The sequence below is a fragment of the Vigna unguiculata genome, chromosome 2 (assembly GCF_004118075.2).
Source record: "Vigna unguiculata cultivar IT97K-499-35 chromosome 2, ASM411807v1, whole genome shotgun sequence".
NCBI lineage: Eukaryota > Viridiplantae > Streptophyta > Magnoliopsida > Fabales > Fabaceae > Vigna > Vigna unguiculata.
In genome coordinates this window covers 5658388-5730476 of record NC_040280.1, presented here as the reverse complement: position 1 = coordinate 5730476, position 72089 = coordinate 5658388, and the positions used below count along the sequence as shown (strand labels likewise).

The 72089-nt window shown below is 33.2% G+C and overlaps 2 protein-coding genes across 2 annotated transcripts; one reads left to right on the top strand and one right to left on the bottom strand.

The window, feature by feature from the left end:
• Positions 1-34359: 34359 nt before the first annotated feature.
• Positions 34360-37930, top strand: LOC114170563 (anthranilate synthase beta subunit 2, chloroplastic-like). Its single transcript, XM_028056070.1, has 8 exons — positions 34360-34563; positions 34645-34805; positions 36024-36094; positions 36184-36221; positions 36357-36467; positions 36703-36802; positions 36903-37035; positions 37657-37930. The coding sequence occupies exons 1-8, from the start codon at positions 34446-34448 to the stop codon at positions 37756-37758; spliced, it is 834 nt and encodes a 277-aa protein (XP_027911871.1). The 5' UTR covers positions 34360-34445; the 3' UTR covers positions 37759-37930.
• An 8511-nt stretch (positions 37931-46441) lies between these two features.
• LOC114174115 (probable xyloglucan endotransglucosylase/hydrolase protein 27) lies at positions 46442-49115 on the bottom strand. The gene is made up of 4 exons (XM_028058875.1): positions 48719-49115; positions 48511-48611; positions 47770-47978; positions 46442-47006 (listed from the first exon to the last, which is right to left on the bottom strand). The coding sequence occupies exons 1-4, from the start codon at positions 48915-48917 to the stop codon at positions 46499-46501; spliced, it is 1017 nt and encodes a 338-aa protein (XP_027914676.1). The 5' UTR covers positions 48918-49115; the 3' UTR covers positions 46442-46498.
• Positions 49116-72089: the final 22974 nt, after the last annotated feature.

Below are 72089 nucleotides of genomic sequence, written 5' to 3'. Positions count from 1 at the left end.
GAAAAGTACTAGCTCACATGATTAAGAGTATTTAGTGTATTGAGAGGATTTAGGTTTAAGTCCTATGTATGCCGTTATGTACTATTTAATTTATTATTATTTTTAATAATATGCTTGATTATAATGAGTGATAATTTAATCCTATATTTATAGAAATTATCACTAAACATGAATTAGCTAAAGGGTTGTGCATTGGTTTGACATTTGCATGGTTATGGGTTCGAACCTTGGTGAATCCACACTAAACTTTTATTTTGCCAAAATTTTTGTTGGCATGAATGTGAAAGGGCAAGGAAACCTTAGTAGCCAAGAGGGGTTGGAAAACTCATGAAGTAATGGCTTTTGAAAGGCAATTACACCTCTTAATGATGGAAATTCGTTTTCCGCATTAACCACCATTATGCCATGTTTAAAGAGACCATTAAGGGAAAGTGAGAGAGTTTTCTTGACTAGTTTTTGTGAGGGTTGTGAGGGGTGAATTAACAGAGCATACATTGTGCTGATTGAGAGAAAGGGAAGGGACAAGATCATTGTGGAACCAAGGCAAAATGCGAGTAATCAATTTTAAAGCGAGGAATCCAGGTTAGGGAAGTTGTTCATCGCGTTTCTTGATTTTAAATTCATAATTATGAATTGTATGAAAAACATGAATGTATTGTATGCGTGATTTTCTGGACTATGATAAGTTTCTGGAAATTTTCCAAAAAAACCGCTTGGCGGGCCTTCAAAGTCGTCAGGCGACTGATGTTAAAAAGAACCCAGTTTTTGGGTTTCTGTTAAGAACTGTCTGGCGCAACAGTAACCACCAGGCCGTGGTTTTATACCGCCAGGCGCCAGGTTCCTGATTTTTGGGTGTAACATCCCTAAGGAATATTACTAATATTTAATAAATAAAATCCGAAATAAAAATAAATAACGCATTTAACATAAAACCATTTCCCAAAAACACGGGAAATTTAAAACTTTAATAGACATGTCATAAAAGCAGGAGTCCATAATTTGTAAAACTAAAACAATATTCACATGGCTCCCAAAGGGTTACATATTTATCTCAAAATCAAAATAATAACATATAAACAAAAATCCACAACAACCCCTCGCTCTGAGTCTATACATCTCCTGGCCCACCTGTCAAATCATCTGCTCCCGGATAACGAATCATCCGATCATCGCCACACACACACAGAAAGGGTGAGCTATGCACAATATATAAACAAAATACATGAAATAAATATGCCACCCATCCCAAAATAACATAATTAAATATCTCATTGTTTTCAAATTACCCATCCATGATCTCATAGTCCTTCATGAGTCATATACATGAACTAGGTCTTGGGATTTCCCTGTGCTCCCACGAAACTAACTCATTCGTGGTCCAACCCTATGAGCCTATCCCGCTCATAGTCCTGCCCTACAGACTCCTCGTCTGTAGTAAATCATTCAAGCCTCCTGAACTTGGACCCTGGCACGCACGCAATCACCATACTATAGATTCCTCGCCCAATAGTAGCTGACGGGAACATATCAGTTCCTTGCCCATCGTGCGCCCGACACATGTAATCGCCATACTAAGGACTCCTCGCCCATTAGTAGCCGACGGGAACTCAACCAGTTCCATGCCCATCATGTGTCCAACCATCAAGCACATCCATACCCCTATTGGACTTAGTCCTTCAAGCTCAAATACCACACCACATGCATATACTTCCTATACTTAGGAAAAAGTAGCCAAACTAACACACACAAGCACACACAAACATAGTAATTCGCATAAACTCACTTAAGCCAGGGACTCTTGCCCAAGCTAAGCCCTCAGTCTCGCTTAGGCTAGTTCACCTTGCCTAAGCGAGCTTAAAACAGTAGCATCAACACATCATCTCGCTTAGGCGAGATCCTCTCGCCTAGGCGAGGTCATCTCTCGCCCAAACACCTAATTCAATCTCGCCTGGGCTACAATGCAAGCAAAACATCACAGTTGACCCCGATATCTCACTTAGGCGAGGCCGTCTCGCCTGAGCGAGACCCTGGTTTGCTCAAACCCACAAAACTCCTCGCCTGGACGAGGTTTTGCGCTCAGAACACCCAGGTCACCTCGCGACCTCGCTTAGGCGAGTGTCTCTCGCCTGAGCGAGAGACCAAGTCGCTCAAGTACCAAAATAGTCGCTTGGGCGAGATGCTCGAACCCTAAACCAGTAATGAAACCCTGCAACTCTCGCTTAGGCGAGGGTGACCCGCTTGGGCGAGAATTCCAGTATCCCTCTCCTGGTCTTGCGCGAGAACAAACCACAACCATACCAAAATCAAATTTAGGCAATTTCCAAGCATTCCACCCCATCAAGCCATCACAGTAACATGGTTCAGACAGGTTTGCATCAATCAAACTAAAGGTTTGGCCAAAAACCACAACAACAATACCCTCAAACCCTTATCTCATTCATATAAACCACCTAAAATAACTTTGTGCCTAACTTCAATTCGCCAATTCTCAATTACAATGCATATTATACCACAATCATACCCTATAGAATCCAATTGGAAGCAAAATGCAGAAAAACGAGCATTAATGGTATACACATAACACAGCACCCCTAACCTGGAATTAGTGATCAAAGTTGAGACCAATAGGAACCTTGATTCACAATTGCCTTCTTGCTTCAGCCCTTGCACACCCAAAACTCAACTCACACGCTCAATCTCGTACTCCTCTCTATACTAGTTCACCACACTGCCAAAACCTTTCCCTTTACCTAAAATTTGGCTTTTATAGGTGTTTTTAAGATGGGTTTTAAAAACTAAAACGGAATTGGGCGTGTATGCCAATTTAGTGTGTTTAATTCTCATTTAGGGTCATTATAGGATGTTTTCCAGCCCCTCTTGGCTTCCCCTTCTAGATTTTATTTTGCCCTCTTATATTCCCTCCAAAACTACACTTTTAAAAAAATAAAGTTCCAATTTCATTCTCAACCAAGTTTGAACCCATGACCACTTAGTTACCATTCAAGTGCACAACCAATTCAACCAAGTCATGTTAGTGATACACTCCAATCATAATAAGCTCACAATACCAATTCCATACTTATACATATTATTAAAAATCAATAATAAAACAACAACACATAATTGACATACATAAGACTCGAACCCAAGTCCTCTCACACAAACCAAGTACCCTCAACCACTTAAGCTAGTACTTTTCCACGTCACATTAAACAATAATTAATGTCATAAAGGCGCTTTCTACCAGCATTTATTAATTAATTAGTTATTTAATTAATTAATTTTTACGGGTCTTACATTGGGTGCTAGATCGTCATCGTTTTTCTAGTTTGCGCAGTTTTCGTAAAACTGCATTTCCTGGTTTGTTAACCTTCCGATTTAGGTGAAATTTTGACAGGTGGTCCATAACATGTTGTTCTTCACGTTGAACAGTGGAGATTTGATTTGGAGGTCAGTAGCTAGAGATATATGTTACTCATTGTTGTTGGTTTTTGAAGTCTTTAAAATACATGAATAAGCTCTTGATAATTTCAAATAACTTTTAATGAAGCATGATTGGGTTATGTTGTAAGTCTCTATGAATTTGAATGTTCCTGTGGGTTAGTCACACGTTGAGAATTGGTTTATTGGTGAATTAATGTGTGTTAGTATAAATTAACTTGTTGCATAAGAGATGCGATAGTGCTATATTAAATTGAATTGGTGCATAGGATCATGTGATTAAGTTATTAGAGTATTGCTGCTTTATATTTGCTTGAGCATACGTTATTCATAAGTTGGAAGTATGATGTAAATATAATTAGGGTATGGTCGTCATGTCATATGAAATTTGGTAGAGACTTAGTAAATGATTGGATGAATTACAGAGGGTAAGGGGTATGAGATTAACCGTGGCATGTTGTGATATTAGAAATGTTGAAGTTGATCAAGTTTATTTATTGGTAAACTTAGGTTGGTGAACCTAAATGGGATTAAGAACATTGGTAATAAGTTAATAACCTGGGAGTTGATGTAATTAACCGGGAATTCTATTGTTAGACTTGGTGCATAATTAGAGTTGTAATCTCCTCTGTGTGCATATAAATCAGTAAAGCACAAGTACTGGTGCAGCACCTGGCGGTAAGGATTGGACCGCCAGGCGATAGCTACAAACCAATGGGGTCCTGTAGCGAGTGGCGTCTGGTAGTGAGGGAGGTTCTGCCAGGCGATAACTGCAAGTTCAGTGGGTTTCTGGGCGCTTGGTGCTTGGCGATACGTGTCCCTCGCCAAGAAGTCTGAAAGCGGGTTTCGCTCGGTGGCTCTAGAGCAGCGCTAGGCGATAACACAGTAGCAACAACTTTAACAGTCAAGGAGTGCACACGATGGTGCGTGTAAGAGCCGTGAAAATTAAATAATTAAATAAATAATTATTTAATATAAATGTGGGTAGTGGAGTAATTATGACATTTAATGTGAGTAGTTATGATAAGGAATGATACTAGCTCAAGTAGTGAGACTACTTGGGTTTGAGTCATGTTGATATCATTTGTACGTTGTTTCAGTTACGCTATTATTTTAATAATATGATTGATCATGGTGCATGATAATATAATCCTAGAGGTATAGGAATTATCATGAAACATGAATTTGTTGAATTGGTTGTGCACTTGAATTATAATTATGTGGTTGTATGTTCGAACCTTGGTTGATGCTAAATAGGATTGTTTTTGCCAAATTTCTTGTTAGCATTAATGAGAGGGATCAGATAACCCTAGCAATCTGAAGGAGCAGTTGGAAGGTTGAGAAACCATAAGGTAATGGTACTTGATGGCCATTATCCCTTTTTATTTAATTTTCGTTTTTCTGCCATTAAGTCTAATTAAGGTGTAGTTATGATCATTTTTTAGGGAGGAGAGTAAGATTCTGAGACTACCATAGTGCGAGGACTGTTGAGAGTGTAATCTGGACAACAAGTAGAGAGAGCATTGAGGGTTTGGAGCAGATTTGGAGAGGAGTCAAGGGCTAGAACAATTGTGGTGCAAGGAAAGACTAGCGTTTTCAATTTGAGCAAAGATTACCAAGTTAGGGGAGCTTGATTTTTATCAATTTAATTCGTACTATGGTTTATGAATGATACATGTGTATTTGAATGCTTAACTCTGTCATTCTATTAAATGTCGTGTTTTTTGGAAAATTTTCAGAAACCGCTTGGCGGCCTTGAAAATCTTGCCAAACAACTCATATGATTTGCACTAAGTTTCTGGGGTTTTCGTAGAAACTGCCCAGCAGCAAAAACAGATCGCCAGGCTACAAAACTTGACTAACCCAGTTTATGGGTTTCTACATGAACCGCTTGGCGGCTATGAACACCTGCTAGGCGACTCGAGCATGATTGGCTTAATTTTTGGTGGTTTAGGTTTTTGGGTGGTTCTGATGGGGGAAAAAGGGAGCTTTATCTGATGGTTGAATATTGGACACCAGAAATTTGTTTAATTACGCGTGATTAGAGTTAATTGGAGGCCATTGTATGAACATTGTTTTAGGGTTTGGAAAATTGGGGATTTCGAGTTAGGGATAATTGGTGCGCGAATTGCATTGAGGACCTATATGTTCACATTTAAATTGATATTAAGTAGCATTGGATGTACGTTTGCCAGTTGTTTGTGAATACGAACAGAGGAATGCATTTTAGGATTTTTGGGACTTTCGTAGGTGTAGGAAAATTCTCGGTTTTACCCATAAATCTTTGCACCGCCTGGTGGCACCACGCTTACCGCCAGGCGCCAGTGCAATGTAGTTTAACATCGTGTGGCTGTTAGGCGCAGTGCGGGCTCGAGACTCTTAATTATGTGAGTGTATTAAGGAACCTTGTACAAATGGTGATGATGAGGAAAATACATAGATTAAGGATGGGAAATGATTTTAAGGTTAGATTGTGATTCAAAAATATGTGATGTGAAATATAATGCATATTAGGTTCCCAAATACAAGGAATGGTTATAAAATTAACTACATCTCGAGACTTAGGAATTGGATATTTTCTTTTGAGTCACTAAATTTAAATGCTTCATGGAAATATATGGTTAAGGGTTGAGGGGCGATGTTGGGATTGCATAAGGTTGGTTTGGAAAGGGATTGTGATAGTTATTAGAGAAATAAGACTTAGGAATTGGATTGAGAAATGTATCAATGGTTGCTGAAATGGGATTTTATTATGGGTAACAATAGCTTGTGATATAGTCAATGATGAGTATGGGGCGAATGCATAATGGTATGGGTGAATTATTCATAATTTGGCATAGGTTCTTTGGAAATGCAATATGGAATCATGGTAAGCTGTAAGATTTCCAGGTTTGTGATTAAGGTAAGGATGACAATACGGGCCAACCTGACCCGTTTAGGCCCAACCCGCATAAGGCTGGTATACACGGGCTGGCCCGCCTCGCCTCGCACAATTTATGTGGGCTGCAATCACTGGCTCGTTGGCCTACGGGCTGGCCCGCTTTTTTTTAAACTTTTTTAATTCATATGATAAAACTTTCAATGTTTAAAAATTTGTCATGTGTTGTGCCTGAAGGTGGGAATGGATCTACCAGGCAATACCTTGAATTCTAGAGACCTCTGGAGCGTGTGGCGCCTGACAGTAAGAGGTTTCCGCCAGGCGATCTGTAATTGGTTTTCGCCTGGCGATGTTGAGACAATGCTAGGCGATGATGCAGGGGCAATGGTTTGTTTTTTTGGATGGTGCATGGTCTACAAAGCTTTGGGTGATACCTTAAGGATGGACGTTGTTGGAGCATTCCTTGAGTTGTGACTCAAAATGACATTCCTTGAGTTGTGGCTAGGAATGGAGGGTAAACATGTGGCGATCCCAGGTTGTGGCTTCGTGAGTGGTACTGGTGTGAGTGTGCGAGTTGTGGCTCGTACGGATGGTCTCTACACGATTGTGCAATCACAGGTTGTGGCCAGTGATATGTTAATCTTGTGTCAAGAGTACAAATTGTGGTTCGTATTGGGAACTCTACCTAGTGTTATAAAGTGTGGTTCGTAACATGATATTCTCGCACGTGTTTCTACAAGTGGTGGCCTATAGATTGTGGAACCACGAGTTGTGACTTATGGCAGCAAAGGATATATTAAGGTCATCATCTGAAGATGTAAAATGTCGATAAACATGGTGGTGGCCATGCTTTATGGAATTAGAGGATAGAGTTTCTTTGATGAGCGTGTGTATATATTTGAATTGTGTTTTATATACATTTGAACTGCTAGTTCACCCTATCTGTTTGTCATTACACGGGAGCAGATGATGTTGCAGGTAGTACTGGTGAAGAATAGCGTCGAAGCGGGGCAGTATGGGGGATTTTATTTTATAGTTATTTCTATTATTATGTAACTCGGATTTTATTTAATAGCTTTTGGAAATGTAAACCTGGACTTTAACTTGCGGTTTTTATCATTACAAGTTAATGGATGTTTTTTCAATTTTTCTGCGTTTTGGGAAAGACATTATAATAAATGCAGTTGTGTTTTTTCTCTTTAATATTTTTATTTAAAAATTAGTAATATTTGGTGGGGATGTTACAGTGCATGGAGTGGTGCGGTATAGTCGTTCTCACAATAAGGTTTCTAAAAGACGATAGAGGCTTTGAACGTGAGTAATAAAAGAGAAAAATGGATGAAGGTGCATGTGGGTCTGTTTCATTGTGAGGAAGAAGGACGAAACCCTAAACCCTCTTTTTCACCCAGTTCCAACGAAAACTAGGTTAACCATTCAAATGTCTTAACATGCCTTTTAGTTTCCTATATCCAACTTGCACCAAAGAAAAGAAATGAAAAAATATTATTCAAAATACACATAGGATACCACATCAAGAGTTAAAAAAAGGGTCAATAATGTGATATAATATGAAAAATGTATTACCCGTATGTTTTTAATAATAGTATATAAATGAGGTTAAAATTCTACTTGGTTGTTTTATGAAACCATGGACATTTAGATATGTTTATAGGAACCATACATTGTCATATAAACTTTCTATTCTTCCTTCAAGCAGTAATACACTATCAGGAAGCATTCAATACTCCATGTTTTTAGCCTTATTTATATTATTAATTATTATGTTAATTTTATATTAAATTTGGTAATGTACACTTTCACCAATATATCTAAAAATCAAACGAGTTATTTGTTTCCCTTTTCATACAAATTAAAATCAAATGAATCTAAGTATGAATCTTGAAGAAACTTAAATAATTTTAAGATAACAAACAATGAATTTTAATGGTGGAAAGATCAAAAGTCAGTTTGTAGAAGCACGAAACATGATAATTAGTTTGAAAACATGGTCATGTGGAGAGTAGGAGAAAGAAATAAAATTAGGTTCTCTAGGGACAAATGGGTAGTGTAACATCCTATCAGGATATTACGGATTTAAATAATAAAATAAATAAAATACTAAATTCTCATCATTTAATAAAACATCATTTCCCAAAAAAGCAAGAAATTTATAACTTTATTAGATAAGTAAATAATTTGAAATCCATAAATTACAAAACTGGAAATAATATAAAACATGTCATAAGCTTTACAATTTATTTCAATACCATAAAATATAAAAACTTCCAAGCTATCCCTGCTCCGTAGCTAAGCCTCACCAAAACCACCTACAACAACATCATCTGCTCACGTGTACCGTGTACACGATCATCGCCAACCACAAGTAGATAGGGTGAGCTTAACAGAATAATCATATAAATACATATACATATATTAAACACACTTATATACATATATTATACAATCGCACCAGAGGGATTCCCTCATTTGATTCCATATCACATGGCCACAACCATGCTATTTGTGTTCTACATTTTCTAGTGACTACTTCAAGGTGCCTTGTTGCCATACCTATCGGCCACAACCGATAGAGCACGTGCGGGAAACCATGCTACGGATCATACACCGTAATGCCAGGTGGAGTTCCCATATATGAACATAATTCATAACGTCCTAAGACTACCAAACTCGTCAGTTAATTATGATGCGGGCAATCTATCTGGACCAATCCATACTGGCCACAACCAGCACACTCACACCGCCAACACTCGCCAACCCGAGCTCAACTTAAAGGTTCCTCGTGTTCGTCCGCCATCCCGAGATCAACTCGAGGAATGCCACGTGCTTAACCCCTATCCCGAGCTCAACTTAAAGGATACGTTCTGAGCTCAACTCAAGGAACACCAGCAAACCAACATTGGGAGCACCACTAAACTTTGTATATCACACACTCCAAAGCAAGCAACCCCACTCGCATCACGGTATCGCCTAGCGCAGCACTCTAGGCACCAGGCGCATTTGGCCTCTAGACCACCTGGCGGGGACACGTACCGCCAGGTCCCTCGCTCCTCTGATGCCTCTGTTCGTGTAGGTGTTGCCTAGCGGGACACCCCTTGCCGCCAGGTGCCTCGCGTTCCAGTCTTCCTCTGTTGGGTAACTTTCACCTAGCGGGTCACATTTTGCCGCCAGGCGCCACACCATTACTCGCGCAGTACTAGTTCTGGTTTGGCTTCAAGTGTTGTATTTCGTCCCTTACTCACATCTTTACTCAACCAATCCAGTTCTTATCTCTTAGCGCAAAAGAATCACCTACAATACACTATCATCCCTTCAATTAATATACACAGAATTTCACATTCACAATCATCTCCCTAAAAATCCTTAGTAACACATTGCCTTTGGGTATTTCCATATTTTATACCCTTGATACAAGCCAAACGTCAAAGTTAATTCAGAACACTACTGGTACCACTCAGTTAAGTCAATGTTTTGTCATATTCTATAGTTAACAAGCCTAAGTTTATCCATTGAACTCTTACATACACATATTCATGAACTCCTACTGCTTATCACACCTATCCACCACCAATCTTCCTCTGCACCATCAAACTAATTTCCCTCTAAATTATGTTTCTTGTCACTTTGGTAAATCCAATTTTTCTAATACATCCTAATTAGACTTTAGTAATATTTCCACCAATTTCCCCACATAAACAATTCTCCTACATCCTTCACTCTTAAAATTATATTATGTATGTCCCAGATGAATTACTTCAGCCACCAATGTACACCACAGCACCCAGAACTAGCACCTCACTTCGCAGCCACACAAAGTCATTGTCCCTGCGTTGGCGCCTGGCGGCAAGCCCGTGCCACCAGGCGGTGCATCAATTTTCTAGAAATTTTCCAGAATTCCTGCACCTAAGAACTCCAACCTTTCCAGATTTTTCCATACCTTGCAGATCTCAAGTACTTCTCGCGCCACTCACTTGTAATCATAATAGTTCACAGTCTACCCACGTCCATTAACATTTTTCCAAAGCCTTTCAATCTCTAATGATCCTCGCGACATCAAAATCCCCAATTGTTCAACCCTAAAATCACATTTATCCAAATTTCTTCCAATTAATATCCAATTCCAGCGTAATTACGATGATTCTTGATCCATACCAAGCCATACATACACGAATGCCATTTTTCCCCGATCAGAATCATCCCAGAACCCAAAAAATACCAAAATCGAACCAAAATTGCAAGCGTTGCCTGGCGGGCCATTTTGTGCCGCCAGGCGATTCCATCTTTGGAACCTAGAATCAGCATAACAGGGTTGAGTCGCTTGGCGAAAATTCATCACCCGCTAGGTAGTTTCTGGAAATTTTCCAGCAATGTGAATTTGCACGTTTTATCCCGACACATGCATCCAATTATTCAATTAATCATGCAATATTAACTACACAAGTAAAAAGAACGGAGTTCAGCTCCCCTAACATGGTTTCCATTGCTTAAAACTTGCGTAGCCCTTGATTCTCCCTTGCTTCCAATAGCCTTAATTATTTCCCCTCTCTTTGGCCAGCTACGGTTCCTATACCTTTTCATATTCAAGCCAAAACTAACTTTTAGCAAAAATAAAGTTTAATTTGGGTTCTCCAAGGACTCTCACACAATTAAGTACTCTTAACCACTTAAACTAGTACTTCTCCACGTCACATTAATCAATATTTAATGTCATAAAGGCTCCCACTACCCACATTTATTAATTATTTATTTATTTAATTAATAAATTTTCAAGGGTCTTACAGGTAGAAGGAACTTCACTTTGTTCTAGATTCACTAGTTATATGTAATTTCAAATTGGAAAGACTGTAGGTGAGTTGGAGGGATGGACACATAGTGAATTAGTATAGAATTTAACTTGGAGAAGAAATAGATTACAGTGGGAAAAAAATACAATAACACAACTAGATAATAAATGACCAAACGATTAAAACAAATTGCAATGATTCCTAAATATGGTTGGAGGAAGAAGGAGAAGCATATATAGTAAGCAAAGGTGAATTATTTAAGGGACGAAATGAGGCCATGCCCCCCAAATTTTAAATTTTTTTTAAATTATATATAAATATATATTTGAATTTTTCATTTTTATTTTGAAATTTTTTAAATTATGTCTTATGTATTGAAAATTCATAAAAATTAAATTTTGTATCTTTTAATATCTTTTATAAAGCACAATATTTAATGTTAATAAATAATAAAACATAAAATCGAATACAATAAAGAATAAAAATATTTATTATGATATTTTTTTTATTTTCTTTTTTATTGTCTTTTGAGATTTTTCATGAATTGTATTTATCTCCTACTCTCACCTATTTTCTTTTTGTTTCTAAAAAAAAGATGGAAGCTAGACACAAACTCATTATTTTTGCTCTCATTTTTTTATTTTATTTATATTTCATTCTTGAAAAAAAAATTAACTCTCTCTTATCTCACTTTTGATAATTAAATATCAGTTTAATAGTTATAATTATTATTATTTTTATCTCATGAGCCTTTTGTATATTCATTGTTTATGAATATAGAAGAAAAAATAACCGATTTCTAATTGTGGTTTGATTATCTTATATTTTTCTTTTAGTATTTACATCTCAACCTTTTATTAAATTATGATAAATTATTTTTTAATCTTCAACTTTTTAAAAAAAATAGGTATATTAATAAAGAGATAATTAATTTAAAATTTGAACTCCAGCATTTCATTGTTGATGCTCTTAACCATCCATATTTGAAGAATTTATCAATTATTCTTGAATTATGTCAATATTTGGTAAAAACAGAGAAATCTAAGGCATTTTACTTGGTTGATCGTCTAATTCGTCTTCTTTTAACTCTTCATGTTTCTACATCTAAACAAATCATTTTCTACAATCAAAATTATCAAAAAAAATTGTGGAATAAAATGAAAGATGAATTTCATGTTGACAATATGGTTTTTATTTTTGATTCAATTATTAATGAATTAAAAAATTTTGAGTGTATTATTTTGGCTCCCTCAAAATTATTTGCCAAAATGCACTACTGATAGGTATGCATACAATAGGCTGTAAGGTATTATAGGTGAAGAAGACAATAGTGTTTTTAAATCTCTTTGGTGCTTAAACGTGCTTCCAAGGGCACAAATACTAGGATGGAGGATAATGACAAGGTGACAATTAAGACAAAGCTAGTAAGCAAATGCTTATGTTTAGGAAATACCTAATGTGATTTGTGTCCAGAAAGTGAGGAAAGTGTCAAACATCTCTTTCTTTACTATAAAATAACCAAAACAATGTGGGAAATGTGTGATCGGTGGGTTGGTGTGCATACAATTCATCATAACAAACCATGTGTCAATTTCCAACACATTCATCTTATGAAAATAATTGATAAACAAATCAAATATGGAAAGGAATATGGTTGACAATTATTTGGAAAATTTAGAAGCATAAAAACAAGGTAATTTTTAAGCAAATGAAAGTAGGTTTGAAAGTAGGGAAGTGAAGGTTTATTTTATGGGAAAAGAGCATTGGGTTGGGGAAGATATGTTGTTTTTTTTTTTTTTTGCATGTGTCAACACCCAATCTCGTTCAGGTGAATAAATTTATTTTCAAAAAAATTAAAAATTAAAAATGTTTTTTTAGTTAATGGTAGATAAAAAAAGGTGAAATAATTTTTTTTCAAAGATTTTCAAACTTTAATTTTAACAAAAAAAATGAAAAAATGAAAAAAAAGGAATAACCCAATTTATTTTTAATTATCACACCCCTCCTCATGAGCCCAACAACCCAATATATTTTCGTCATCACTCTCGGTTCCTACTAGAGAAAAAAAATAGTGATATGATTCTAATAATTAGGAGCAATATCTCTTCTAATAATTAGAATCAATATTACTGATGATGATATTGTACTCTGATTTGATTCTCGTGATGTGCTACTATCATGACCAATTCCTTCCCTATATTGTTCATTACAATTAAGGCTATGACGGCAGATATTGCAATGTGTGAATATAAATACGCAGTTTGTCATATGAAGAGGGATCGAAAATAAAAAAATTACATTTCTCTATCACCACTCACACATACCTCATATTTTACTTTCTTTTGAACAAAAAATATTGAAGGAGGTAGAAAAAAAAGAAAAAGGGAGTGAGATTAACAAAGAAGAGGAATTAAAGAGTTTGGAAGGTACGCCACTCCTATTTTTTTTCTTTTGATATGTGAATTCTCAATTTTTATTAAATTTTCTTTTAATATTGTACATTTTTTTCTTTTTACACATAACTTTGTCATTTTCTATTAGGTACATTATTCTCTACTATTTACAATTATTATACTCTAAAAAACATAAAAAATATTTTTCCTGCCTTCTTTTAGTGTCTATCCAGCCGCTCGCGTCGCATGACACCCATTTTCAAATTTCATTTTTATAAGAAAGTATAATATATATATATATATAAATATAAAGAACCAAAAATAAAAAAATAATTTTCTTTGTTTACTTTTTATGTCTATCTAGTCGTTCGTGTTGCATGACACCTATTTTTAAATAATTAAAAAAATACCAAAAGAACATAAAAATGTCCTCAAAATTATAAAAAATAAAAATCAAATCTTTTCTCAAATAGGTTCTTCATAAAGAACTAAGTAACCCTGATTCTCCCTTGTAAATGGAGATACGTATGAGCGAGGATTAATTCTTGTCGGACCCAAAAAACCAAAAAAATATTTTTGTTTCTTTTGTACATTGTTTTAGTATTAGTTTTGGAAAAAATAAACATTTTGAAAAAACCACATCCTTTTGCACGTTCAATTAAAGGTACCGTCTTAGGACGAACATTATGGGGTGGTAATACCTTTCCCAGACGTAACTGACTCCCGAACCTAAAATTTGGTTTGTTGTAGACCTTGTCTTATCTTTTTGGTTTTTGCGTAGTTTTCTAGAATAAACTGTGGTGGCAACTCCAAACTCCGCTTTTTCAAATTTTATTTTTGGTTCGTCATCCCGTCGCAATTTTGGTTGCGACAGCAGGGGATTAGAGTGTAGTGAAGTACAATTTTTATATCTATATGGAATATACAGCAGGACAATACAACTCTTCTACTGCAGGAATGGAATTGGGTGACAAAAAGCATACGCAGGGATGAGGAACAATGTTGCAGCAGGTTAAGTAAGGGTAAACAACCACCAAGAAAATGCCATTATGTACATTATGTCCATTATGTTAGCACAATATCATATTGGGAGCGTAATTCTATGAGGTTGTGTAACCTATGGATTAGTATGTAGTGTCAGGGTCTAAGAAGTTGTTTTCTTACCATATTTGTGTCATTCTATAGGATGTTTGCAATTATAGATTGTTGCAATTATATATAGACTAAACTAATAATCTCTTCTTCAACACTATTAGTGACATAAGTACCTATAAAATGTGTAAATCTTATGTGAATATACCTTCTAAATTCTTTTAGTAAAAGGATTAGAGTACCCAAATACTCTAATTTAGTTTATTATTTGTTGTCGATAAAAAAAATGTGATGTAGAAGAAGGAAGTTAAATTTGTAAAGTGGGTGAGATCCACCAATATGTAATATGTTCTTTGACATTTATTATGAACTTGTTATGATATAATGATTGTCCATTGATTTGATACAGTTACTCATATAATTGATATGATTGATACTCATATATTAAGTACACTTTATGTAAATCTTTATATTAACTAGTTGATTTGTTTCCTTTATGGATTACATGTTGTATCTATAAATAAAACTCTTCCTATCAGTAATGATACAAAAAAGTTGCTCCTTATTCTCTGATTCTCTATTCTTCCTTTTCTTCTTTCCTCTATTATTAGCTCTATTTTATAACACATTATCAGCACGATGCTACAACCAACTGAGGGCTAGTGCAAGTTTTTTTCTCTCTAAGGACAATGTTTTTAACGTCTTAATCCAAGCTCTTCCTAATCCTTTCTTCATTTACAATTTTATTTTGTATTGTTATTTTTGTCATATGAATGGTTTGACTTTATCAATCTTCATCTTTGTCAGATTATTATTATATTTTATTATAATGATATATATTAGTGTTAAATATGTTTTTGGTCCCTTAACTTTCGGTGAATTTTGGAATTAGTCCATTTTGAAACTTTGGACCAATTTAGTCCTTCATCTTTCGAAATATGTGGATTTAGTCCTTTTAATCAGATTTTCTTAAGTTTATTTGGCATTTCAAGTGCGTTTCATAATAGTATTTGACTTAACATTAAAGCGAAAATGTGTCAAACTGTATATACAACTCAAATACAATCTTGAAATATGTACAAAATGTAACATCCCTACTAGAAATTACTTATTTAAATAAATAAATAAGAGATGAAATTCAAACGTCATGATTTTTATTATTCCCAAACACAGGAAAATTTAAAATTCATTTAACGTCCAAATTACAAATCCATAAAAACCATGAAAGTGTACAAGTTTCCAAAATAACTAAAGGAAAACTAAAATCATAAATGAACAAAGTCAAATCCTAGCTCGACATCCAAAGCTAGCCACTCTCTCCTTCTACACATCAACAACATCACTTGTAGCATCATCTGCTCCGGTGTAACGAATCACACGATCATCGCCAATCACAAATAGAAAGGTTGAGCTTATACAATAAAATAACATATAATACATCAAAATAAAAGCAATACACCCATCTTATTCATCCTAGTTAGTTCTTGGCAGAGACCTTATCCCCAAGGCTTTTCAACCTTTACAACACACAAATAGTTAGCCTCAGATTCAGGGTTTATGATGCTCACACGAACCTGCCCGCTCGTGGTCCTGCCTCTACGAACCTCCCCGCTCGTAGTCCTACTCTACGAACCTCCCTACTTGTAGTCCTGCTCTATGGACTTGCCCGCCCGTAGTCCAACACACGTGATCCACCAGCTATGTACCTCCCCGCACGTAGCATCTCTCAAGTGTGAGCACGAAACATACGAACCTACCTCGCTCGTATCCCCACACGAGAGTAACAGGATATGAACCTCCCCGCTCATATCATCACGTGTTCACCACCATCCATGAACCTACTCACTCATGGCACAACATCTCCTAATCCAAGTATAACATCACTACTTAAAAGCAACACATGCAAGTCATAAAATACAACATTAGTGCTTGGTGCAGCCTAAATGCCGTTAGGCGAAACCTGCGCAGACCGTATGGCGGAACATCCTCGCCGCCAGGCGCCAGGCTCCAAACAGACCCACTGTTGTACGGTCTATCGCCTGACAGATCCCACCTTGCCGCCAGGCGCCACGTGGTGCAGGGACCTCTCACGTTGGTCCTGTCGCCTGGCGCATATACTCGTGCCACCAGGCACTACACCAATAGCGTACCAATTGACTGATTTTCTTGCACACAATAGAGCACACTAACTTATACCACCAAAATACCCCCCACGATAATCATGTTCTCCCATTCTTCATCCTCTAATTTGTGAAGTCTTGCCACACCACACTTGGCCCATTACCTAGGATCCAATTCTCCTAATTCTCTCTAGTCTTGACTTATAAATTTATCAAGCGTACTATCACACTACATTAACAAACAATCCAGCACATCTAAGACAATAACTGGTTATTTTCCATTGCAACAGTACCACAACCTCAAATCAATTTCTTTTCCTTAAGTCTACACGTACTATGATTCCTAACTTAGCCACTAGTGCATCAGTACCCCTGCATAGCACATCTTTTCCTGTACCTACACTCCCAATCAGAGTAATGCATTCTTTACTTCCTAGTACTATTCACACTTTAATTCCCACTATGCTTTAGCACACATATACCATTATTCTTCTTACAATCTACTCCTCGGCTTACACATATACATTAATCTTCACATTTTCATCCACTAAATTCACAACTTCTTTCAAGTCTTCAAAGCTCTTTCCCTCTCGCAGCTAACTGCATCACGACCCCAAACTGGTCTGCCCACCATCATCGCCTGGCGGCCAGCAAGGAGCCGCCATGCAGCGTATCAAAACCTGTCCAGAAAATCATGTTTCTGCATTTACGAAGAACTAAATTTGCCCAGAATTTAATCTCGGTTTCCATTTTGTCATAACATAACAACCCAACACAATTTATTAACTCCACCCTCGATCATATTATACCTTACGCACCATAAAATCTTCTCCATACATCTTCATAACCCAAAACTCAATATTCATTGAATTTCATAGTTTGAATTATGATTCATCTTGGTTTCATCCCCAATTGTAATTTGAAATCAACCTAACAGTAGGAATATCATGGTATTTCACAATCACACAAACATAAGAGTTTATTGAAAGATCAGCACATCACGAAATATACAAAAACGCAACAAATCAGTAACAAACAATGCACATCGCTTGGCAGTTCTGTCTCACCGCCAGGTAGTTCATGACAGAACCCAAAATTTGGGTAAAAACTTATGTGCCGCTTGGCGACACATCCATGCTCGCTAGGCGGTTTCTGGGTGAAAACACATGCAGAAAACAGCGTAAACCGAATGGGGTTCATACAATTATGTTCATACAAGGCACATTATATTGAACATGATTAAAAACATATATAACCAGTTCCCCTTACCTGGAAATCTTCACTCCAATTGGTCTCATAACCTTTGTTTTATGACGTCCAAGGGCCTCTCTATGCTACTTCACAAGAACTCAGCTCTCCCTCTTCCAAAACACCAATGATTCCTCTAAAAACCTCCCTCACCATCACTCACGAACTGTCGTCCCGAAATTTCCCTATTCTCTCCAATTTACTCTCTCTTAATTACACCTTAATGAGGGTTAATGATCCCAAAACGAATTTTAGACTTAATCATAGGGTTAGTGGCTATTCAAAGCCCATTATGGTTATTTTACAGCTCCTTTGGTTGCCCCCTTGGCAGCTACGGTTATTCTACCTTTTCATCTCCATGCCAAAAGAAATTTTGGCAAAAATAAAGTTAAATTTGGTCTTAGAAAGGTATGATCCCACAACCACTCAATCACAAAGTAAATGCACAACCAATTTAACCAATCATGTTTCATGATTATTCTTATAATTTTAGGATCACATTATCGCGACTCACATTCAATCATATTATTAAAATAATACTCATATTAAAATAACATACAATTTGACACAAATAGGACTTGAACCCAAGTCCTCTCACACAATTAAGTACTCTCAACCACTTGAGCTAATACTATTCCACATCATAACAGTCTGCATTAAATGCCTTAAAGGCTCCTACTACCCGCATTTATTAAATTATTATTTATTTAATTATTTAAATTTCTCGGGTCTTACACAAAACATCAAATAAACCTAACAAAATTTGATTAAAATAACTAAATCCACGTATTTCAAAAGATGAAGGACTAAAATGGTCTAAAGTTTCAAAATGGACTAATTCCAAAATTCACTAAAATTTAAGGGATCAAAAACATATTTAACCCTATTTATTTTTATGATGATTATTATTACTATTGTTTTATGTGCTACTTATAAACATGTCAAACCTTACAAATTTTGAATTTAATATTTCAAGGAAAAATTACTTATATTGGACTTTAAATGTTGAAATACATTTAGATGCAATGGGTATTGGGATACTATTAAAAAAGAAATAAAGCATCCGAGCAACTAATTTGCTCATGTGACAACAATATTGTGAAAAGAGATTTCCCAAATATTATGAATTGATTTCATGCCTTTGTATGACTGAACAAAGCAATGAAGCTTTTTGATGGAAAATCATGAGATCTGTCCAATTTACTCAATTCCCAAAAGTGAATGCAGCAATAAATATTATGAATTTATTTGATGCCTTTGTATGGCTAAACAAAGCAATGAGTTTTTGATAAAAAATCATAAAACATGTCCAATTGGTTCTGTTCCATTCCCGTAAGTGAATGCAACAACATTTGATTTATATTTTCATGATCGTGATATTGATTATGGACATGATTATAAAGGAAATTGCAAAGACACATTTTGTCACCAAAAGTGGCACAATAATGAGGAAAAGGAAAAAGAAAAATGTGAAAATATTGGCAAATAAGATGAAAGTATATATTATCAATACGATGGTAAAGGCCATTTGAGTTGTACTTGTCGTACACCAAACCATCTTACAAATAATGAGAAGAACATAAAAACACACTTTCCTTATGAAGATGGTGATTCTTATTATGGCCAAATGGATGCTATTCATCTTGATATTATTATTTTATTTGCTAAACCAAATGGAAGCATTGATCACCTCATTGGTTATGAGAGTGTTAAAAAAATAAATTCTCATATTGATATTTATGTTTATATGAAGAATGAATGTTGGCACTAGCACCAATGATGAGGATATGTGTCTTATTGATAGTGCAATAACTTATACAATTCTCAAGAGTAATAATTTTTTCTCTTGTTTGGTAATGTGAGACATCAATATTAGTATTATTTATAGTACTACAATTATATGTGAAGGCTCTAAAAGAGCTATTATACTTATACCAAGAAGTTGAATAGAAACTTATTAAGTTTCAAGGATATTTATCTAAATAGATATCATATTGAGACAAACAATGAAAAATATATGAAATATCTTTATATCTGTACAATTCAGTTGAAAAAAAAATCTTTATATTTTTACAATTGAGTTGAAAAAAAAAAGTGTATTGGAGAAATTATCAAACTTCTTTTATGGTTTACACACTTATTGGTACAATTGAGATTCAAGTCATGGTAAACTAGAAGTTTACGAATAAAAATAAATGCATTGTTTGGCATGACCATTTGGGTGGTTTGTACTACACATATATCAGTACAATTAAAATGCATCTAATGGTAAACCAAAAGTTTACGAATCAGAATGAATTCCTTGGTTGGCATGATCAGTTATTATGATGCGAAAAAAAAAGGTTGAAAAACTCATGTGGACACAAACTTAAGAGTAAAAAGACTTTTTCAAACTAATGAGTTCTCATCTACTGTACGTTCATAAAGGAAAGTTGATAATAAGACCATCACAAGACAAATTAGAAATGAGTCAATCTAATTTTCAAAACGAATACAAGGTGATATTTGTGGTCCAATACACCTACCATGTGGATCATTTCATGGTTTTGATTGATGCATCAATTAGATGGTCACATATTTGTTTATTATAAACTCACAATCAAGTATTTGCAAAGTTATTAGTGCAATTAAGATCTCACTTCCTAGATTATATGATTAAGAAAATATGTTTTGATAATACTGGTGAAATTACATCTCGTGCTTTTCATGAGTATTGTATATAAATTGGAATTGAAATTAAGCATCCAATAGCACATGTTCATACACAAAATAGACTTGCGGAATCATTACTAGAATGCCTAAAATTGGTTGCAAGACCATTACTTATGAGAGCTAATCTTCTGATGGCTACTTAGGGATATGCAATTTTGCATGTTCTATTATTGATTCGCATCAAGCCAACAAGTTATCACAGATACTCTATATGCAGTTGGTTTTTGGTCAATGACCCAATATTCTCATGTAAGAATTTTTGGGTGTGGCGTATATGTTCCAATTTCCCCCACCAAAATGGACTATGATGGGTCCTCATAGAGGATTGAGAATATATGTTGGATATGATTCTCCCTCAATAATAAAATATCTTGAACTACCAACATGAGACTTATTTACAGTTTTACTTTTCGATTGTCACTTGATGAATAAGTTTTTCCAACATTAGGGGGAGAAAGAAAACAATTGGAAAAAGATATTGGTTGGAATGAATTATCATTATCTCCTTTTGATCCTTGTACAAAAGAATGTGAACTAGAAGTTCAAAGGATAATTCATTTACAAAATTAGTCAATCAATTACCTTATGTTTTACTAACAGAAAAAGGGTAACTAATACCAACTGCTAATGCTCCAAAGATAATTGATATTAGTTCATAACATGCTTGAATCATGGTAGGCCTGTTAGTTCCAAAGACACTCTTAAAACGTGGTAGGCCTATTGGTTCCAAAGATAAAAACTCTTGAATGAGAAAGGGAGATAAAATTCAAGATAACCTAATCGAAAAGGTAGAAATCCCAAAAGATTCATTTGACATAATTAATTATTCAATTCCAAAAGAACCTCGGGTACTTGAAATTGTTGAAAATGATGAGATCTCGATAAATTATGTCATGAATCATATAATATGGAACCAAAATAAAGTCAACATTCACAAAATTTTTACATATAATATAACGATGAATGTTATGAATGACAATGAGGATCAATAACCAATGATCATTGAAAATTGTTGACAAAGAAATGGTTGGTCAAAACGAAAATATGCAAAGAAGCATAATTTGATTTTCTTCCTAAATGAAAGGTTTTTGGACCTATAGTTCGCACACCTCGGGGTGTGAAACTCATTGGGTACATATGGATTTTTGCACAAAAACAAATTAAGAATGATGAAATTGTTAGATACAAAGCACAATTGGTTGCTCATGGTATTTCACAAAAACTTGATATTGATTTATGAAAAGACATATTCAATGGTATTGAATGCAATAACATTGCAATATTTGATTATCCTAGTTGCACAACAAGGTTTGCATTTACATCTAATGATGATGTTACAACCTATTTCTACGGTTCTCTTGAGAATGATATTTATATGAAAATCCTTGAAGAATTTAATTTGCCCAACAAGGCAAATTCTAAAGAGGGTTATTAAATAAAATTGAACAATACCTTTTATTGATTAAAATAATCAGGACATGTGTGGTATAATTGTCGTTTTGAGTACTTATTAAAAGAATAATATAGAAATGATCTTAATTGTTTTTGTATTTATATGAAAAGATCCAAAAATGAATTTACCATAATTATTGTTTATGTAGATGACATAAACATCGTTGGAACTTTTTATGAGCTTACAAAGGCAATTGATTGCTTAAAGAAAGAATTTGAGATGAAGAATCTTGAAAAGGCAAAATTTTTTAGTGTTTAAACAAATATGTTTTTATACATCAAGAGACTTATATAATTAAGATGCGTAAAATGTTTTAAATGGAAATGTCACATACATTATGCACTCTAATAATTGTGAGGTCGTTAGATGTTGATAAAGGCTCTTCTTAAACCTCAAGAAAATGATGAAGATCTTCTTGCTCCAGAAGTACCATATCTTAGTGTTATAAGAGCACTAATGTATCTTGCTAATTATACTCGACCTGATATTGCATTTGATGTAATTTTTTTTAAGCAAGACATAGTTCTTCAACTACAATAAGAAAATGGATATGAGTAAAACATATACTTCGTTACCTTAAGGGTACTACGAATATAAGCTTATTTTATCCAAATGATTCAGAATCAGACCTAATGTGTTATGCATATGCATGTTATTCTATATATCCTCACAATGTCATAATGGTTTATCATAAACAAGATATTTGTTCATATGTGGTAGTACAATGATTTCATTATGATATATGAAAAAAATCATAACAACAACATTGTCTAATCATACATAATTATGTGGAAAGTTGTAAATATGTTTGGTTAAGGTCTATAATTTAATATGTGCAAGAAAATTGTGGTTATCCCTAACAAAGATGGAATCAACAACCATACATGAAGACAATAGTGTATTGTTCAATTGAAAGGATGATATAGATATCCAAAAGATTCACTCATGTGAAAATCTGACAGGTCTATTTATAAAGATTTTGCTAAGAAGAACTTTTGAGCAAATGATTCATAAGTTCGGACTCTATCACCTTAATGATGTAAGTTTACATGAGGAGGAGAAATAGAATATGTGATGAACAATATTGTATTAAAGAATACAAAATGTTGTACTCTTTTTCTTCCCAAGGCTTTTTATCTAAAGGGTTTTTCAATGTAAGGTTTTAACGAGGCACATTCTCTTATCAATGGACACTCAAGGGGAAGTGTTACACCAGTGCAGGAAGGGGCTTTGGCAGCGGTTGTTTTTAATATTCTGCATTGGTTCCCGAACCGAAGCATATTGGGGCGAGGCTAAAAGAGGATAGCTTTTGGCCTCGGTTAAGAACCAAAGCCATAGAGCCCTCTTCTACCTCAGTTTAATGGAACCCGAGGCCATAGAGCCCGACCTTTTGGCCTCGGTTTTTGTTCCACCTGAGGCCATATGTGCTTCTTTTTTATTATAAATTCGGTCCCCTTTTGGCCTCGGTTTTGGTTGCACCTGAGGCCATATGTGCTTCTTTGTTTTTTTTTTAAATTCGATCCCCTTTTGGCCTTGGTTTTGGTTGCACCCGAGGCCATATGTACGCTTTTTGCTTCGGTTCTGGTATGAACCGAGGCCTAATATGTTATTTTTTTTAATGCAGTTTCTGTTTTGGTGTTATTCCCACATTTAAACCTGCAAATTTTGTTCAGCACCCAGCACAGACTAGAATAGACCAGAACAGAATATTTTATAACACATCCACAATTCAAATTCATTTAAAAGACAATTACAAATCATTTACAATCAAGATACATGTCCTAATCAATAGTATTGTACATTTCAATTATATATTTGGCACATGTTATCCTACCAAACTTGATGGACTTTGCGGGAATTGCTGCAGGACTCTTGAATGTCTACAAATTAATATATTAAGTTAAGTTAGTATATAAAAAGGAAATATTGCAAAGTATTCGTTTCAATTCAAATATATATTACCGTTTCCCAATTTGTTGTAATACGAGCACGCACAGTGGTTGTCATCCATTGCATTATATAGTAACCGCACTCATATGAGCCGGTTTGTCTATTACACTACAATATATTAACAACATTACAATTAATTAAGGAAGAAAATCAAGCAAACAATTATAAAGATATGGATAGAAATATCAAACCTGGAGAGAACACCATACAAGACCTTTTGCCTTAGCCGTTGATCTCCCTAACAACATGTTATGTGCAGCAATTGAACTATGATATAGGGAATAAGTTAGGATATTTTTATATAACATGTCATATTCACAAGATTGATATTGAGGTTCTTACCAATCTATCACTTGTCTAAGATGGTTGGGGGGAGGGCGATGCAAAGAGCAAAACCACACAACAAGGTTCTCCCTTAGGGAAACCACAAGCAACTGCCAATGACGCTGATAAGAAAATAAATTCATTGTTATGCATTAAAATGACTGATTATATTCATAAGTTAACAAAAATGACTTACCCAGCAACATAAGGGACAAAATAAATTTCTTTTCCACGTTGAAAGCATTTGGTCACATATGCTTGGATGTCATCAAACTTGTTGCCTTCATGGGTGAGTTGGGGGTCTATAAACCCATATAGATCATTCAGCCCCATAGTTTCAGTGACACCAGACAGATACCTAAACCAAAAATTGATTTCATATAAGTAAATAGATAAATATATCAAATAACTATATATAATGACTAAAAGACTTACATCATCCATAACTGAATAATGGTAATATTGAGTTCCTCTTGTCCCCGTGCAAGCTCCAAGACATCTTGGGAATGCAAGTAAAGTGGGATGTCAAGATCTCTCCCAAAAATGTTAGCATCCCAAGGAACTTGCATCGACTTATCAGCTATGATTTCTGCAAGTTGGAGCAATGCACCAAGAGGATCGTCCAAAGAGAGAAGAATCTTCTTTGATTGAGGTTTTTCCTATATTGATGCAATTTCAGTTAAAATGGAATATAATTTAAGTTTGAATATAATAAACATGTAAACTTAAAAATGTAGTATATTTGTGGGTTTAAGAGTCTGTACCAGGGGGTCAGTAACAACCAAATCTCTAGGCCAGGCGAGGAAACACTGGAATGCATGTGCCACAGTATACACCTCATCTGTTGGCACAGGAACTAAAGCAAACGGCACGAGAACCTCCTCTACCGTGACCTTAACCTCATCCTCTAATAACTCCATGCCATGAAGAACTGTGGCTGCCTCAAATACTTTTCCACGAGCCACTAGTGTCTTCTCTGTACCATCCCAAATATATAGCTGACATGGATGAGTGTCATCCATGTCATCCCCGGGTGGAGCTGAACAACTCCCCTTTCCGCTTCTACCTGTTAGAGTCAATGATTTATTAATGTTATTCAATTACTTTATTAAATATCATTTATTCAATTCATAACTTATAGAAAACAAATTTACCCGTGGGAGACACAAATGGGTCTAGTTCTGGCGGATGATCCACTGGCGAACGAATGCCATAATGCTCAAATTGGCGCATTAGTTCTTCTCTCACCTGCGTCGTGATCATTTCCTTTAGTCTTTGTTCATAATCAGCACCATGACTGCATGAAGACTGACGAGAGGAGGAACCAAAAAATTGGCGTATGCCGACTCCTGATCCAGCACCACGCACACGTCCAGGGTGCTCAGGTCGTCCAATTGCAGCAGCAAGTATGTCATGACGACCTTCTGGAATGAATCCTCCTTGGGAGGTCTGCTCAACCAATGAATCCTACAATGTAACAAAAAATTTATAAAAAAAAATACAATATAAAACATGAACGAGCAATTTAGATAAGAATTGTATCTTACAATTTTCTCAGAGATTTCTCGTGCAAATTCAGAAGTGTAGTTGCCCGATGAGCGTAAACGGGCTAACTTCCACTTCTGATGACGTGATGGTGGTGAAGGAGGCTCAGTATCTTCACCCTCAGAAGGTGGGGGCCTAGATTTTTTCTATTCTATCATTATCTTCTCTTCAAGTTTTCTATACCCACCATGAGATAATATGTGCGGGTTTTTATTTTGCGCACTTATGCTTTTAGCCTTTTTCCTCTTTACCTGTAACATATAAAACCCACTTTATGAATTAGTTAAAATTTTGCATAATTATCAATTGTGCTATTGATGCTTTCAAATAAACATATATTCCATCCTTTAGATATCTGAAGCTCAAGAAATTGACGCCATGTGTCTTCATCAATCCAAGTGTGTTTCAACAATGGATTTTCATTCTTTTTATGTCCAAAGACATACCTAGACGTCAACTTGGTCTTAAAACCACGAAATTTCTCAGCCACCGATGACAAACATTTTTGTTTAAGCGTCGGCACATTTGGAATATCAAATGTTAGCTGCAATATAGAAAATGTCATCAACAATATTTATCATATTATCAACAAAATCAAAGTATAACGTTAATAACATTAATATTAGTTACCAATAAATCTTGTCATATCATTTCCCGATCAGCTTCAGTGACATGATCAAAAGATGGCGTAAGGATTGATATTCTCTCTCGTGCTAACATTCCTAAATAGCTTTTGAAGACGTCCCCAAAATGACCACTAGGCTCACCAGTGTCGACGTTAATATCAACATGTGTTTTATGACCTTTAACTCTTTTAATTAAGAGCTCTCTCAACCTAGTGGCTCCTCTGGTGGGTCTCTTAGTAGGTGCTTCATCCTCTGATGAAGTAAAATGTTCAGCCATGTATCTGTGAAATGAAAACATAAAAAAACATTAATAAGCAACATATAAAATAATATATAAAACATTATTTAACAAAACACCTAAATTTTAACAAGAATATGAAATTCATACATAAAGTTATTGATTGGTCATATGTATATTCCTTCATCGTGATCTTCTCGAATTGCATGTACATCATCAACTAGATGGATTTCATCAAAATTTATCGTTCTTCTAAATGGGTGGGTGACAGCAATATTAAGATCACTCATATTTTCTTCATTAGGATCAATCTATTTTTTTTCATGAAGAGCGACAAACCAATGTTCAAATGCAGGATCTTTAACATAGAAAACCTGAGATGCTTGTTGTGCCATGATAAATGGCTCGTCTCGATAACCCACCTTTCAAAAATCCACTAGAGTCATTCCTAATTCATCTATTTTAACACCACTCTTATTGTCAATCCACTTACATTTGAACAGTGGAATAGTGAACATGGTATAATCAACCTCCCATATCTCTTGTATTACACCATAGTATGTCGTTGATCCTACTATAGGATTTTGATCTTTAGATGTAGAAAATTATAGCGACTCAGCTTCAAGACTGACTTCACTATTTTGTACTGTGCTTTTATCATCAAGAGACTTTGTATAGAATGTGCAATTATTGATTTCATAACATGTACAACATATGACATCAAATTTCAACCCATTTGCTAACCACATCAAAGTCTCAAAGCATTGCGAATCTTTCAAAACCTCATATTTAAACCAAGGCATAAATGTTCTATTATGCTCCATCAAATGCCATTTCTCTGATTGTCTTGGATTGTTCTCTTTGACAATGACTTTGTGAACAGATAAGTAAGGCACTACCTCATTTGTGTTGTTCAATATGTATAGGTGTGCTTGCATCAACTCTTCGCGATTTTTGGTAACCACACTCACACCTCGGATGCTGTTACTTATAGAACACCTGTTCAACCATGATCTGTGAGGAACTCCTATCGGTTTTGCTTTTGCCATGTAATCTGAACAAAACTCGACACTTTCTTCAGCAATATATCTTTCGATCATTGAAGCTTCTGGACGATATTGATTTTTCACATACCCTTTCAAAATCTTCATGTAACGTTCAATGGGATACATCCATCTTAAGTATACTGGTCCACAAAACTTGATTTCTCTCACCACATGAACAAGTAAATGTACCATGATGTCAAAAAATGATGGAGGGAAAAACATCTCTAGCTGACACAATATGATAACAATTTCGGCTTGAAGTTCATCTAACTTTAAAGGATCAATGACTTTGCTACAAATTGAAGAGAAGAATGCACACAAACGCGTTATAGTTTGTCTAACATTATTGGGTAAAATTCCACGAATAGCTACAGGTAACAATTGTTGCATTAAGATGTGGCAATCGTGAGACTTTAGGCCAACAAGCTTCAAGTCTTGCATGGACACTAAACTCTGAATATTTGAAGAGTATCCTTGAGGTACCTTGACACTCTTTAAACATAAGCAAAAACTTATCTTCTCTTGTCTGGACATAGTGTAACATGCAGGGGGCAAATAAGTGTGCCTACCAACCTCCCTTGGTGCCAAGTCTTCTCGGATCTTCATTTCAACCAAATCCAAACGAGCATTTACTCCATCTTTTGTCTTTCCCTGAATGTTGAGTAGTGTACCAATCAAGCTATCACACACATTCTTCTCTACATGCATGACATTTATGCAATGCCTAACTTCTAACTTCGACCAATATGGAAGGTCAAAGAATATTGATTTTTTTCTTCCAAGGGCTCGATGCAGATGACTTCTTGGACGTTTTACCAAATACATGATGTACTTTATTAACTTTTTCATGAATTTGAATGCCAGTTAATGGAGTTGGTGCTTTGTCATTCTCTTGATGTCCATTGAATGCTTTCTTTAACCTTTGATAAGGATGATTAGCTTGTAAAAACCTTCGATGGCGCAGATACACGGTCTTCCTTCCGTTTTTCAATTGATGAGATGTAGTGTTTTCTTCACATATAGGACATGCTTTATGACCCTTGACACTGTACCCTGACAAATTACCATAAGCTGGAAAGTCATTAATGGTGCAAAATAACATTGCATGCATCATGAAAGTTTCAGAAGCAACAACATCAAATACTTCAACACCATCAACCCACAACAACTTCAAGTCTTCAACTAGAGGATTGAGATATACATCTATGTCATTTCCAGGCTACTTTGGACCAGATATCATCATAGACAACATCATGTATTTTCTCTTCATGCAGAGTCTAGGAGATAAGTTGTAAATGAATAATATAACAGGCCAACAACTGTGGTGTGTACTTAAATTACCAAATGGATTCATTCCATCGGTAGCTAAGCCAAAATGAATATTTCTACATTCTTCACTGAACTTGGGAAATTCCTGATTAATATTTTTCCATTGCATTGAATCAGCTGGATGACGAAGGAGTCCGTCACATCTTCTCTCAGTTGCATGCCATCTAAGGTTTTTAGCGTCTTTAGGATTTGCAAACAAACGCTTAAGTCTGGGCACGATTGGAAGGTACCAGACTACTTTCAAAGAAGATCCTTCCTTCTCTATTTCACCATTAACTTCACTGTTTCTTTTCTGCTTGTACCGTGATGACCCACACTTTGGACATTTTTTCAAATCTTCAAATTCTTTTCTGTATAATATGCAATCATTAGGACATGCGTGTATCCTTTTATACTCCATACCCATCGGACAAAGAATTTTATTGGCATCATAGTTTCCAGTGGGTAGAGTATTTCCTTCAGGAAGCATTTCATTCAAGAGCACGAGCAATTCTGTGAAGCTTTTATCTGTCCAACCATTGGTCGCTTTCAAATTCATAAGTCTTAAAACCGTTGATAATCGCGTGAACTTAGTTGAACCAACATACAATGGAGTTTCCGCATCAGCAGACATCGTCTCATACACATGCACTTGTGCAAAAGCTTCTGCGCCAACATCTCGTATCATGTCCTCCATATTGTCTTCTTCTACTTCTACTCGCTCTTCAAATTGCTCTTCCCGTCGCTCTTCCCGTCGCTCTTTCATGGAGGAATTGGCAAGATATTCAGTCCGAGAAACAGTTGGAATGTGTATTAATTCGTCGTGCCATGTCCATATTGTATAACTTCTAAGGAAACCATCACAAATAAGATGTTCCCTAACTTGAGTTGCATTCAATTTTCTTCCATTCAAACAGTTGACACAAGGACATCTGAACTTCACCTCATCATCACTTCTCCCCTCATAACGTTGCGCAAATTTTATAAATTCCTCTACTCCATTCTCACACTCAGCGCTAATACGTGGTAAATTAATCCAATCTCGATCCATACTAAAATTGCGTGAACAATTTCAGTAATCTTTGAATCAATGCTCATGTCGTAATCAAGGTGTGACCCTATCCCATTTAAGAAGATTCACTTTCTTTATTTTATTGGTACATATTACTTTTAAAATACATATCTTAAATTTCACAAAATTTTGCCAGTATTTCGCATTGGCCTTCAGGATACACGAAGATCAAATATGCACCCGAAGATCAATACAAAACACAATTGACAAATATTCATGAATTTTAAGATATGTATTTTAAAATATATATATATATATATATATATATATATATATATATATATATATATATATATATGCACTAATAAATTACTAGAAAGTGATTAATCTTCTTAAACTGTCCAATCGGACAATTCAAGATTCAATACATTTAAATTATTAGTATTGTATCCCCTTATATCTAATTTAAAAAAATTGTAGTTTTTTCAAAATGAAAACTCGGGGACAATACATAATTTTCGTATTGAATCTCAAACGGGAAACTAAGGCTAACTCACATATAAGAAAAGCAAACATGTTTTACCAAATAATTAATCAAATATATAAAGCAAACAACACATTGGCATCATAGGAAAATATTAGAATTAGGAACCTGGGAGTGCGTAAAAAGCAGATGACAGTGGAAGATGATGCAATTCAATGCGTTTGAGAGCTACAAGAGATAACAAAAAACACAAGAGAAAGTCATAAGTAACAAATAAAAGCAAAAACAACAATTTCCTTAACATCATATATTACCTATTTAATTATAGTGTTCTTACAATTCTCTTAAATTCAGACTTAATGCTCTACATTTGAAGACACAATGCTCTTAAATTGATACTCAATCCTTTCACAAAATTAATCAAAACACTCCAAACAATTTCAATCTCAATGCAAATTAACACTCACAATAACTAAAATTGAAAATTAACATACACAAAACAGAAAACCAAACAAAAACGCGTTGGAAATTTACCTTAAAGAAATCGCGGCGCGACAATTGCGGCAAAAAAAGGAAAATGTTCGCATACGAAATGGAGGTGTAGCGACGGTGGCCGGAGCAGAGTGGTCGGAGGCGCGAAAGTTCGGTGGCAGTTGGTGGAAGAAGAAGAAGGTCTCGCGTGGTGGTGGAGGGACGCCGGAACACTTACAGAGAGACAAAGAGAGGGACGACTGGCCGGAGCAGCGTGGCCGGAGGTGAGACGAGACGGCAGCAACACAATGGTGGCAAGGGGCTCACATGGTGGTCTCGCGTGGTGGTCTCGCGTGGTGGTCTCGCCGGAAGTCGCGGAGAGAGGAGGAGACAGCAACGACGACAGCGCAACGGTGGCAGTGGCAGCACAGGAGCTCGCGTTGTTGAAGTGGCCGGAATTTGCAGAGAGAAGAGTGGCCGGAATTTGCAGAGAGAAATGGAGGAGACAGCGCGCGCGAGGAAGAAAGGGGTTCGCGATTTGAGCCCTAAATCAACTATATGGCCTCGGTTCAGCTTACAACCGAGGCATATAACACCTTTTGGCTCCGGTTCCCTAACACCCGAGGCCTAAAACCCCTTTTGGCACCGGCTTTTCCCCATCCGAAGCCTATAAGTCCCAACGTCAATGGCATTTTTGAAATTTTTGGCAACCTTTTTGGCTTCGGGCTTCCTTAACCGAGGCCTATAACCTCTTTTGGCACCGGTTTTTTTTTTAACCGAGGCCTATAACCGCTTTTGGCTTCGGGTTTTATGTGAACTGAGGCATAAAAGTTGTCTGTAATTTCAAAATTGCCACCGCGCCATTATATGCTTCGGTTCCTCGCCAACCGATGCCAACCGAGGCCTATAAGGCGAGGTAAAAATGCAATTCTGCACTAGTGTTATGACTTAATGATTGTCCATTGATTTGATACAGTTACTCGTATGATTGATATGATTGATACTCATATGATTCATTACTCTTTATGTAAATATTTGTATTAACTAGTTGATTGTTGATTTGTTTCTTTTATGGATTATATGTTGTATCAATAAATAAGACTATTTCTATCAATAAATAAGACTCTTTCTATCAATAATGACACACATAAAAGTTGTTCCCTATTCTCTAATTCTTTATTTTTTCTTTTATTCTTTCCTCTATTATTAGTTTTATTTTATAAGAGAACTCTGTTTTTTTTTTTATTGGCAGATGTCATGAGGGAGAACTTTTCACCAGTATGCTCCGGTCAATCCGTAGGTAACACTACAACAAAAATCACTTTAGACAACAACATAAAATTATGATATAAATTATAAAAATCGTGGTCTAAAGATTAGACCACAATTTTTTAGGCGTGGTATAGGTGAGTGTAGCTATATGTAATAGACAACAGTTTTTAGTATGACAATATTTTTAAAACCGTTGCTTAAAATTCTTACAATAAACAACAATTTTACATGTTGATTTTATACCTTACCTATGTTTTTAGACCACATTTTTACTAGTTTTGCCCACATAGTTTAAAGCAACAATTATATAATCATGGACTTTCATGATATTTATATATCATTTATAAAAATGTTGTTTATTATATGTTTATGCTACATTTATTTAGCCGTTGTCTATTTTAGTGTGTTCTAATCTATAAATTGTTGTAGTGTAAGATACATATTTTTGCATCTGATGATTTGTTTTATTTATCATCCTTCAAATGTGATTTGATCCACAAGGCCATTGTTGACTGCAGCTGAGGCAGTGGACCGAGAGAATTTAACAGTTTAAAGAGTAAACAGTTAGTTTTAAAGAGTAAACTTTCTATTGTTCCTTCCGGCATCAATACATTATCAGGAACTACTCATTGTACTATTGCATGTTCGTGTTTTAGCCTTATTTATACTATTATTTATTATGTTAATTTTATATTGAATTTTGTAATGTACACTTTGATCAATATATTTAAAAATTAAATGAATTATTCGTTTACTTTTTAATGCAATTTAAAACACGTACTTTTATGTGTGTCATTACTTTTGTTTATCAAACATTGTAAGGTTTTATACTATTATTTATCAAACAACACATTACTTTTAATTAAGATTTCAGATATTCATAAATAAGTTTCCTTTTGTCATTTGATAATAAGCTCAAAGTTTTCATTCACATCATATAAATTCCTCAAATAATAAAAATACGCTAAATATATTTAGTTTTTCTTAACAAAAAGTTATAACTAGTTTTATTTATAGAAAATAGCAATCTCATTGAAAAAATCAATTCTAGTGTATGATAAATATTATAATCTTATTGGCATTGATAGTTGAAGCTATTTGTTATGGTTACTATTGAAATATGTGAGGTCGAAAGTTATATTTTTGTTATAATTGGAAAATGACTTTAGGTTAGTTGTTAATTCTTCTAAGAATTAATGTAAGGATTTTAGCATAATCTGATAAAGATAGATAAATATGTGTAATATTTTTAATTTATAGTTTCTAAAAGAGAGGAATAAATGTGCTAAATGATTTAACAAGTACTGAGTGAAATTTAAAAAAAAATGTTTAGTTTGAATGATTTCCTCTTTTATTAGTCAAATTAGTTTTTAGAAATAGGTTTGTTCGGTCTGAATATAATTTTTTTTATAATTACACAAATTTAAGTGTTGATTTGATTTTCATGTTTTTATATTGTTTTATTTTTCTATATACAATATCCTCTAAAAAGAATATAATTATTGAGATTTGGCATGTCATCTTAGTTAGGAAATTATTTTCCATTACAATATTTTCTAGAATGATAACTTTTATTAAATATTTTAATATATTAAATGTATATTTTAATTAAACAATTACTAGTAATAAATGACAGCTTAATAACATCATATTCAGAAGATATCAATTAAACAATTCATTTTAATAGTTGGTTAAATTTTAATTCCAATCAACAATATGTAGTAAAGAAAGTGAACATAACGAACCTTTTTGAAAATCTCGTAAATTAGGTTCCACGCATTTAATCTGGAGACAAGATCCGATGTTCGGGATTGAATCTCCTCTTGTGCGATTAACCTTTGTAAAAGTCGAAAAGAATCGAAGGGCTGAGATTAACTATTCTACATTTCTTCTTGCTCTCACCGCAGAGAATCCCCTCACCCGTTAAAGGTGGTGGTTGTGCTATATGTAGGAGTGTGCAAGACAAAAAGCTTGTACTATTAACAATTTCTCCACTTTGTTTGTGTTTGGGAGAGAAAATTTTCTTGAATATGGCTGCCACATTCTTCTCTCAACTGTCGCTTCTTCAATCCAACAACCTTTCTCCTTCTTGTCTCTCTCCTCGCATCCCTCATTCTCTGGCCAGCCGTGTCAAACCCTCCTCCCTCGGTGAGTGACCCAACACCGTTCTTTCTTGGAGATTTTTTTGATGAATGTGTTCTGATGCGAAATTTTCGATTTTGATGGCAGGGGTGGTTTCTGTGAGCAAAAGGGTAAGTAGGGTGGTGCCCAATGCTGCTCTGAAAGCCTTGGAAACCAATTCGGATTTCCCCATTTCGGCTAAGAAGTCCATCAACAACCCCATTGTTGTTATTGATAACTACGACAGCTTTACCTATAATCTTTGCCAGGTTGGTTCATTCGCACTTTCTTGGTGTTTATTGTGGGGTTCTTTGGTTTGTCTGTAATCTTTGCAAGGTTCTTTCTTTGTGTTTATTTTTGTCATGAAATTTGAGGAATTGCGGAGGATGAATCCATTCTTGATCAGTCGTGTGGTTCCTTCTTGATGTTGATTATGTGGTGGTTTAATCTATAATCTTTGCAAATTTCATTTGATTTATTCCTTTTTGGTATTGATTGATTCTCAAGATTGTTTCTTTTTTGTTTTTTTAGTGCTTGATAACTTAAATAATGTACTTTACTCACTGTATTAGGTTGAGAAAAGGTTGCGGTATTGTTTGTATTTGACTGATAATTCCTTCCCTTTTGGGTGTGCTGAAATTCCTTACAGTTGATGAATTTGAAGAAATGTAGAAGACCTAAATCCATTCTTAATTATTAATGTGATTCTTACTGGTGTTGTTTTGTTATCAAGATTGATTCTTTTTTATTTTGTAATATTTGAGGATTAACATCGTATAGTTTTCTCACTGTGTTACTCTGAGAAGCAGTGTTGATTGTATTTTTCTGCAACTTTCTTTGTGTGTTCATTTGTGTGATTTCTTCTTGATGTTGGCTCGTACTCAAGATTCTTGGTTGTATATGTGTGTTTAGGAGTTGATGAATTTGCAGAATTGTGGAAGACCTAAATCTGTTTAGTAGAAGTATTGGGAGTCATTTTAAAGGATTCAAACTTCTGAAACTTGTTGAGATGAAAGAAGTGATTTAAATTCGTCGCATGATCTGTGAAATAAGCAGCAGGCAAAGTTTTTTAATTTCAATTCAAACACTCTTTTGTTTGTCATCTGAAAATGTTATATTGATGTTTTTTGCTCAGTTTTTGTCCTCCTGCAATGAAGGTGGGTTATATTTAAGAAAATATTTAAAATGGATTTCCATAACAGGGTTAGTTTATTTCAAAAAATATGGAAATCTGGAAATTGAATTAAGTCATTCATTCCCTAAACTCTTGGAAATGGAACTGAAATTCCCCCATCCTTGCCCTCCTTTTCTGCAGACTGGGTGAAATTTTATGAAATGAGCTATAACAAGTCTGACATTTTACCCTCCCTGTTTTTGAGAAATATGCAACTAGGAAAATATGAGAGATCTGTGTAGAATCTGTTGTTGTACATGTGCCTCTGGTTTACAAAGGGGCTATTCTAACATTGTATGATTTACATTTGAAGTATATGGGAGAGTTAGGATTTCACTTTGAGGTCTACCGCAATGATGAGTTGACAGTGGAGGAGTTGAAAAGGTAAAATTATTTTTGCTGCTTCTACGTGCCTAACAGTAGGATAATGCATGCTCTTTTCCTAACTATGCATATTTTTGTCTTTTGCATAGGAAAAATCCTAGAGGAGTTCTGATATCACCTGGGCCAGGTAAGGCTTGGTTTTTTGAGTTTTTTGTTTCTTTTTAATCTCTGAATTAACTATGCTTATGGTCAATGTTTCATAACAGTAAACAAAAAGAAATAATAGAATAAACACAATCACTTACATTGTTTCATCTTACAGGGGAACCTCAAGATTCTGGCATATCTTTGCAAACAGTTTTGGAACTTGGACCAACTGTACCATTGTTTGGTGTGTGCATGGGTTTGCAGTGCATTGGTGAGGCTTATGGAGGTGAGTTTTTAGCAATGGATGCCTTTAAGTCTCTTTATGCACATACACATTAGGTGTATAAAACTGAGTATAAAATTCTCTTGTTATGCTTGTATGTCATTCAGTGTTAACCTGACTTTCATTTTTAGTTGCATTTAGATCTTTACCATATAATCTCTCTTTATCAACCTCATTTATTGCTTTTTTTCTGGGTCACTACAATAAGATCAAAACTTTCTCATGTTATCATCTGCAGGAAAGATTGTTCGTTCTCCTTATGGTGTCATGCATGGAAAAAGTTCCTTGGTTTATTATGATGAGCAAGGAGAAGATGGAGTACTTGCTGGATTGTCAAAGTAAGGTTTCTGCTTTCAATTAGCAGCAGCATTCTCTTTGTTTTCAAGTTTCAACTGGCTCTGACATGATTTTACTCCAATTAATTTGTATCATTTTCAGTCCTTTCTTGGCTGGTAGATATCACAGCCTTGTGATTGAGAAAGAGAGTTTTCCTGATGAACTTGAGGCAACAGCCTGGACAGAAGATGGTCTTATAATGGCTGCTCGCCATAAGAAATATAAGCATCTGCAGGTAAAATATCAATCTTTCTTCAGAACTTGTCTTATTTAGCACTGAAATAAATGTTCTATCAATGAAAAGTAACTTGGTCTAAATGATTAAGTGTTCCAATAATACATGAAGGGAACATAAAAGGAATATGCTGATGTAAAGACTAACTAGACTGTGATTATTGAAACTTGATGACTGATTTAGGGGATTGAAGTATTCATGTTGTAACTGTTAATTCCTGGTCTTCACTTAGGAGAAGATAAATTAACAACTTGATATTTCTCTAATGCAATCTAGGAAGAAATCTATTTTCCTTCCAAAAATAAAGAAATATAGTGTAATGAGGTTCATTCTTGATATGGAGTTTAGTTGACATCACTATGCATTTGGCATGTGTTTTATTATGAAGCAAATCAATGTAAATGTGTCAGTTTTTTCCTACAAATTCAGAAATTTAGAAATGTGAGTGTGATGCATATATACCATGAATTGATGAGTTCTCTAATTAATAAACAAAATTCATCTAATTCCCATTCTTATCACTTCTGTTATATTTTCATGTTTTGTTCTTATTGTATTTGAAGTTGCAACATGTATCCCTTCTCTTGAGACATTGAAATTGATTTTTGTTTGAAACTACAGGGAGTTCAGTTTCATCCTGAGAGCATCATAACTCCAGAAGGGAAGAAAATTGTGCATAATTTTGTGAAGCTTATTGAGAGAATGGAGGGTGGTCGTTCTTAAAACAATATTTGATGTGTGCATAGTAGTTAAAATGTGGATTTGAAGTTCTGCAGCAAATAAATAAAGATAAAGATTATTAGTTAAAATCTTTATCAGTCACTTTAGAATGTGATAGTTAAGTTAAAAACCTCGACCTCATTGAATTATATAAAAGTTTGATTTTACTTTCTCACTGTCATGGTTCACGAGAGAAAAGGTTAGTAGATGTGAAAGCTAAAAAAGTATATATATGCTAGTAAAACGGTAAAAGACATTTTTGGGATTTATGTGATGAGTCATGTCACTTGTGAGGTATAAATGTGGGTCTGGCTGATTTACCAAATCACTAAAAACAAAAACATTAATTAATTGAAAAACTAATGATAAATTAATACTCTAACTTTATAATTCTTTAGTATTATTAAAACTTCGAAGATGAATAAAAGTAATGTTAAAATCTAAAAAAAGAAATCAAGTTTTAATTTATTAGTTGAATAAATTATGATGAGTTTTTTTTTATATTATGAAATCTTAACTTTTATATTTTTTATTTTAAAATTTTGGTGAAGATATTTGTAAGTCGGGGTTACAAGTAGGGATGATAATGGATGGCATATATTTTGGTTTGAATATGTCATACTTGAAAGTAAGAATTCATTCTTATATCATTGGATTTGAATCTTTATAGGAGGAGAATATGAGTATATTCATACTTATTATAATTGATGATTAAATAATTGTTTTACAAAATTAAAAATAACAAGAAAATATCATTTTATTCAATGTTTGAAGGATACAAATTTTCTTTTATTTAATATTATAAGGAAAGAAATTATAATTATCGATATTAAATAAAAGTATTAAAATAAAAATTTGATAATAATTATAAAAAATATAAAAATGATTAAATGTATATGTTGAAGTGAGGTCGATTAACTTACTTAAAGTGAGTTAAAAATAAATTAGTTCAACTTGACTTGTTTGTTGGTGAGTCAAAATTTTTGTGACCTAACTCAACTCATCATAATTTGGTGTTCTAGTGAATTAAAAAGAATGTTTTGTTCGTTATATCTATTTTATATATTTGTTGTAGTATAGTCAAAATGGATTGACATAATTCATTTTCTCATAATAGTAGAATCAAAGTGTGTACTTACTTTAACAAACATTATTTTAAAGATAATAATTAAAAATTAAAGTGTTAACCTGTATAAATTGTAAAAAAAAAAATTGAGCATCCAAAGTATTTAATATTTAATAACATTCTAACATTTAAAGAAGAACAAATTATTAATGTAACATCCCATTTTAACAGTTTAAAACTAATAAAATAGGACGCTTTATTATAATATTCAAAATAAGTAATTCATTGTATAAAGTATATTAATATAGTTTTACTAAAGATAAGACTATGAAATATATCATTTATACAAGCCAACTAAACCAACAAACTCAAAACATAAACTAACCACTATTAAAGCTCCTAGAAAATCTTTACCTACTTTAACTGATAGCTCATCAACCTCCAGAGGTGTCTCTAAACCTGTAACTTTATCTACTCCCAAAATGGTGATCATCGTAAAAGAAGAAACCAACACAAGACCATAAAGTGCAAGGGCAAGCTAGCTATACAAGAACATTCATAAATAGTTAAATTGTGCCAAATACTTACTAACATAGTATAAACATATTTATGCCTATAATCAAACAAATAGTTGACATTTAACTCAATCATCCAGATACATGTCATAGATATATGCACTTCTTAGACTTCGCAGCACAAGGGATCATCACTCAACCACACAAAGGTTAAACCTTTTAAACCTATGACCCAAGAACAAGCCCAAAGGTCATGACCTCCGGCTACTCTCACCATATAACATTATTATACTTTATGTGAGTATGAATGATTATTAGAGTTTCGCGATACCTCCTTCCAGATCCACCTATATCAAGGCATGCACTAACAATACAACACTAGGAATTTCCCTTGAAATCCTTCAAAACTTCACCAAGTATACTCACCACAACTTATTATATTTAATTCATCATAATGAGAACGATAAACATGCTTCACATCAACCACAAAACAATCTAAAACAATTAAATAAGAGAAACAGGAAAAACAGGAAAAATAACGATATACATCAAAACGATGAAAACCATTTCTCTAACCATAGACTTTAAAACAAATATCCCATTGGTCAAAGTGAAGAATCACGTGTCTATAATTAGTTGTCAAAACTTCAGTTCGATCTTACAGTTAACAAAGTGAAAATATTTATTTTACCAAGAGAGCGCAGACTAAAAAAACAGGATGGTGTCCACGCCCAACCCTTGGAACCCACTAACTTCTAGCGCCTAACAGTCCAAAAGTGGCACCGACAACACCAAGTTAATGGCCTAGCAGTTGACGACACTATAGCAACACCCAACGGTGTATCAGAAACAACAATTTGGGGGGAAGTTGATCTTGTGTACTTGACTAATTGGGCATCTTTCCTTTTAATGTTTTTGATTCCAAATGATTTTAGAGAGTTCAAAAATGATACTCAATCACTCAAAACACAGATCCAAACCTTTCCCCAAATCAAGACCAAACACAAATCAAATATCAAATAATTCAACTTACAACTCATCAATTTTTAACAAACCACATCACAATTAACTATCAAGATGATAAATTCAACAGAAAACTAGTTTCCCTTATCTGACAAAGCATCTCTACAAACCCAAACAACTCTAAGAACACCAAACGCTCTTAACTCTACAAGATGTTTTATCTACACATAGAAACATCACAAAAATAATCTTGACATACCATTATGATCATTGATCAACAGAGACTCATATAGAAGACGAAAACATCACATGCAAGCAGAAAAAGTCTCATATGCGACAAAAACAAAAAAAGACCGAGAAAAACAACTAAAACTTAATTTACACGAACGAAGAAATTGATTAGCCTAAATTAAAGAGCTCGCCGCGAGGATCACTTCTATGGTCTTAGATCTTCAATTAAGCAAACAGACGAGGAGAACCCTTAGAGAAAAGCTAGAGAATTCTAAAAAAATGGTTTCTAGATAATGTGTCTTAAAATAATGAAACTTGTTTATAATAATTCTATTTATATTAAAATATTTTAATATTAAAATAATCGAATTTTATTATTTTTAAACTACTCTCACTTGTAAAACACCATTTTCTAGGGTTTTACAATTAACTTACATAATTAGAAGTAACATATAATTATAATAAAAGACTTATAAAAAAATGGTAGAAAACTAATAAAATATTATTGTTGGTGAACTATGGATCAATCTACTTCAATCTGACTCGATATCATTTAATTCATGTTGAATTTTGTTAGATCCACTTTTAATAAAATTAAATTTTTTCTAATTGAATCATATTTGAATCCATGGTGAGTCAGGTTGACTCATGTCTTAAAATCCATTTTAATATTTTTAATATTCAAGTATTTAAAAAGAAAAAATGGATATAAGAGTAGAAATGAAACAAATATTTATACCTAGCTAAAAAAATTTGAATATTTATTCATTATTTATAGCCGTAATCAATCGGTACAAAAATTCTGTCACAATCAGGTATGATTCATTTGCAATCTCTGATTAGAATGACTCATAAGATTGTCAGGATAAACTTAATGAATTTGGTTATTGATTTGTAAATCTCAGTTTTATTTTATGTTTGTAATTGCCTGCTACGGTCAATGGAGATTGCTTGTATTTTATGCAAAGTCTTTTTGGTCTTCAGATTGCAATCTGACCCAGCAAATCTGAGCATACTTAAGAATAGGTGTAGGACAGTGGAGTTAGATATCATTTATTGAAATGATAAATAAAATTATAAGACACACCAAAACAGAATAAAATAAAGATATAATATTAAGGCTTAAATACCTTTTTGGTCCTCATTTTCGTAGTGTTTGTTGCGAATGGTCCTCATTTTCACAGAATGTTTAAAATGGTCCTCATTTTTACCGAATGTTTAGAATGGTCCTCATTTTCGCAATTCGTGTTTTATTTGGTCCTTTTCTGTAACGCCGTTTAAATCATTAACTGAGCATTGTACATGTCGCACGATTTGTATTAGAGTGAATTACGTGTACTGTACATGTGGCTTAATTAGATATTTGGGGATAAATAAGTGAGCTAGGATTTTGGTAGGGAATGTTTGGGCAGTTTGTGAGTTTTGGCAACTTGTTCCTCCATTCCCAATTGGTATTGCTGCAATCTTCTTCTTCCTGCAATCCCATTATATAGGTATGTTACGGTCCCAATCTTCTTCCTTTACCTCTGGTTGTAATCGTTGGAGGCAACCGTGTTGTATCACTTCGTGCACTATTGGTGGTTCAACGAGAAACGAATTAACCCCGATTTGTAGTTGTGGAGAGATGGCTGCTTTGAGGATGACAAGAACTCCAAAGAATATTGGTAGAAAATTTTGGGTACAATCTATTTTTATTTTTGTGTTAATAATAAATTGGTTTTAATTTTTGGTTTATTGATTTACAAAGTGGTGGTTCCAATAATGTGGGCTTCAACTTTTTCAAATGGTGGTGTTGATGAGAAGGATCATCACTTTCAGGCATAGTTTCCACTTCAATTTCACCTTCCACTTCAACATCACTATTCAGACCACTGGCATCCCCAATCTCTACTTCAGCAGCCTCTTCATGGGCCTCTACTTCACCACCGTGGTGGACAATAACATTGAACATATCATCACTCATTGCCCTAAAGTAAATTAAACAGATAAAAAAGATATATTATTAAGCCTACTTTAACGCAATAGGGGACCACTGCTACAATCAATTACAAATAAAATAATTGGTAACCATTATACCAACATCGACAACCGACAAACAAACCAACTAAAATAATACCCCACTGAACCCCACCTACAGACACAAACTACACAAAATCATGGAAGTAATTTAGAAACCATGCAGAACATCACAACAATCGAAAGACAAACAAACCCAAAAATAGAATTACGAAAACCCTAACCCACGAGCAAACACAACCCAGAAAACCCTGAACCCACTTACCTTGTTGATGATGATTAACTGGAAAATTGAAATGAAGAGTGCAACTGCAATCCAATGATGAAATGGCAAGTATTAGCTGCTTCCTCTGCAAATCTGAACTCAAGAAAGACGAAGATAAAGAAATTTCCCTAATTGCAAAATTTCCCCTAAATTGAAAAATTAACGTTAATTAGCCACATGTACAGTACACGTAACACACCCTAATACAAATCGTGCCATCTGTACAATGTTCCGTTAATGATTTAAACGGCATTACAGAAAATGACCAAATAAAACACGAATTGCGAAAATGAGGACCATTCTAAACATTCGGTAAAAATGAGGACCATTTTAAACATTCTGTGAAAATGAGGATCATCCGCAACAAACACTACGAAAATGAGGACAAAAAAAGTATTTAAACCTAATATTAAAAATCTTAATAGCCGACCATATTTATCTTTATCTTTCTACTTCTTAAATTCATGTGAAATAAGCAAAACATAACTTTATCTTTACATTTTATTTTATGGGGATGTTCTTTGTAATAAAAAAATCCATAAATTAATAAAGTTAACTCTCACTGGGGTGTTATTTTTTAACATAAAGCTTTAATTTAAAGTAACGACCATACATCGTATAGTTAGACAAAGGTTTTCCTTTATATTTGTATAATAGTGACACGAGAATTTGAATGAGAATTTCGTACAAATTATATACATTTAATTTCATGTAGGTACAAAGAATGAAATTTGGATTTTAAGGATATTCTGGGACAAGAAAAATGCAAACTTTGTGTTTAAATAATAAAATGATAAGCAAAATTTACTCATTGTTAATTCTTCACTGCAACAGTCTTTTGATTCCAAATATATATTTTTTTCTCATTCCATTTTATAAAGTCTAACTGGATAAATATTCCTTGTAAGTGTTAATTTAATGACTCTAAAGTTAGAGCTCAAAATAAGTGTCACAAAACATGTTTTTCAATTAACTTTCCCTCCCAACTTGAACATTGCAGACAAAACTGCAGAAAAAGTACATTTGTTTTATAAACTATACTAAAGTAAATGTTTACGTTGTGTCAGTTATGTTTTCATATTTTCCATGCATCAATGTGAATGCAGAAACACTAGTAATATTTAACTTTAAATTCAGCAGTTACAATGTTAAAAAGATTAAACAAAAAAATGAGTTACAAAGCAGAACACAAGTCACAGGTCGGTTTGGAATCTCCACCGGTGTGTCGTTTTCTGCCAGAATAAAGATTTTCACTCCAGTTTCACAGTTCATGTGAAAATTTAAAACTTAAAAATAATAAAATAAAACTAGGGAGAATTATAATACATTATATCAATTAAATCAATAATTAAACTCTAAATTTAAGTAAAATAACTAATTAGTAAAATGATCTATGTTTCTAGCAAAAAAAATATACTGAACATTAAGAGTCATGTATGTTTCACAAATTACATTAAACTCATATTTATATGTATTTGAAAGTTGAATTTTAAATTTAACTTAACCCAGTTAATAAACTTAGTAAAATTTTCAAACACAAATCTTAAAAATAATCGTTTTTTTAAAACTAATTTTACGACCAATGAGTCTTATAGAATAACACATCTAGATCTAGCAAGAGAAAAAAAAACCTCACCGAATGTGAAGGCAGAACAATTAAGAGTGAAAATTTGTAAGAAATGAATGAATATTAAAGGAATAGCCATTGATTGGGCAACCAATGGGGGAATCATGTTGATTGTATGGCCTAAATTTCTGGGTAATTTTTCAAAAAGCAACCTCTCTCTTCCATCATTCATCTTTGGTGTTGGCCAATGGACAAGTTGAGGTTTGAAATTTACTTTTGTTTGTAGCTATGATTATGACCTTTTATCATTTCTCATCTAGGTACTTAAGAACAAAACTCACATTGACATTGATTCTTCTGCTAATTATTCCTTCTCCACCATGTGAGGCCAAGTAAAAAAAAAAAAATTATCGACATCAACATTTTCTATTGAGATTATGTAACTATGACACAGGTTACAAAACATGTCCAATGTTGTTTAAATAATATGGACTAAAAGGAAGATGTTATGTATCTGTTTACAATTTTATAAATGTATGAAGAAAGTGTTAAATGAGAGACTGAAATCAAACAACAGAAAAAACATATTTTATTAACGCTAAAAATACATGTGAACTTATTTAAACATGACTGTAGTTGAATTTGCTTTTGTTGTAATCAATATATATTAAAATACCAGAGTTTGTTGCTTTATGAAGGGTTTGTTGTTTTTCTTATATTTTAAAAAAGTTTCTGATATTTGTCAAACTAGTGGCTATTGCTTTTTTCCAAAATGCTTTTAAAAGTGGAGCAGATTGCGGATCACTGATTAATTACTTGCACTAACTAATATTATCATTTACACTAAAACTAATGATATGTAATGTTTTGTCACTTTCATGGCAATGGAATGATAGTTTTGGGAAATTTCACAAAAACATAACATCAAACCAGATTTGTCATATACTTGCTAAGAAAAACCCCTCATAAAGTACTTCTAAACATCATTTGATGTGAAGAACTGTGTATGGTAATTTTCTCATCATAATTAAATCACAATTTCAGTTCAGCATCTCTTAACTAATTTTCCTTTATAAAGTTTTCAGACATAAAACTAAGTGATCATCTTATAACCTCAACAATTCCTTTCTATACACAAAACCCAAACTTAATAATAAGATCAAATTCATTATTAACACTACATCCCAAATTATAACACATAAGTAATCAATACCATTTATATCCAAAATTTTAAAACAATAAATTTATAAATCTTCTTCTTTATATATTATTTAAATCTTATTTGTGTTGGGTATGAAATTTAAACTCATTTAAACTTTTAACATTGATGATCTTAATAACAAGTGAAACCCATATAATAAATTGAGATTACTTTGAATGCAAAGCTTCAAAATAATTGTTCTATAAATCTTTCATTATTCGATATGGGTTTAAGTTGTTAACATTAGTGGTAGTTGTGATATGGTGAGTGAGCAGTGAAATGCCCCTCTTGTTGTTATTTGAAAAAACGAAGGACAGAAGTTGGGTTGAATGCTTGGTTTAGGGTGAGGCAGAGAGACGGTGGAACAGGATAAGAGAGGCCAATAATCAGTCCCAATGTTGTACCTTAGAGGCCACAAGACAAAGGCATGCCAAAGAAAAAGAGGAGAGAGAAATTTTGGTCACACTATTTAATGAAAGCAGCAGTGAACTAAACACCCCTGCACCATTTCTCACATTCAACACTTCACTTTGGATTCCAATTACCTTCACAAAATCGCCTCATTTTGTGTCCCCAACCTGACAAATCTGACCATGCAATTTTTCCAGACACTCCAACACACCTCACTGCACTCATCCACTAAATTTATCTTTGCTTTCATATTGGATTCTTCCATACCAACACAAAAATAATTCATACCTAACCCTCATTAAACAACTCACCCTCATAACTATACACACTTTATTCAGTTAACTGTGGATCATCTTTCGTTTTAGTCCTTCACTTTGAAATTCCCAAAACTCATTATCTAGAAAAAAAGATCCATTCTTTAGATGTGCTCTTAACCCAGGCAAATCAAACAGATTCAAAGATAAAAACATATTTCCTTTATGACAAAATCTGCATACAGAAGCATACATTAAAATGAAGAGGCAGCCTCTTCCTGACTACCTCTACTACGGTGGTGTCGTTTTCCACGGTGGCGCCGGCCGTTGCCGAACGTGACGGGATCAAACTTTCTAAGCCTTTGAGCTTCTTGGGGTTTGATGACACACTCTGGTGGAGGGACTTTGTATCTAACAGTGTCATAGCAGTAAGAGTATGTGATGTGCTTCAACCTGAAGTTGTCCATTTTGGTTCTTTGTGCTGGGGTGATGCCAGAAGGCTCTGCCTCAGAATCTTGGAAACTACTGTCACACTTGGTCACATGCTCAATGGGATCAACTGCACAGCCATGCAGAACAAGGTCTGAGAACTCAGCAACATAGGGTGCATACTTGTAATTTACTCTATATTTGCCTCCATTGGTGGCCCAATCAGATGCATCCCATATGGTGGCATACAAAGTCATTGGCTTTGAGGGGAAATCTCCTCCCATAGATTCTGTTCTCATAACTTCCCTGATAGGAACATCATCCACCATAAATCTGCATAAGGAAGAAAATAACTTTTTTACATAGTCATCCAACAAATACTTGTCTTGTATGGTAAACTTGTTGATCTTCATAATAACTACCTTAAAATATCATACAAGTACTAATCATATGGTTTTTGTTGATTGAGAATGTGATAAAACTAAACGTTATTAAATTTATCATTACAAGTAGCAAGTAACAAGGTGAAACATAAAAGGAAATCCAGAATAATTTCCTTCCTCCAATCTCCTGCATGCGAGGGGCACACAAGATCCAGTTGGTATGGTAGCTATAGTAACTAAGGAATGAATATTGATTAGCAATTCTTGAATTTAGTAGGTAGACAAAAATAGTTCTCCAACAACTAAAATTCATCTTTGTGGGTCACGCATCCCACCAAAATTTCATCATGTGGGTTCCTCTCCACAAGGATGCACACAACTTAAAAATTAGGCCTTTTCATATCTGGTTTTTATTTACTATCAGCAAAATGATCAAAAGCATGAATTGTACATTGTAATCCCATTACAGGAAAAAACTGGTTTTGATGGAAAAAAAACTGTGGATGTAGTAAACGGTAAAAGAAAACCAGAGAATCTTTTTAACAAACCCCTACCGATCCAGCAAAAAAAGCCCTCACACTACTCCATCAAAGCAAGGGGTTGCTGGAGTATAATAGGCAATAATTGGACACGTAAAGAGACTAGTTTTACCAAAACAAGGAAAATGTAACAACCAAAGATGGCATCATGGATTCAAATAGGTTGCATCATACACGATCTTAGAATCAGTCCAGAGAATACTGTACTGATGGAAATCCTCAGCAGGATCAAACCATAGGCCACATCTTTCCTCTCTACCAATGTTGGTACTTCCATTGCCATAAACATTGGTCTGAACCCTCCAGTCTTTGCCTCTAATGTTCCCCAAAAACTCAAAGTCTATCTCATCGTGGTTCTTCTGGAACATGTCACCATTTGACATCTGCAGCAGAAAATGTGAGAAACAAATCACTCGTGCCCCTATTTTCCGGGGAAAAATATGTTAAAAGAAGGGGAAGATCCAGACAAACAAACCAACTGGCGTTTTCATTTCAATAATACAAACAAACACTGAATTTTCCCTTCAAAACAGCTTGAAAACAGGAAAAACAAAACAATCTTTTTTGGCCCCATTAGTGACCTCATGAAAAAAATGAAACTTAAAGCAATCTGTTTGTTTTCTGTTTTAATATATTAATATTTCCCAACAAATAACTTAGAAACAAGCTTCAAAAAAACTCTTCTGGAAACTCCAGACACCTGGATGCATCATATTCACAAAGTGATAGCTCTTAGTTAATTGAAACCAAAAAGTTTTAAAAAAAAAGGAAGAAAATCGTTACGAATGATCGGAATTTTGATGGAGTTTCTGATTAGGATGGACGATTAAATTTGTACAAAAATGGTATGAAATAATAACAAGAAAGATATAATTTTTATTTTATCATCATGCATTAGAACCCATTATTACTCACATAAAATGCAACCACAACTCCAGCTGTGTAATCAGAAGGCAACTTAATCGAGGCACTGAAGTAGCCATGAAGGTAAAGGTCATGAGACACAAACCCAGAACCTGAAATCACAGCCCAGAAAAACAAAAATGAAAATGAAAAAACATGACAAAAATAGAAAAAAAAAGTGACCATGTAAGAAAAAAACGAATGAAACATAGAAAAAGACCTGTTCTTTCATCAAGTGAAAGGTGAACTGATTTTCCATCTCTATGGATGGCCAAGTTATGGTCCCCAAACAAGGGGGTGTAGCCATCCTCAAAGGCTATGATGGGCAAGTTTGCGAGTGACCCAGATGAAGCAATCACTGCAAAAAAAAGCAGAGAAGAAGAACACAAGAGGAACCACCCCATGTGACCCCCTCCCATGTTTGTTTCCTTAATAATGTGTCAAAGGATTTCTTCTTCTGGCTACTTGTCTGCTGTTTCTCTGAGTATTGTAATATTATTATATTATATAAGGGAGAAGAGAGAAGAGAAGAGTGATGAAGAAGAAATAACAGAGATTAGAGAGAGAGAGAGAGAGAGAGTTAGAGAGGTTGGAATATAACGTTTTATTGGCAGACTTGGGAGTTGGGAATGTGCTGTGAGTAGCTGTTCTGTTCTTATGTAGACAATTTTTCTGTTCTTTTTTCTTTTCTTCTTTTTCAAATTTTTTTTTTTTTTCTTTCTATCACAATTTTTCCTAATTATTATTACATGTAATACATTTGCATTGACTCATTGGGAATGTTTTTATTGTTTTTTAATATTATTTTTGGTATAAAGTAAAAAGCATATTGAGTTTGTAGATGCTTGGAAGTTGTTTAGGATAAGCAATTTCCAAGTATTCTATGTGTTGTTTTTTGGAGTTACTTAATTTCTTTTAGTTTGTTCATGCAAGTAACTGTCATTTAAGAATACATAACAAGTATTATCAAGGACATATATTTACAAATATTATTAAGTGTTTATATTTGGTGAAAATTGGATTCAAGATTCATATTAAATACCTGTTTTTGGTGAAAATTGAATTCAAGAGATGTAAATTATAATTAATTCTATTCAGACTAGCGTTTTTGAAAAGTTTTCATTTGAATAAAGTCAAAATGGTATAAAATAACTTATATATGATAATGAATTTCAATGGAACAATTAGATTCTAACAAAAACATTTCTACATTCATGTTCCTTTAATAAACTTACAAATAAAACTTGTACATATTTTGAGAAAACAAATGTACCGAACAAAATGGTAACAGTAAAATTAAAAATGGTTTAAAAAAGATAAATATTGCTATAATTAGATTAAATTACTTTTTAAAATATACACTCTCTAGCATGTTACCTTAAAATCCGTACATTTTATCCACATTTATAGACTAATTTCAATAGTAACTTCTCTTAGGTTAAGATGCCTCTAAATAATTTTCCTTTTTCTTATGCAACTTTTACCTTATATCTTACATGCATTTCAATTCTTACGACATCTATAATTTTTTTTTTAAGAAAATACCTATCTTTATATTCTTTTAAAAACTAATTCTTCTTTCTCTTTCTCGTTATTGTAAGGCTCACTTTTTATTCTGCCTTTATTTTAAAGGGTTGTCCCAAATAAGTTGGGTCTAGGACTGACCCATAAGGAACCAAAGCCCCTAAACCAGCTGAAACACATTCATTCTTCTCACTTTTAGAAAAATAGCCTCCTTTCTCTTAGAATAGTAACGTTCCTCTGCTAGGTTTGGGGTTCATCCAAGTTCAACTGAGTTCAACCCCTTTCTTTTACTCACGTAAGTTACTTTCGATGCACACTCTTCTCTTTCAGTCTAATCTTCGTGCTTGTTGTTAGGGTTTCTCATAATAATCTCATGATTCCTCTGTATTGAGATTTCCAGCTCTTAAATCTACTCCTGGAGCTGTCTTGCTCATTCGCTTAAATGTCGGGGTCGTTTGGCTAGCTCTTTCTGATAATGTTAATTTTTACCATTATCTTTGCTATATTTCATTAGCAAAATCATCTCTTCCAAAGCTTTTAACCTACTTAATCCTCAATTTTACCTTACTTTTGTAAATAAATACATTTTGGGTTACATTTATCTAAATATACCACTAATCCCCATTTTTTGTGTCCTTTTTGTAGATGGGAAGCTTTGTCCAAAAATCCAGATTAATGAGTGACCCGGAATAGCAAGGAGAAGAAGAAAAATGTCAATAGGAAGCGCTTGGCGACACGAAGCAAGCGCCAGGCGGAACAGACCGCCAGTCAAGCGCCAACCAAGCGCCAGCCAGGCGCCCCTGTTACGAACCGTCTGGCGGTAACTGGACACCGCCAGGCGGTAGCTGTCAGTTTTGCCCCATGTTTGCTCGATACCGCCTGACGGTGAGACCCTTCCGCTAGGCGCTAGTGTTCGCTGATGTGGCAAGTTGGCTCTTTTTCTTCTGTTTTCGCGAGGGGAAACGGATCTTGGACATTTTGGAGCTCGAGCAACGCGATTTGGAGAGCTTGGAGGAGTGCTAGGGCTTGTGGGAACAGCTCCATCTTCCTCTTTGTATCTCTTTCTCTTCCATTTTCCATTTTGTAAGCTTGAGCTATCCATGACAATGGAGAGCTAAACCCATTTTTGTTGGGGTTAGATGTAGCCACTGAACTTTCATGTATTTTCGAATGGTTTGAATATATATATATATATATATATATATATATATATATATATATATATATATATGCTTCTTCCATTGATTTCTAGTATCTTTGTTTATGCATTTAAAGCTTGCTTTGTTTTACCCATTCATTGCATGATATTTGGGTCATTAGGTATTGGAAAATATCTCTTGAAACCTTGAATTGGAACAAGATACCTAATGGAACTTGTATCTAGCAATGGAACTTAACCTATTAGTTGTTTTAAACCCTAATTTGTAAAGCGGGTTTGTTTATTTAGGGATTCAAGGAATTGACTCTAAATAAGGAAACATAGGCTCATTCAACTAAGGGATTAAAGTTTGAGTAAACTTGTGGGTTGACATTAGTAATTAATGGAGAAGAGTTTTATTGCTTAATATACATGAGAGTGAAGTAGGTGAAGTCTAACTCCAACAATATCAATCCATTGCATTTCTAGTCTTTACCATTTTCTAGAGTCTTCAAATATCCAAGTTCAATTTTAATTGTTTATGAAATATTTACTTTCTTGCATACAAAAACCCAAATCATGAATTTATTCATTAGTTTAAATTAGTCACTAATTACACAATTATTTAGTATACACGAGTCTCTTGGGAAACGATATCTCGGTCTTACCGGTTACTACTTGCGCGACTTGGTACACTTGCCAAAGTCTTAACACTTTTCAGGTAAGGGAAGCTAGGGTTCGCTTGTTTATTTCGATTTGTTGCTTGCTTTATTTCCGTTTCATGATGGCATGACTTGATGATTTTAATGGATTGGAAACCTGTTTAAACATTATTTGGCCTGCATGCTTGGTTGTTGCACGCGAGAACAGTGGTGAGCACTGGTTTTCTCGCCCGAGCGAGCCTGTCTCGCCTAAGCGAGATTAACAGAGGCTCGCCCAAGCTATTCTACGCGAGATGTCGCCCAGGCGACCAACTTCATTTTTGAGCGAGCGAACGTCTCGCTCAGGCGAGGAGAGTCTCGCCTAAGCGAGAATGCATGTAAGGCCACTGTTATGGAAGTCGAGCTCTCGCCTAGGCGAAAGGAGCTCGTCTGAGCGAGAGTCCTTCTCGCTTGAGTGAGACCTTTCTACCTGAGAGAGGAGCTGGGCGAGAATGTGGTTGGCTCTGATGTTTCTTTGTTCCTAAATGATGACTCTATGCTTATATTGATATTACTTTTAAGGCATGAATTGAGTGATTTTGCATGAATAAGATGGATTATGATTTGTGATTCATGACTTTTAACATGATGTAAGCATGATGTACGTATAGGATGATTCATGGAATTAAAATGATGAGTTTGGTATGGATTTTATATGAGACATGAGTGAAAGTTGGTTAATGAATATGGCATGGTGTCGGTATGAGATACACTTCTACATTTATGATTTGGGAAAGGGTGAATGGAATGGAATTCAACATGGAATGTGAATGAGGAATTGGTTATAAAGGTTGGCATGAGAGTTTTGTGCATGATAAATATTACTTTATTGATTGAGTATGTTTGGTCTGTGTTAGTGCGTAATTCCTTGAAATCTCTAGGTGAGATTTCAGGGTAGTGCTTCAATGGTCGGGACGTAATGTCATGGTCCCTATTAGTGGGTGCCCATGGTGGTGCCCCATCTATATAATTTGGTAGGGATTCAAGGTAAAGTTGCATCCTAACACTCTAAGGAGTCAGTTAGTCTCACCTAAAGGGGACTGACATTGTGTCTTGTGGTGAGAGTAGCAGGAGGCCTGAAACTCATTAAGGACTAACTTTGAGTGTGGGGGATTGAATCATCGTAACACTTGTAACACATAGCTCGGGGGTGAGCAGCTCAAGGGTGAGCAGCTCGGGGGTGAGCAGGGTAATCCACCACAAGTGCAAGCATCCGCTGAATCCGACCAAATTATATGTATCCGGATGAGTCGAGTCGAGTCTTAGTGTATTGATTGGAAGGTCATAACATGCTTAGATGATGTATGTAGATTGGACTGTGAAAGTATATTTGATTGCATGATAAAATCTTTTCGGCTCTAACTTACCCTTTGCTTGTTTGATTGCTTTGTATGTTGTTCTTCTACTTTTGCGATGATCATCAATTTATTGATGGGAGCAGATGCGAGAGGTACTCGTGGTCAATAGGGGAGAGATGATTCCGCTGCATAGTCTACTTGGGCTGGACTTCATGTTTTTATTGGGCTTTTCGTGTTAGGGCTATGGTCCATGTACTAGTATGTCTTTTAGATTTCTATGTGACTCTATTAAACTTTATAACTTGTTTATTTTTGGACATTGTGGTGTGCCTTGAATTGTAAGGGGAGGTGTTTAAACTCCGAGACTGCGCTAAAATATAATTTCAGTGTGATGCTTCTTTTAAATTTTCGTTTATTAAATTAAATAGGGTATTACAATTACCCTATTAAACTATGACTCTTACATTCTCCTTGTTTAAATAAAATTTTCTTAACCCATCATTAACGATTATCACCCGAACAAAATCTTCATATCTAATACATATTTATTTTATTTTTTATCTTTTTATTTAGGAATGCTTCAAACATTTTTTTTTCTCTCTTTTTTTATTGTTATGTTTACTAGTATCTCAATCAAATTTAAATTTAAAAATATAAAATTGTGAATGGAATATAATTTCTCCCTGTTTAAATAAAAAAAATTTAACCCATCATTAATGATTATCACCCTAACAAAATCTTCATATATCTAATACATTGTTTATTTTATTTTTTATCTTTTTATTAGGAATGTTTCAAACTTCTTTTCTCTCTTTTTTTTATTGTTATATTTACTAGTATCTCAATCAAATTTAAATTTAAAAATAAAAAATTGTTAATGGAATAGAATTTCTTCTATTAAAACAAAATAAATAAAAATTACGCAACATATGAAAATCCACAAATATAAAAAAGGAGGAGAAAGAGAAAGATGATAAGCAAAAGAAGAAACAGAAAAATTAAGAATAAAAAACGTTATAACTTTCCATTTGAAACAGCAAAAAAAAAATGGCGAAAATTATTATAGAATTCATTATACATAAATATATATAATATAATATTTACAACATCATCTTCAATTTTAATGTTAGAGTATTCTTTATCATATTACACTGTGAAGTATCAAAGTTCATGATATGTATGTGTGGAGATTTTTATGGAGTATATTGATAAATTCGAAACATTATGGTATGAATAGCTTATGCATACATTGGTAAACATTGATTTGTATACTAATTGTCATATAAAATCATGTGAATAATAATTTGCAAATATTAATAATGTAAACTTTTCACGGAATATATACATAAAAATAAATAAATGATACTTAAACCGAAGAGTTAAATTAATAAATATTATTCAATCATAAAAGTCGATTTTAAATACATTTTAATTCTTTACTTATTCATTTATTTATTTTCTTATTTTCGAAAGTTTTCTTTATGTAGGTCGATTAACTATTTCGAAACCTTGTTTTTCTTTGATTTGCAATAAATAGTAATGATGATGGAAATGAAAAAATGCACATGGTTCATGATTTGATGTCTCTATTGCTCTTTTTCTTATCCTTATTTTTCCTTTGTATGTTGCTGGGGTCTCATAAGTATGGGCCACTTCACCAAAGTTTTTAATATCACAAAATTATAAGCACTCGTCGATAAAGAAATAATAAGATAAATAAAATATTAAAAAAACTAAAATTAATGTACATATAATTTAAAAATAATAAAATTTTATATAAAAGAAAAAAAACAAACTCACTTAAGTTTATATATTAAGATATAAATCTTATTTTCACTATTTAAATACACTCGCAACTACACATATTAATAGATATATATATATCCGCACACACTCATACACAAAGCACATTATTGTTTCCTATGCTTAAAAGTTATTTTCTTATACTAAATACAATCACAAAAGAATTAAAAGGATAAACTATATAGAATTAAATATCAATAGAAACATATGTAAGTATATCGATTGAAATACATTAAATCAATCAAATAGACTTTATTCAATTCACTTGAACACCCTATATATTGATCTAGAAACCTCATGCATATAAAATAGTAAACAAATGTCTTCTAAAATACTTGTATTAATATTCTTCCACCAAAGACGACTTATTCTAAATAATTTTGGTCTACACAGGAACCTTAACTGCATAAGTTAGGATAAATTCATTACTTAAATAATATAGACTCGAGTATATATACTAGTGCAAGAATTGCCCCATAATTTCTCACAATCTCGGGTCTTAATCAATATGATTTAAGCTATTAATGAAACAAGTGTCCTTCTAATGTTTATGTACTTAATCTTATAAATCAACAACAATTAATTTCAGTGGCAAAAAATAATTAGTCAGTACAGTGACTAATTTAAATATCAATTTATAAATTAAAAATTATTAGTAACTAAAATAATTTATAAACTTGTCTCTAAATTGGTTACTATAGTAAATTAATTTCTAATATTGATTCATTTAGAGACTAATTCTTTTAGTAAGTAGTCAAAACCTTGGTAGCTAATATTAATGACCAAATTTAAAGACAAAGACCAATTTAGAAATTACTTTAGTTACCAATAATTTTTAGTTTATAAATTGATATCTAAATTTGTTATTATAGTGAGTAATTATTTTTTTGTCACTAAAATCAGTCATTATTTAAGGATTTTCTTGTAATGTTTATGAATAGGTTCATTATGTAAATTCTCATCCTCTTAACATATTTTCCAAAACTAGCAAGTTTATATTTTAGGTTCTTGTGAGAGGAAATATTGGAAACATTTAACATAATGATTCATGAGTAAGCTATATAAAAAATCAAGACACCATATTCAACTCAAAACTCTAATTAAAACAATAAGTTAGTGAGTTTTCTTACTTATGTAGTGTTTATTTTACTCATACTATTCTATGTAAAATTCAAATTCATACTTAGATAGAGTAAAAGAATAAAATTTAAGATATTAAAATAAAAATAAACAAACTTCAAACATAAATTTTCAAAAAAAAAGATGATATTGAATTATATTCTAATTAGTAATTTCTTTTCATGGAAAATATAAACAAATTTTAGAAAATAAGACAAACTATGGACGAATGAAGGTGAGAAAGAGACATAAATAGAAAGAAAAAAAAAAGAATGAACCTACTATATAATTATATTTTTGTAGGGTTATTTAAATTTCAAATAGACTGTCGAAGTTTTCTAAATTATCATCTTGTTTATATTGTAGCTTTTAAGAATCGTAGTATGAAAAAAAATACTCTTACCAAAGATTTCTTAAATGATCATTATTTAAACTATCTATGAAATTATAACTAACGATTTTAAAATTTTTTATTATTATCATACACAATGCACAATAACAACTTGTATTTACTAATAAAATGTACATAATATATAAAAAAGTTATATCAAGTACAAAAAAATCCCTACCGTACAAGATTCTATTACGATAAACACAATTATATATATTTATATATGTTATAAAATTATATCATCTTCTAGTTTATCTATGAGGTTCTGAAGCATCCATCTCAATTGTCAAAACATAACATATGCTCACATAACATAATATGATCATAGTTGGTCAAACAATCGACAACATAAGATAAGCTAACAATTTAAAAATAACAACTCACAAATAATATTATTATGTAAGTGCACATAATAATATCATTTCAATGCATATCCATAGTAACATTATATATAATAAATAACATGTAATCTAAACATCTTTTAAAAGACACGACTATTATGCTTGAACTCAAAAACTAACACATGTGGATCACGTTGTAGTCGGTCATTCTATCAAAACACTTGACTACTCTACCTCACTATAGGCTCAGGGCATGCCTTTAATATTTCCCCATCGACTCCTCACCACTTGGCATCCTATAGCTTAAGTGACCGAAGCTACCAGGGGAATCTGTGATCTCACTGAATCTGATCTAGCATAGCTCATCACACTAAATTAGGGATGAAAAAAAGGGTTGGACCCGATGGGTCAGCCCGCTGTAAGACCTGTGAAAATTAATTAATTAAATAAATAATTAATTAATAAATGCGGGAAGAAGGAGCCTTTATGGCATTAAATATTGTTGATGTGACATGAAAAAGTACTAGCTCAAGTGGTTGAGAGTACTTTAAATTGTGTGAAAGGACTTGGGTTTGAGTCCTATGTATGCCATTTATGTGTGTTGTGTTATTATTAACTTTTAACAATATGTATGAGCGTGGAAGTGGTAATGTAACCCTATACTGATGTGAATTAACATGAAATATGAATTGGCATAATGGTTGTACTTTGGCCTTATGAGGGGAGGGTCATGGGTTCAAAACTTGATAGACATGAATTAACTTTTATTTTGATAAGTCTAGTTTTGGAGGGAATGTGAGAAGGAAAAGGAAAACCTGGTATAAGGAGAAGCCAGGGGGCTGAAAAACCATCAAATAATTACCACCTTTGAATGAGAATTAAACACACCATAAAGCCATTTTTCGTTTCAGCTCTTTAACCCAACATTTAGACACCTATAAAAGGCAAATTTTAGGTGGAAGGAAAGGGTTTCTGTAGTTGTTTTGTTTTACCTTGATAGGAGAACGAAAATTAGAGAATGAGTGGTGAGTCTTGGGTGCACAAGAGGTGAATTGGGAGAAGGCTTGAGGAGAGGCATTCTTTTCTTCTCAAATTTTAATCAATAATTCTAGGTTAGGGGAGCTATCCATTGTGCGCTTAAATTTCATGATATGTATTATGGTTCTGTGTAATTGCCTTCTCAATTATAAAATGAGTGTTGTGAATTCGTGTATGTGTGATCAAAGTAAAGAATTGAATTGGTGGTTTTAAGTTGCAAAACCCTTTTGTGCATTATATGTTTTGAGAATGAGGGTTTTGGGATGGAATGGTTAGGGATGATTCAATCTCGAGTTGGGGTAGTTTAAATGAATGATACAACATGTTTTGATGTTTGCTAGCCATTATTTTATGCTTAGTAATGTGTGAATTGCGTTTTGGTCTGGTTGTGGTGATTTGTGTGCGTGAAACCGAGACGAAACTCTGCAATTTTTGCCCAAGCGAGTCCATCTCGCCTAAGCGAAAGTTGTAGAATCAGGTTATGGCTTTTGGCTCGCGCAATTCGCTCAGGCGACCAGGATCAGGGTTGAGCGACCTGGTCTCTCGCTTAGGCAAGAGTGGCTCGCCTAAGCGAGATCGCGATGAGGCCTGCATGTGTTGAGCGCGAATCCTCGTCCAGGCGAGGAGTTTTGTGTGTTGAGCGACCCAAGTCTCGTTCAAGCGAGCAGGGCTCGCCTAAGTGAGATGATGTATTACAGCTACTATTTCACACTCGCTCAGGCGAGGTGGGCTAGCTTAAGCGAGGCTGATGGACTAGCCTGGGCGAAGGTCCTTGGCTTAAGAGAGTGTGATGTTTGGGATTGGTTGATTGTTAATTCTTAAATTAGAGGTATTATATGCGTGTGTGATGTGGTTGGACTTGAAGGACTAAGTCCACAAGGTTTGGGATGTGCTTGGATTGAGTCGCGAGTAAGGAGTTCGTGATGGGTGGACCACATGCAAAGCGTGAACAGTTTAGTTCACCGGAGGTACTTTTGTTGGGATGAGTAGGGATGGCAACGGGGCGGGGCGGGGACGGGTTTCGCTATCCCATACTCATCCCCGCATAAAAAATTCATCCCCATCCCCATACCCAAACCCAACGGGTATCAAACTTTTTTCCCATCCTCATCCCTACCGGGCAACAGGTATAATCTCGTACCCATACCCGTACCCGTGTTCTAACTACTTCAATATTAATTTTTATAAAAGAAAAAAAATTACGGTAAAGAAAACATAATATTATCAATATTAGGAGGATTTTCTTCGATGCCAAATACCTTAAAATAAATTATAATTGTTTACATTTTATATTAGAATACCAAATAAAATTTCATGTGAACCAAAACATTTATTAAATTTGCAAACTACAACATTGATGAACTTAGTTGATAAAATTAAAAAATATTTCAAAAAAATATAAAAGGAAAACAAATATTCAAATTAAAATATATTTTAAATGTTTGTTTACTTCAATTTTTTAAATTCTAATGAATCTCTTTTTTATACACTAATAAAAGTTATAATATATCACTTGATCAAAATGACACAAAGAACAAATAATAAAAGGAAAACAAATATTCAAATTAAAATATATTTTAAATGTTTGTTTACTTCAATTTTTTAAATTATAATGAATCTCTTTTTTATACACTAATAAAAGTTATAATACATCACTTGATCAAAATGACACAAAGAACAAATAATAAACATAATAATAAAATTTTGACATAGATTTTGTATCTTTTGAACTTCAATATATGTTGGATAGTGAAAAAAAAATATTCATAGAAATTACATTAAATTTTTATATTGTAGTAAATAAAAGTTATTTATACAATTAAAGTGAAAAAAATTACAGTATGATTAATAGTGAGTTATAAAATAACAAATAATTAGATAGAATATATCGAAATATTATTCTACATTATGAAAATAAATAATAAATAAAAATATTAAAAAACTAACAAATGTGTGTTTTAGAAATAATTTGAGAGACTATCGAAAGAAATCGCACAAAGGAAATCAAATGTATAATTAAGGTATGATAAAATGAAAAAAACCTTAGAGAACTAATTATTAAATTATGTTTGAAGTGGTTAAAAATAAATAGAAATATCATTAGTGACCAAAAAATTTGTCATTAAATTACAAATAAATTAGTAATTAAATTGGTCACTAAATCAAGTACCGATTCGATCATTGAATCGGTCACTAATTTAGACAATAAATCAACTACTACCCCCAGTGACGAAAAATAGTGACTGATATGGGTTACTGACTAAATCAGTCACTATTTCATGTTTTTCTTGTAGTGAATTATCATATACTATTCCTAAATATCATTATATATATATATATATATATATATATATAATTTTAACCACTTCAAACAGAATTTAAAGTGAAAAAATTACATTATGATTAATAATGAGTTATAAAATAAAAAATAATTAGATAGAATATATCGAAATATTATTCTACATGATGAAAATAAAAACAATAAATAAAAATATTAAAAAACTAACAAATGTGTGTTTTAGAAATAATTTGAGAGACTATCGAAAAAAATCACACAAAGGAAATCAAATGTATAACTAAGGTATGATAAGACGAAAAATATCTTAGAGAACTAAGAAAACTTTTCAAATATCAACATATATACTTAATGGTTGAAAAATAACGAAAATTATTTTAATGAAACAAAAGAGTTCTTCAAATTAAACAAAAATTAATAATAATAATAAGTAAAGTATTTTTTTATATTACCTTAAATTGAGAGTATAAACATTCTCATGTGAAAGGAAAATTTATAATAAATAAAAATATTAAAAAATAATATAAATATTCAAATGTGAGGCATAATTTTTTTTTTATTAACATACATCATTTTAACATAATTACATAAAGGTTATGATAAGATAAAAAATATATTGGAGATGAGAATGAGTTTCATGACAAATGAAATAATTAAAAGAAATAAAAAATAGAAATATATATATATATATATAGTATATATATATATATATATATATAGGGGTTACTTGATTAATTGTTAATATTTTAATAATTTAAACGAGAATGGAGATATGGCGGGGACGGGTATTATGGCGGGTATATGTACATCCCCATACCCATCCCCATACCCAACTGAAAAAGTCGGGGATTCCCCATACCCATACCCATACCCAGTCAATGCGGGGATTCCCCGTCAAAACGGGGACGGGTTCGGTCAATACCCACGGGGACGAGTTTATTTGCCATCTCTAGGGATGAGTGAGCGAGGGAGTTCATTTCATGCTCAACTTGGGAATGCTATGAGCGAGGGAGTTCATAGTAGGAAAGACAGGTATGCATGTTCGGGTCCGAACGAGGAGTTCGGATGAACGGGCGTGAGAGTCGTTGAAGCAGGACTACAAGCGGGATAGGCTTGTAGGTTGGACCACAAGCGAGGAGGGTCGTGGAAGCACATGAAATCCCATATTTAGAGTACATGCATGAACTCATATTGGTTATGAGTGTGGGAAAGGGGGTGTTTTGTAAACAAATAAATAATTATAAATGGGCTGGGGGTTATTTCATATTTATTTACTTATATGTGCATAGCTCACCCTATTTGTTTGTGTATGGCGATGATCGGGTAACTTGTTATCCGGGAGCAGATGATGTTTCAGGTGGGCCAGGAGACGCTTAGTGGCGGAGAGTGGGCTTAGAGTACGAGGGGAATTTATAAATGTTTTACTTAATTTCTATGTAATTTGATTACAGCTTTCATGGATTTGGATTTTAATTGTAAAGACGAATTTTGTGTTATTTTGACTATTAATATTTTATTGTGAATGTTTAAAGTTTAAAATTTCCCGCGTTTTTGGGAAATGGTTTAATAAATAAATGAGGAAATTATTTTACTTCATTTTATTCTATTGTATTTTATTTTACATTAAGTAATATCTTACGGGGATGTTACACCCGCCAACCCACCCAAAACAAAATGGGCCGAGACAGAAAATCCATCTTGCTAACTCATACTAGCCCGACCCGTCAAACCCACCAACCCGACGAGCCAACCCGCGGGCCAAAACAGGCTAACCCGCAACCCGCTTTGACTTTAAAAGTCACGTGTAGCCCATGTGTTTGTGTTTCTTCAGTTTAGTTTACTTATGTAGCCCAACCCAAATGCAATGCATTAGAAGGAAACCACCCACCTGCGAGTTCCTCTCGCCTCTCGTCTCTTCTTGTCCTCTCTGTTCTTCTTCCTCAATGTCGGCCACTCGTCCACCATGATACACTCAACGAACGCAGCCACCACACAACACGACAACGAGATTTGAAGCAGCACAACAATAACGACCACTCGATTTAAGGCAACCACCACGCGAGTATGCGCCAACCGCGTTGGACAGTGGCAGTTCTGACAAAGTGCGACCACCATGAACAAGTTCGCCCCTAATTTGTGACTTTCAACCCTAATTTTTTTATTTCCAACCCTAATTTGTGATTTTCATTACCCTAATTTTCGAATTCAGTTACCCTAATTTCAATTTGCCGCAATTGGTGTTGAAGGTGTTACTATGATTGATTGGCCTTGCCCTAATTGTCGTTTCCCTAATTTCTGGTTAAGAAATTGCTTTGATTTATGGAAGTCGTGATAGTTGCCGCCAAATTGTTGTTGGAGATTTTTTTTCTAATTGATTGCTTGCGGGTGCTTGATTTTTCAATTTCTAGATCTATTGAACGAATTACCCTGATTTCTGGAACTGTTTGTGTTGCCAATTGTGTTGTTGTTTGTTTTATTATCTTATTTTTGTGTCTCATGTTGAGGTCTTTTGTATTCTGCAACCTTTCTCGGCTTGAAGGTATTATTCTAGCTTTGGAGAAATCTCATGCTCTTACATATTTAGAGAAAATTTGCCCTATCCTTCCAAATGGAACCAAGGTTGTGGTTAAGGGGCAAAAGGGATAATGATGTTCAAACTACTCTCCAGGATGAAATCAAAAAAAGAAAAAAAAAAAGAGCAAAGCTGGCAGATCAACCTACTAGCCCGCAACTCTCCCCTATGTGGGGTTGGTACATGTCTTAATTTGTTTTCCTTTGGTGGGCCACCCGACTTGACCCATTTTTTGTGGGCCAAGGTCGAGTCGGGCTTAAACGGGCTGGGTTGGTCCGTTTTGACAACCCTTCACTAAATGCAAGTTGTACCTTTTTGGGTATTGTACATTTCACCAACAAATCTTACTTGATTATGAATAGTAACCTTTGACTTTACCTGATCTTACATCACTTATATCAAACTACAAAAACATAACTACCCAAATTTTACCTTGATATAAGTCCAAAAACACTCAACAATTTTGAAAAGATTTTGCTTGAGTGACACTCTGATCGTTTGAACGAAAATTGGGAGAAATTGACTCCCTTTCTATTGGACTATTTTCATGTGTGCTATTTTTTTTAATTATTGTTTTGAATTGTTTTCTCTTAAACAAAAATTGCACTATCTTGAGTCACATCAACACCCCACACTTTCGTTTGAGCAAAATTGCATCACTTTGGGGCATCACAATATTATCATACTTTGTTTAGGCAAAAAGGGAGAAGACCATCATTTTTACCCCCAACAAAGTAAGGTTTCCACCCCTCACATCACCAACAACTGTTGAAGAATATTACTTAATATCTTTTTTATTTAAAATAGTTTTTAGAAAATATTTCAGTTTTAGAGATATGTTTCATTCTTAAAAATTAGTTATTATTTTAGATTAGGAGTGTGATATTCTAAATATATACTTGATATTTTGTTATATTTTGATCTATATATAGGGTATATCAATAAAATACAACAACATGTTCCTCCGTTTGACATATCATATATATCTCTCATATATCTCATATCTCTCATATTTTCAAAAATCCTAACAACAACAACCAAGCAATGACTTAAACTTACAAAACAATACAAAATTAAAGTTTCAAAACAAACATAACACATTACAATCACTACAACAATTGCATACTATACTTCCTAGTTTTTTACCTTTGAATGTTACCTTCCCTAACCTTTTAAAAAAATCCTAAAAGAAAAAAAAAATCTTTTTCTAGAGAAATTCCTAAAACTAAATAGTTTAGGACCTGCCTATTTACAAATCTAATCAGATAAAGTCTCTCCTTATTTTGTCATCTTCCTACTACTTCTTTCGAATCTAAAAGTCAATAGAGTTTGAGTTTATTTCCTTTAAAAAAAAAAGAATTCAATGATAATGGTGATAAAGAAATAAAAGTTTTATGAAAATAAACTACCCAAGTATCATATTTATAAATTTCAAGAATTAGCTAAATAATACTATAATACCTTTATATTATATTTATAGGTTACAACGAACACTATAGTTATATTTTACATAATTTTTCAAATTGTAAAAATTGATACCACCCCAATTAATTTATTCTTTAAAAGTAATTTTCATTAAATATTTAATTATAAAATTCAATAGTTATAATTATTTATTTTAAATTATTATAAAATAGTTACAATATTGAATGATGCTAAAGAATTTAACTCAGTGATTAATAACATGTTAAGTTATAATCTTATCATTTCAACCGTGGTGGAGCTTGTTTGTCCATTATGGAACTTTTGGGTTTTGACCTCCATTTTTTTTTAAACAAACAAAAAAATAACATATAAATAAAAGTATTATTTTTAATTTTAATTAATTTTATATATTTTGCCCTTCAAATTTATATACAGTTATAAAAGAAAATTTTGACACCTCAAAATATATTTTGAATATCCGCCATTACATTTCAAAACTTAATACTCAATTTTTAGTTGACAAAAAGCCAGGTTAATAAAGATAATGTGACGCTAAAATTATAATAAAGTATGCGAAAATACGAAAACATTCTCTCTTTTTTTCAATTTTTTATGTTCCATAAATAGCCTTTTCCATATTTATTTTATTCTGTCCATTTTAATATCTAGTTACATTCCAAGTGAGAAATATAAGGAACATATTCTAAAGACTTTTGATTTGCAAAAAATAATCCTAAAGGGAAGTGTATTATTCTTATCAACATGACATAATAAAATTGAAAGTTTGCAACCACATGTTCTCTTCGTTCTATTATTAAAATTATGATTGAGAAATGTTCTCTTTGTTTGGTCCCTTTGTTTTTAATGATCCACTTGCATAGTCATTTCCTTTTCTTTTATGTGTCATTTGAATTGCACATGATCCTTTTATGGTGCTATTGGTGGAAGAAATTATTTGCTAAGAATAAAATTTCAATTCAAAATTGTCAAATTAATTGTGAAAATAAAAAACATATTCATTAGCTATTATATATATATATATATATATATATATATATATATATATATATATATATATATATATATATATATATATATATATATATATATATAATAATTGATGGGGCTTGTCCTTTTCAACATTTCCATTAGTAAACGAGTTAAAATTTTCATATTTTCCCGTTAGTCTACAATTTCATATTCCATATTCTCTGCACTAATTATGCCACGAAAGCTGAAATTGAAAGAGACATTCTCTTCATATAATGCGATAATATAAGCTTCGAATTTACCACTTGGTACTTCAAAAAAGTTATGATCTGATAACAAACTCATTGTATTATGTATGAGCAATTTATAGGAAAATGTATTAATTCATTGACTTTACCAAACAATTTATCGTAATAGTCTCAAGTTTTATTTTCTTGACCAAAACTTAAAAATTTGTTATAAGTGATCTTTATATGAAACATGCACCATAAGTGGTGATTAGTCATTTTTCTTTAATATGAGATTTTTTGTTTTCTTACATACAATATTAGATTCTCAAGAATAAAATTCTAGACAAAAAAAATGTGAGATCCTATAGAATGGTTAAGAGTAGAAAAAATATTTTTTAAAAATGAACACTCAAATATTTTATTATTAAATAAAGTTACGTATAAATAAAATTTTATGATAATCAAGTTTTTGCCTTTATAACCCTTTTATTTTTAACTTTTTTTATCCTTTCTATAATTCTAATTCTATCTTTCATCTCTTTCAAGATCTAAACATACCTTAGTGATTTTGGCGTCAAGGACAACACATCTAATCGATTCATTTTTCAAATAGAGTAAGTTTAATTTTTGTCCTATTCTTAAGTCAGTACATAGAGGGAGAGGTAGAGAGAAAAATCTGTTCACATTTTTCATAGAGCTGTCACCGTAAATCAGCACTGCGGATTCGTTGACCGTTGGATCGGGCTGAAAATTTTACAACAGGTTTGGAACACATTGTTCTTCATTCTGACCGGTCAGATCGTTGATAAGAGGTCTGAGTTGGGAGATATTAATTTCGCACTGCAGTAGTGATTTTATAGGTTTTCTTATCTTGTTCTTCTCTATTTCAAAGCTTTGTTGCTTTGCTATTTGGTTGGGTGTTGGCACTAATTTGTGCTATTGATTGAGACTCTTTTGTACTCTTGTTGATCATAGTGCAGCTATTTATTTGGTTTAGATGACTCGTGGTTTTTACCCTTAATTTGAGGGATTTTCCACGTTAAAAATCTTGGTACTTTTATTTGTAATTGTGGTGATTTATTATTGCTGTTCTTTGATTGTTGCTCCTCATAGATTCTTGCAAGTTAGGGAAATTATATCCGCTGCATTCTCTGGTATATTGTTTGTGTTGTTGTTTTCCCTATCAGATCTTAATAAGAATTTTTTTTAAGAGTCCTTGTTATGTTATAATTCTAAGGATATTGCTTGGATCATTAATCTAAACCCTCTTTGTGTTTTTAGAGCATATTGTGAGACAAAAAGAACTCTATAAGAGGTAATGGAAGTTAGTAGTAATTTTATACTTACTCATATATGTTTTAACTTGTGTATTGGTTTCAAATCGAGACTATGTGAGTGTTTGGTTGTGATTTTGTTGATTTGAAACTAATTCGAGATGAGTAAATGTGAAATGTTTCTAAATTATATGATATTTTTTTATTTGTTAAAAGCGAATTGTGAATCGAATGGAGGATGAGTATGTAAATTTGAGTAATTAATTAGTTGTTAATGATACCTGTTGGAACTTATTTGGTATAAATAAAGTGTATATTAAGGAATAGAAGTCCTATTACAAGTAATTACACAATCTGAGATACCTATTTTTCATTGGTTATTGATATGGTGTTGGCTAGTGGGGATAGGGCGTTGCTTCGAAAAATCAAAGTCAGAGTGCTCCAAGGGCTAGGGCGTTGAGCATTACCTTTGCACCGATGGATGCTCACTTTACAGTGACCTTTAGGGGTTTAAGGCATTGAGGCACTACCTTGGCACCATTAGGTGATCATCTACCAGTGAGCTCCAAGGGTCCATGGCGTTGGGCGTGAACTAGTACCTTTGGGCACTACCTTGTTTTATGTGGTATGTTGTTCTTTATCTATTTTTTTGTGATTGTGTTTAACAATTTGGTATGTTTCTATGAATTAAGATGTATATGAATAAAATGAGGGGGTAGTTATTCCTAAGGTGGGAATATATTATGCGAGTTGGTTTTTTATGGGGTGTATTGACGACAAGTACTGAAATGAGATTTGAGGGAGGTTCATATCTAGAGTGAGTCGACCAAAGTCGAGCTCATGAGATGGAAAATTTACTTTGTCATGCTCAATGGATCCAATAGAGACCCAAACATGTTATAGTTATAATTCTTGTGAGGCAAGAGTGAATGAGCAATGATAGGTGCATGGTCTCAAGATTTGAGTCAATACACTAGTCCTCCAAAGGTCGAGTCTATTGGTTCTTGGTATATGAATGGGCCATAAGAGCCATTGTGTTTGAGTACAAATTTTATGCTTGATGCGATGTTATGTAGTGATTTTAGTACTTTTTAAATAAGTTTTCTTTTCTTTAGAACTTATAAGTTTTAATTTGTACTACCTTACTTTGTTGTCTGTTGTGTTGTGGTTTGTTCACTTGCAATGATTGTAGGATAAGACAATGCAAATGGGATAGTTGTGAAGTAATAGGACTACAAATGGTCTTTCTAGAGAGAGTAGTTCTTATTTAGGTTTATACTTTTTGTATTGTATAGATCCTCCTAGTTGATGAAGTATTATTTATCTTTCAAAAGTTTTATTTATTTTTTCTTGTGGAGGATTTTTAGATACATTTTATATAAGTTATTTCATGCTCGCTTTCTTGTGGGTCTTTTTGTCCTGGCTTGCATGTGACTAGGGATGACAACAAGTCGAGTCGAGCACTTGTCTACCTATAACCTGACTCTCAACAAAAAAATTCACCTGTTATCCGCCCGTTTATCCTCTAGGTATCCGTTTAAAAAAAATATTTGTGGGCATTTTATATACTTATATGTTGATTTATGTTTTTTTTGTCAATTATGTAATAATTTAAATTAGTAAGGTGAATGTTGGGGTGTTACAAACAATATTGTAAAATGCATTTAATTATTATTTAACTTTCTTAAAATTGGTTTTCAACAAGGTTTTATTCCAAAACAAAAGTTTAATATTTTTATTTAATGTTAATGAAAGTAAAGGTCTTTTTAAGTTGATTGTTTAATTACTATCGTTGTGAGGTTCCATTGCTCTTGGTTGTTTGACCAATGTATTGTATAAAGTATTTTTCATTGATAAATTAAGTTTCATACTGAATTATAATATAACCTTCACATATTATATTTTAGGAAAGATATTTTATATTATTTTTAAAAAATCAAAGACAAAATATGTATATAGTTTAGTTTAAAGACAGAATATAATTTTTAAAAATAATTTAGAGATGAAAAATGTAAAATCCTAGAAAATAATGTTTTCAAATTGATAGTTTTAAAAATAGTGATAGTCGATTATTTTAATATTAAAAGGTTTTAGTATAAATAAAATTGTTATAAACGAGTTTTATTGTTTTAAAATATATCATCTCTATAAATCACTTTTCTAGAGTTCTTTGACTTCTCTCTTAAGAGTTCTCGTTTTTTGGTCATCTGATTGAAGATTTGAGACCGTAGGAGTGATCCTTGCGGCAAGCTCTTCAATTTGGATCGATTAGTTTCTTCAACCGTGTAAGTTATTTCCTGCTCGCTTTCTTGTGGGTCTTTTTGTCCTGGCTTGCATGTGACTAGGGATGGCAACAAGTCGAGTCGGGCACTTGCCTACCTACAACCTGACTCGCAACAAAAAAATTCACCTGTTATCCACCTGTTTATCCTCTAGGTATCCGTTTTAAAAAACTATTTATGGGTATTTTAAAACCTACGGGTACTTGCAAATATATAAAAAAAAAAGGTATTTTATATTTTTTAAAATAAAATTTAAATAAAATTACAATAAAATATAAAATATAAATTAAATTAAATATAAATATAAAATTTAATTTAATCTAATTAAATATAAATTATATTTTAATTTTAATTAAATTTAACTTAATAAAACATAAATTAAATTCTAATTTTAATTTATTGTGGTTAACAAGGGTACAAGCGGGTACGAATAATATAATATCCACTACCTGCGGGTAACAAATAGCAGAGGGTATCAATTATCCATCGTAGATTTTATTCGCAGATACCTGCAAACACGAGTATTTTTGCCATCCCTACATGTGACCCTTCTTTTGGTTACATGTGAGCTTTTAATCATCAATTTAAGTCTTTTCTGATCAGTGATCATAATAGTAGGTCATGGTCGTTCTTGTGATGTTTCTATATGTAGATAGAACATCCTGTGTGGTTGGAGGTAGTTTGGAGTTCTTAGAGTGTTGGGGTCTTGTGAGCTACTTGGTCAGGTAAGGGAAGTTAGGTTTTCATTTAAATTTTTGTGTGAACTGATTATCTTGTTTTGTGATGTTGCATGTTGAATTGAATGAGTTGTTTGATTGAGTTGCTTGTTTGAATTGGGCTTGGTCTTGATTTGGGAAAAAAGTTTAATTTTTTTTTAGTAATTGGATATCAGTTTTGAACTTTCTTAAACCATTTGGAATCAAAAACACTGAAGCAAAATTGCTCAATTAGTCAATTGCACATGTTCAATTTTCTCCAAATTGTTGTTCTTTGGATGTACCATGAGCAATGCATTTTACGAGAGCTTTGAAGTTGAGCGTTACCATTGAGCGGCAAGTGAGACTCTACAAGTCTGGAACTTCAGCTCTAGGATGCTAAGCGCCAGCTACCCATCATTGAGTGTTGCATTTTACGAGAGTCTTGGCGTTGAGTGCTACCATTGGGCGCCAATCCCTTTGTTTTTTGTTTTTGATAATTTCATTTATATCTATGCTTGTGCATGATTGATGTTGTTATATTGAGACTTGACTTGATATGTTTTTGTACAATATGTGATTGTTTTTTAGATAACATGTGGAAGATAAGAGAATTTTATGGATAAATTCCTTTGGTTGTAATATATTGTATGTACTGATTTATTGATTCAAGTAAAGTTACATCTTAACATTCTAATGATCATTCAGACTCATATAGAGTAGAATGGTTCATGTGGTAAGAGTAGCAAGGAGTTCTAGTCTAATAATGAACTTAGATGATTATGGATTAACCTTGTGTGTGATAGGGTGAAATCCATTGGCAATGACACTACATAGCAGTAGAGGCCACTACAAGTGCAAGTTTCTAGTGAATCCAATTTAGTACATGCATATGGATAATTGAGTTAGAGTGTCTAATATGCTTAGGTGTTTCATGCTGCTAGTCTTAAAATGATTTGATTGTTGTTTGACTCTTTTAATTTCACTAGCTTACCCTTGTGTGCTTTGTGCTTTCTTGTGTTGTTTGTATCTTTCTTTTGCAATGATCGCCTATTTGTTGGAAGGTGATGAAGTTGTAGGTGTAGAGACACTTCTAGAGAATGAGGAGTCACCGGTTAAAGTAGTGAAATGTCTCAGGAAGCTTTAGTAAGTAATTAGTCTTGTATAAGGTAGTCTTGGTTTAGTTTTAGCATATAAACATTATATTTTATAGTCATATATTTTGTAAAATTGTATTAATATACTTTATACACTAAATTACATGTTTTTGAATATTATGATGAAGTGTTATATTTTATTATTTTTAAACTACTAAAATGATTTTTACAAAAAATATATTTAACCCTAAAAATTATAAAAAAAAAACTATAAAATAAAGAGAAAATAAAAAAAATATAAACCGATAATAATTAGTGATTTTCTTTATGTTATATCGTCTCCAACTTTCTTTATATAACTAATATGTTAGCTGTTAAAAAATTGAATGAAATATTTTGAATGAAAAATTCTATTGGCAAGTTTTTTTATTTTATAATAATTGATACAATCGTAAACAACTTATGAGAAATAATTGTTTATGGTTTGATTGGATAAACACAGCCTCAAATATCTTCTCTATCTTCCATATTTTATGCCTTCTTTCATTTATAAGATAATTCTCTATGGGTTTGTTTGGACAAACACTCTGAAAATTCTTGTCCGTTCCATATTTTTTATTTATTTCTTTTATAATTGCCGAATGCTTCGCAAGTTGTAAGAGAAATTTATGGGTTTGTTCATACAAATTTCTTAAAAAATAGGGTGGATGTTCAGAAAATATTTTGGAGTATTATGATATATGTATAAAAATTTTGAGGATATCAAATATATAAATATATTAAAATTAAAAAAAGTTATTTACATATCAATTTTCATATACAGAAATTAAGACTCATAGACTTTCTAAGATCCGTTCCTGTTAAAAAAAATACTATTAGTGATCAAAATAATAAAAGTAAAATGTAACTAATTTTTTTTTTATAAATTAAAATTAGCATATATAAAATAATTTTGAAAAATTCATTTTTATTAAGCTTTCTAAAATCTATTTTATTTTTAATTTATATATAAACCATTTTGAGATTATAAGAAATTAAGTTTATTTTCTTTAACTTTATCTTCTACTTTATGGAGAATTTACTTCCAAACAAACTCTTAAGAACAATTATTTATGAAGGAAATTACAATGACATCTCCTGAAATTTGTTTAAATTGCATTCATACTTTTTTTCTTTTTACATTTTTACATTTATAACGTCTCCCTTATTTAAGAGAGCAAATGTGATATTTTAAATTTTATAAAACACATGTATAACGTAACAAAGATAATGATCTAATATTTGTAAAATAACATACATTACATGAACAAACTTTTGATATATGCAATTCATATAATAAAACTGAACGAATTCACATGTAGAAATTTTTATAGCTAT

Coding starts and splice junctions, on each gene's coding strand:
- LOC114170563 (XM_028056070.1), top strand. CDS start 34,446: ATGGCTGCCACATTCTTCTCTCAACTGTCGCTTCTTCAATCCAACAAC. Junction 34,806..36,023: donor TTACCTATAATCTTTGCCAG/GTTGGTTCATTC, acceptor TTACATTTGAAG/TATATGGGAGAGTTAGGATT. Junction 36,095..36,183: donor ACAGTGGAGGAGTTGAAAAG/GTAAAATTATTT, acceptor TCTTTTGCATAG/GAAAAATCCTAGAGGAGTTC.
- LOC114174115 (XM_028058875.1), bottom strand. CDS start 48,917: ATGGGAGGGGGTCACATGGGGTGGTTCCTCTTGTGTTCTTCTTCTCTG. Junction 48,612..48,718: donor TTCACTTGATGAAAGAACAG/GTCTTTTTCTAT, acceptor CTGTGATTTCAG/GTTCTGGGTTTGTGTCTCAT. Junction 47,007..47,769: donor TGGACTGATTCTAAGATCGT/GTATGATGCAAC, acceptor TTCCTTATGCAG/ATTTATGGTGGATGATGTTC.